This window comes from Lynx canadensis, chromosome A1, assembly GCF_007474595.2.
Source record: "Lynx canadensis isolate LIC74 chromosome A1, mLynCan4.pri.v2, whole genome shotgun sequence".
Lineage (NCBI taxonomy): Eukaryota > Metazoa > Chordata > Mammalia > Carnivora > Felidae > Lynx > Lynx canadensis.
The window spans coordinates 36,181,303-36,253,391 of NC_044303.2; positions in this window are offsets into that span (position 1 = coordinate 36,181,303).

Genomic DNA, 72,089 nt, shown 5'->3' on the forward strand with positions numbered 1-72,089 from the left:
AGCAGAGATAAGATTCAAGGATGCTTGCTCTCAGAAAAGGATTATTTATTAAGGGAAAGACTTGTCCTTTGAAAATTATTATCATAATTATCACTAAGAACCCAATTCTATATTTCTTATTAAGGCAAAATCCCTGTTGAGGCAAACACAAGAAGGATGTTGATTGCAGTGGGATATCTGTCTGAGTAGGGCTAAGTAATCAGCTTTGAAATGTCACTCAAAGGAATCAGTGGGACAGAGGCTCTTCCCTGGCAGGTCACAATGCCTTTTGGATTGTTTTTTATTTGTTTGTTTTTTGTTTTTGAAATGCCAAGGGTTTTATATCATCCTTGCATAGGTAATTATTCTGGATATCTCCAGAAACAATATTTAGGACTTGAGGAAAAATTGTATTAGAACAGAGAAAATGGCATAGAAATTCAAGGAGCCATATCAACTCATTGAATGTTGAGAGTCATTGAATCATAGATTCTCAGAGCTAAAGTTGTTTGGTTCCAGCCCACACTGATACATAATTCTCCCCTAGAGTCACCTTGCCATGATTTTTTCTGTCTCATGCTAGGAAAACTGGAGATGTACACAGACAGCTCACTTCATTCTCTGCATGCTGACTTTCTGTATTTGTTTATAGTATGGTTGACTCTATTCCTTGGGGCCATGCAAGTGTTTTGTGAGTAAATAATGAGCATGCAATTTAACTTAAATCATTTGAAAACATTAAAAACCTCAATACAATGGGCACTTGACATTTTGAAAGGCTACATTCCAAAACCTTTAATATTCTCTAGATATGGAAATATTGCTATAGGTCATAATTTCTTCCCTAAACTGTATTAAGTCCTCAAGAAGCAAACTACAGCCACTCACCATTGAATTTTCAGATACTAAGCAGTTGACTAGTTTCACTCTTTCACTAAGAATTTTGTAGAAAACTTCACCTCTGTAATTGCCCTCAGTTCAATTATTTGTTTCTTCATTCTACAAATATTTGTTGAAGGTCTAATATGTGACAGGTATTGTACTAAGCTCTTTAGGTAATAAAACAAATACAGTCCCTGTCCTTAGGGTATTAGCAGCCTAGTAAAAAGGGTAGTCAATACACAAGTAAACAAAAAAAATATTAAATACAAATTATGATTCAGTGCTTTGAAGGAAACAGACAAGGTAGAGTGATACATGGTACATTACAGGGGAGAGCTTACACAGAACTGGTAGGCACTGAAGACCTCACTGAGAGAGGTCTGGCATTTGAGCTGATAATTCAAAGAGTCAGTTACATAAAAAGTAGGAAAGAGTATTTCCAGTAGAGGAAAAGCATGTGGAAAAGTGTCAGATGCTGGAAAAAGCATGGGACATTTGAAGGGCTGGGGGGAAGTCAGAAAGGTAGAAGGTGCAAGGGCTCTTTGTCAGGCAAGGGCCAGATCATGTGGGGTCCTTATGGACCATTTGCCTTAGTGCATTTGGGTTCCTATAGTGGACTACCATAGACTGGGTGGCTTAAACTGATAGTGAAAAATTATAAGATGGCCGACAGGACTGATAGGGGAATTCCAGTCCCTGCCCAAAGACTCTCCTTCTGGGTTCTTCTTCCTGCCCTGCTTGCCGCGCGCACCAAATTGTGACTAACGCAGAAGTAACAGACTATAAATTGCCCCCAGTGACTACGCTTGGGGCTCAGACCTCTAGAGAGTGATCTCCTCTGAGCCCACCGGTGTAAAATAAAACTCCTACCTTCCAAGATCTCCGAATGCCGCTTGGTTCTTCTGCCAGGTGATCCAGATCAGGTTCCGTAACACAACAACAAACATTAATTTCTCACAATTCTAGGGGGTGCAAAGTTCAATATCAAGGTGCCACAAGATTCAGTATTTAGTGAGGGTCATAGATGGCTGTCTTTTTGCTGTGTCTTCACATGGCAAAAGTGAGTGAGGAAGCCGTCTGGGGTCTCTTTTATAAAAGCACGAATCACATTCATGAGGGGTCCACTCTCATGACCTAATTACCTCGCAAAGGCCCCACCTCCAAATACCATCACATTGGAGGCTAGGATTTCATCATATGAATGTTTTGGGAGGACACCAATATTCAGTCTCTAACACTATTGTAAAGAGTTTAGTTTTTATTCTTCTGCAATGGGAAGCCATTGAAAGGGTTTTAATAGAAAAGTGGCATGTTTATAGATCAGGTCAAAATTGCAACAACCCAGAGTAGCCATTTTGCAGTAGGGTGTAGAATCTGTTAATTTTAAGGAGAGGAAGCACAGAGATATTTGGGGCACAAAGATAGAATTTAAAGCCATGGAAACTGAAGAGCTCATCCAGAAGTAGGTGTGAGGAGAAGAAGAAAAGAAAGCCCAGGACTGAAGTAGAGGTCAACAGCTCAAGGTCAAAGAGAGAAGGAGGGAACTGCAAGAGAATGAAGAATTGGCAAAGAGACAGCCAGGAAACTGGAATAGAGAGTCCACTCAGCAGAGAGTTGAGGGGAGGAGGAGAAAGAGAAGGATGAAGTGGCTACCACACTAAATGCTGATGAAAGACTCCTTCCAGCCTTCAAAAAACATAAATGCATCTAATTTTGATTTGCTATTTATCACCTTAGTTATTTCACAGGTTTTCTCTACTCGCATGTTTTTCCTGCTCACCTGCAAAAATGACAACAGATATCCGAGTCATGGACCCTGTCAAATCCCACACTTTAAAGAAAAGTCTTTCATCTTTCTTTTTTATGCATTTTGATTCTCCCCAAATACTCCGGATAACTTCTACAATGCTTTCCATTTTACTATCATAGGCAGACTGTAATCTTCAAAAGTCTCCACTTTCCAAATGTAAAACCATTTTAGATGCAGTTTATCATCTTTTGAAAATTATCCATGTTCATTTAAAAACATATTAGCTCTTCACCGTCAATGTATTTGAATTGCCATGTTGTAGGAGCCCCGGAATATTAAGCTTATCGGAAAGTTAGGACAAGTTTTCCCTGGAGGATGGAGAAGTAGTTTTAAATTCAAAGTGGGAAAAAAAATTCCATATCTTAAAATAGAAGCAAATTTTTTCTCTGTTTCACATTCTCTCAAGATATCCGCAATCCTTTTTAAACTCTCTATTTATTATTAAATACAAGCAATTTAGCTCCTTTGTGAGGTTATGCAAATAACTCATCCAGAATTAGCATTTAACACGCAGTTCTTATATCCACACAAATGTTTTGTATAAAGTTGTTTTAAAAAGATTCAAATCTTTATAATTAGGAAGGGAAAATATATTAATAGGAATAAAGGGATACCCTGCTAATCTCCCATATGTAAATTAGCTTATAATTTCCATCATTTACTTTAGAGGCAACAGAACAATGGGACTTTTATTCTTCAATATTGCTGTCTCTCTCCTTCTCCTGCTAGAAAGTATGTGCTTATACATGTGTATCTAAAGGAAAATGACAAGGAATGTTAAATGCTTTATTTTTATGGGAAGGACACAGCTGGTAAATTGTGAGTAGGATTGAAGTTGATACTCTGTGCTTTGACAGCCTAGAGGATAAACTGCAATGCAGACCCTCTTGCGTTCTCATTTCAACCGGTTGTTTCTCCTCCTTCGCTTTTGGGGCTGGATCCACCCTTGCCCACTTGACTCTTCCTCCAGTCTCTCTGCCTCCTCCCTAAACTTTACATAAGAGGACACTGCTGTAGAATGTATGCAGAAGTTGTTCACTTCTTTGAAGGACTTTTTTTGGCTTTAGTCTCTAGCTTGGCCTTCGGAGGAAGGGATCGTGCAGGTAGGAGTAGACATTGGCCAGCAGTACAGCACTGGTTAGATTCTTCTGTCCGCTTACCTTCTGGAGCTTGGCTTTTCTCTCTCAAGATTTCAGAAGTGCGATGCACAGTCCTAAAAATTTAGTATCACTAGATGAACTAGGATGGGGAAGGATTTAAAACCCAGTCAAATATACCACCATGGAAAAGAGTAGGTTGTTAAGTCTGGAAGCAGACAGGGGAGCTCTGAAGCAACCATTTTCTTTAAGTTTGTTTGTTTGTTTGCTTATCATTTACTTATTTAGAGAGACAGAGAGAGAAAATCCCAAGCAGGTTCCATGCTCTCAACACAGAGCCTGACGTGGGGCTGGATCTCACGAACTTTGACATTGTGACCTGAGCCGAAACCAAGAGTTGGACACTCAACTGACTGAGCCTCCGAGGTGCCCCCTGAAGAGACTTTAAACACAAAACACATTTAAATATGTTCCCTACAGCTGTGGTAGAGCTAGATAATTGGGTGAAATGCATAAGGGATACATATTTCTCCCTCAGCAAGCATCTAGGAAACTACCATGTGCCAGGCAAGGTTGGCAGACTGGACACAAGATGAAAATAAGCATTTATTCACTTCAGGAATGTCTCTGTCCATGGAGAAGTACACATGCAAGCCAACGTTCTAATAGGTCATGATACATGCAATCACAGAGGTAGGTCTCATACTCAGGACAGAGGAAAGCCACCTGTGTCTGCCTAGGGTGCCAAGGAAATCTTGAGAACAGCCTACTTTTCCCCATCTCCATGGCCACCACCTCATCTCAAAGTCTGTCAGCTCTCATAGGACTTCCGGAGGGTCTCCAGCCTCCAGTCATCCACATGGCAGCCAGAGTCATTTTCCGAAAAGGAAACCTGATCATGTCATTTCCTCCCTTAAAAGCCTGCAATAACTGTCCATTACCACGTACTAAAATCCAAACCCTCAATCTGGCTAATTAGGCTTAACTGGCTTCTACTTCCACCTTTTCTCTCCTTGCTTCCCGCCTTATGCTCCAGCTACAGCCACTGACTTGTTGTTTTCTTAAGTCACCATTGGTTTCTAAGCCCTGGGCCTCTACACATGCGTGCTCTCTGCCTGAAACTGCTCTGCCCTCCGAATTCACACAAATATGCAAAGAGAGAAGTGTGCACACACACGCATATACACACACACCCCAAGACTCAGTGCTATCCTCCCGTGGGTGCACTCTGTGCATGCCTTCTGCATGGACCTCACTGATTAGCTCATCACACTGTATTGTGCTTGGCTGTTTACTTTTCCATCCTTTTTACTAGAGGGAAAGTTCCTTGAGTGTAGGGAGCATATCTTTTTCATCATTGTACTTCCAGAGGCTAACATGGTTTTGAGCACATCATCAAAAGCAACCGTGTTTTTTTTTTAATAGATGAGTAAAGAAACTTTTGAACAATGTTATCCCAAATATGTGAGGAAGAGCCCCTCACTGTCAGCATACAAATATATGTCCCACATGCCAGCGAAGGGACCATTTCAAAACTCTGAAAGTTTCTAGAAGACTATGATCCTATGAATCTTAGATCCTTTCTAGAAAGAGGCAATGTATAAGGAAATAAGCTATGAATGATTTCTTACCGTGAGCAGCAATGATCAGACTCCTTGATTCTTTCTCTGAATTGGGCAACATTCATGGTGTCCTATGATCACACCGACAGAAACTGTCAGTCTTATTTCAGGGTACAACATCAAGGGTGCATGCAGTTGTAATGCAAAATATTCCTCCATGGGGAGAGGAGCCAAGTCTAGCAAGCTTCATCAAGATGGCTGAAGGACTGCCGGAACACAGGGCCACTGAGCTGATCTTAGGACAATCAGGCTTTGAGTCTCCCTTTTACATCTCGTTGAAGTGGGAAACTCCAGCATCCTCATAACAGAGCCAGTCTTCCCCCAATCCCAACTCCTTGCCCTTACTGCTCCAGCGCTTCTCCCTGCAAGCTCCCATACTTTCCCTATGCTTTCTCTTGCTGCCAGAACCCACTTTGTAGCCTACCAGTCAGGCTGGAGGGGCCGGGGAAGTGACTCTCCTCGTCAAACCTCAGGCGGAGACTGACCAGAGTGGGTCTATAACTGCTCCTCAGGTGGGACAACTTGAGGGCACGTGTCTTGCCCTGGCTCACGGGGCTTCCACTGGGACTTGGCTCCAGCTGCCCAGAGTGCAAGCTGGCTTGATAACAAAGCTTTGCGGTCTCCCTGCTTTACTCCCTTTCATGGTGTCCTGTGATCACGCCTATGTAAACTCCAAGTCTTATCTCAGGGTTTGCTTCTAGGAGAACCCCAAAAACTACTGTCAGGCTCATGTTCTCTATTTAGGAGCATGAATCTTTCGGAGAAGTCTTAAGACAGTTGGGAGTTACCAGGAGGTGCTTTCCTCCTCATGAGATGTTATACTGGGCAGGTGGGAGATTGAGGACGGACGCTGGCTCAGAGGGCCAGGTTTACAGTAGTGATTTAACTGTGGGCAGCTGAAGCCAAATCCCCCCAACGAAACTCTGGGACCCGGGATGGGACACCTGCGTTTAAGTTATCCTACCTGCGGGGCAGTTACGTACCAGCTCTGGCCAGTCTGTCCTGAGGGTTCTGGAGGGGAGTCAATTCCCTGACCTTTCCAGCCTGCCCTATAGGCTGTTGTTTACACCGCCTACTAAGGAGAATTGTACCCTTTCTCACATGGATGCATCTTACACATTTGACAAGGCCAAAATATCATAGAGTCTGAGTAGACTGTGGCTCAATATTTACATCTCTATCCATAACCCCTGAAGTTACCATATGGTAATTAAAGCTAACAATTGCAAAGCTCGTAGAAAAATATTCCTTTCTATCCTGAGTCTGTGCCAGGGAGAGCAGGGCTCTAACCTATGGAAGTGTCAGAATGAAAACAGAGACCCTCATCTTTTAAAATTATGGTCTTCAGGGGTGCCTGGGTAGCTCAGTCAGCATTTAAGCATCTGACTCTCAATTTCGGCTCAAGTCATAATCTCACGGTTCTTGAGTTCGAGCCTCGAGTCGGACTCTGTGCTGACAGCACGGAGCCTTCTGGGAATTCTCTCTCTCCCTTTCTCTCTCTGCCCCTCCCCTACTCTCTCTCTCTCTCTCAAAATAAATAAACAAACATTTAAAATTATAGTCTTCATGTTTATCTAGTCTCCCTTCCCAGTTTTACCCATGAAGGAACTGAGGCCCAGAGAAATGAACTTCAGTGCCCCCAATTATAAGTAGGTTCCCAATTCTCATCCTGTGTTCTTTCTACCACATCTGACCACTGCATGAGTAAGGCTGGATGAGTTACCTGGAATTTTTTTCCTATTTTCTCGAGTATTTGAGACCAGATTTCTGCATAGAGAATGAAGTCCTAATGGGAAGCCAACACTGGTTGCAAGCAAATCTGTCCTATCAAGACTTCCAAGAGACTGTTACATTTTGGAGTCTTCCTTCTACACTCAGATAACCAAGAGAGAGGCCTCACAATGTGCTTTTGTCTAGAAAATCAAGTCTCTCCATGTCAGCCGGGGTAAGTCTAGGACCAGCGTTCACCCCCCAGCCCCTCGGGGCAGCTGTTCCCATGCAACTGCCTGCATTCCTGTTGGGGCTGATGTAAGTCACACCCACACCAACCTCAGCTGCATCCATGCCCCCCAAAAAACCTGAACTTTCCTCAGGAATGCAACAACTATCTTTAAGACTGTGTGATTCAACCTCTTGAGAGTCATGTGATCTCAAGTCCTCCCTCAGAAGATAAGTTTTGTTAGTTTATCTCAAAGCCTCCCCTGGAGGCTCCCCAAGCCACCAGTGTGCCCCTGTTTTGTTGGGCCTGGCAGAGAACCCAGGTTATCTTGGTTAAGGAAGTGTGCAAAAACAGAGAATGAAGACAGCGAGTATTTCAGGGAATTAGGGAAAGGTTTACAAGCAGGCCTCACGGAGATGATTTTGATTCTGGTAATATGTAATTACTACAACTTAACTTCTCTCTCCTGATGTTTCAGAGGAATGTCTCTCTCATGCCCAGTTTCTACTTTATGACTCTGGCATTATTAGAGCTTCGGCTCCCTGACAACCTTTACTGCTACGTGGCCTCTGCCAACAGCCTTCTCCGGGTGTTATTTCACCTTCAGCTCCTCTGCCAATCACTCAGCTGTGTTGTTGTTGATCACTTGCAAATCTCTGAGAGAAAAATCTCCTTGCTCTACCTCATGAACATTATCCCTTTCTGAACAAAGCTGTTGTGTCAAACCACCTGCTGAACATCTAGAAAGCCTGTCTTTGCTGGCCTTTCATCACTTGCTCTAGTTGCTGGTGTGTTATATACTATGTTATATAAATGCTTATAAGGGAGCATCTAGATCGACCTTCCTTGGCCAGGGGTTGTGGATGGCGGCTTCGTAGGAGAGTGGTAAACTTTGGCCTATCAAGTCTATATCTCAGAGAGAGGTATGAATATGGTGATGACGCTGCCCTCTGCTTAGAGCACCTCACATTCCCGTGCAGGTGCAGTGGTCTCATGGCTTCCCGAAAAGAAGAAACCGTGACACTCCCCCCAACTGCTGCCTCAGAAAGATTCCAGATCCCTGTTGAAAGATCCCTGTTTAGGTAGCCTAAAAGCGGGGGATGTGTTTACATTCCTTGGTAACCAATTTTATTCCATACAGCAACTTAGACAACAAAGAAAAACCGACCCTGGACCTCTTTGAACTGCATCTTGAATTCATTTTGGTACGTGATTCAGTTTCAGAAAAGGTGCTCATTGGCCAAAAAATCCTACCTCATGATAATTTGGATATGCATTTGTGTTTTGGCTACTTTATGGGCAAAGGTGCTCCCAAGTTATGGATGCTTCATCCCTCACTGTACAAAGCACTCGGCATTACTAAATGAAGTTTAAATTGGAGAGACACTATACATTACACATGGAAAAAATGTGCATTTTAACATCTCCAGAATGCTATTAAATATCTCAGAAAGATCCATAAAGAAAAGTGTGTCCTGGAGCTTGAAATAGAAAGTGATTGGAAAAAGTAGAAATCGAGTTCCTATTTTTCAAAAAGGAGCCATATCATCCCATAAATCTTTGAAAAGAAGTTTTCTTGGGCTCAGCTTTAAGCATTCAAATGCTTCCCAGGAGCACCTTGACCTTAAATTAACATTTATAGAGTTTAGCTGACATCAAGCTTTGCAGTTTAATGGAAGGTTTAAAGTTGAAGAAGGTACGTAGTCTAAATTGGTATTGTACATTAAGTTCTGAATAAGGATGCATTTCTACAACTACCACCATTTTCATTTATTTGCCCCTCTAGAACAATAATAACAATTGGCAAAATATATGAAATGCATTTTGTTTCATGAATAATACATTTTTATATGTTAACCTCATGGAAACAGGAACGGTTCAACAGTAACAGGAGCATTTTAATGCTGTCTTAAGAAAGGGTACGTGTGACAATATCTGTACTGTCTGACCTTGGTAGTGTTGTTTTCTGTAGACTCTGTGGTAGGTGGTAAGAAATATTAACCGAGTGTTCAAATAATAAAGAGGCATCTTCGCAAATGAAGAAGAAAATATTCAGTGTTACCTATAGATTCCATTACACATCAAATGAAAATGAGATACATTCCGTTCTGTTCAAACCAGGAGTACCTTCTAAGTGGAATATGAATGTCTGGAGAGTAATATATAAAGCATGAAGATGGTGTTTTAATACTGCTAATGAGTTGCCCCTTGGTTGTACTGCAGATAAAAACTGCTTTCCTATACACACATATTTCTGCGCTGCATAAAGCCCAATTTGTAAACGCTTGGCATTAGCACACAAAGGGAAGTCCATTTCTCCAAGTGTTTAGTCTGCCAGAATAACAGTGATTTGGTCTTTAGAAAAAAGGTGCTTTTGAAAAAGCAGAATAGGAAAACTAGTACTGCCCTTAGACCCTGGACCAAGGGGATCTCAGTTCCTCCTTCTCTTTCCCCCTTGTGTTTTGGAGCATCTTCCTCAGGATGTTCTAAGTCGGAATCATTCTGACCCAGACCCTTCTGTGTGGGCCCCAGGCTGCATTGCTCCTCTTTGGCGTGCTCTGCAATCCTCTCCCCGGCTCTCCTGGGGCGGGGGTGGTTAACCAGATGCTCTGAGAAGCTCCCAGATGCACATGGGTGGAATTGTCCTGTGCCCATTCCTGGATGGTAGCCTGGTGAGCAAATCATTCTTGCCCAAGGTTCAGTATTTCTTTTAAAGGAATGTGTGGGCCATCGGAAGGGTGCTAACAAGCTGATCTGGGGGTAACTCAAGTTGTTTATATTGACAGTTGCTTTTTGAAACAAAGTATTTGCCTCCCCTCCCAAAGTACGGGTGGCCCTGTGGGGTGTTACGATAAACGGTAAGGATTAAAATCCTAGCCAGATTTTAAAAACACACACGAAAGTCTCCCTTTCTTCAAAGTTGAGGATCTATCACTTACACAAGAGCTAAGAAGTAAATTAATTCTTAGTAGTGAAATTTCTCGAGAAATTAGATGGTTTACAAATATAGGAAAATATAATCTAGCCCCTCCTGACAAGAACTTCCTTATTAAAACATTGATTGTAGCACATAGGGCTAAATCTCTTTTGCAGAAGACTTCCTTGTTTAAACCCTGTTGGGAGACAATTGACCCTGTCAGACTCCCCTTAGGTACTGCCCCATATCCTCTCCATCTTGCTTCCTATTGTAGCCATGGCCACTGTGAAACGATCTGCACAAGCTATGACCGATTTTATGCTGATAATATCAATTCTCTCACCTGCCCTGGGATCCTTGTGCTCTGGTATGGGACATCTATGCCCTTAGGAGCGAGAGGGAGTTAACTCTCAATGGGCAACCTTCAACCAAAAAAGATCCAAGGGAGATCTTAGAGCCAACGGATAAATGTTTCTCCCTGTGATCCTCTGCAGGGACAGTTCTGTTCAGCAGAGGGTACCAGCAGGGTAGAGCTCCAGTTGCCCACAGTGGTGACCAACTCAATAATGCACACTTGATTTGCCTTCTCTTCCTGGTTCGACTCTTCCCGGTCCTTCACTCCTGGTCCCTGGCATCACTTTCCAAAATAAACTGCCTGCAAAGCCTAAGTCTCAGGCTTTATTCTCCTGGGAGGAACTTAGGCTAAGAAAACGGAGTTCTAAAACAGGTTACAGTAATTATTCTCCTGCCTCCACATGGCCTCACTACCACAAATTATCTATCATTATGCACATCTAAGTGCAGCACAAAGAGCCCTCCACATGTGCATGTATTTACAAATTTTATCACACTGACGTAAAGACATGTGATTATCCCATTACTTTCTGCTGGAGACTATCGATAATAAAGCAAGACCCATATCTTACATTCCCTCGGTACTCCTAGCATCCAAGATGTTGTTCTGCATTCACTGGATAGCTCATGGTGTTGGACCACTGGTAACCTGCAGAAAGCAGCCATATAAATAGCTTTATTAACTGCAGACCTAAGTGTGGTCAAGTGAATGAAGGCAAGAAAGCATTTTCCTCTAACATGAATCTTTTGAACAACGAGGTATTCCATTTTATGAGACGTCTAACTGGCTCTGTAAAGATACAGTCATTTATTTATCTTCTCCCCACATACCAAATGTCATTGAAATTGGTATAAAATCACTAACTGCTGTGTTTATATAGAATAAAATGATTGTCAGAATATTCAGAAAATTTCAACGTTCCTAGGATTCTGGGTTTTAGAGAAAACATTTACAGTTATGTCACAGTATAATTTAGATGGCTGAAGCCAGGCTGCCAAAAATATTCAAGTTTCTTTAAGACTTAAGAACATCAAGGATGTATAGAAAAATGCAGAGGTGTTTGTTAAAAATAAACAGGCAAGTCAGAAACTGAACAACCTCAGTTATACACAGTCACATACACATACTCACACATGATCAATTAGGCCTGCAGCATTTGCATGTGGCAATTTTCCATTGTCCCAAAGGGAGAGTGGGATGATTAAAGTGTTTCTCTCGGACAGGCATCATTGCTCTTTAAAGAGGAGAAAACTCTAGTTAACATCTGGTTGAGATACATTATTGAAATACATTCCAGACCTTGCTTCTTTTGGTTGAACAGCTGGAATTTTTTTTTTAAATCATTTTGATCCACCTAATCTTCTACTTCTTCTGGTAGAGGAAAAGGAAAACATAGAATGGCAAAGAAATATACCCTTTTTATGAGCACCTGTTCTGTTCCAAGCATGCTATGTCATGTTTTGCACATGTTATTTCTAATAGGGTCACTGAGAAATGCACAACTTATAAACTGTATATAAAGGGGTGTAATCAGCCCACTCGTGTGCATTTTGTTGTTATACCTTATTTGTTGTAATAGCCTCTAGGTAGGTTCTAGTTAGGAAAATAGAAGCCAGAATAGGTATTTCAAGCAGAGGGGATTTCATACAGGAATTACTGATGCAAGAGTTTGAAGTCTGAAAGAGCGGAAAGGAAATGCTGAAGTAGCCCCACTATTAGTAACTGCTGAGAGCAGCTACTGCCCCCAGGCCTGGGAGCACAAAAGAGAGGAGGTCATCAGAACCTCCGAGTTCAGAGGGGGTCCCTTGTCAGCCAGGGCTGGTGTCAGTCCCCTGAGGGGGATATAGCATGTCTGGTGCTGGAAGTGTCGAAAGGACCCAGAGGCTCCTGGAGCAGTGGTGTCTGGAAGCCGGAGAACGAAACAGAAATACCTTCCCTTCCTTCTGCTCTCCAATCTCCTGTGCTTCCATTAGAGAACCTAACAGAAGGTAGACGTCAAGGGAGCCTGCAAAATGTAGTTCGTAGAACTCTAGCCTCAGCGTCACAGAGCGGATCCTAGAAAGCTGGCTTTGGAGCTGAAAAACACTATGCAAGTCTTCAATCCGTACCTCTGCAATAATCACTCACTAATACAGTACCTTTATGTTCAACTTTTTGTATAGGGCAGGCAAAATTGACTTTAAGATATTTAAAACCTCTGATAGCTGTTTTATGCCTTGGAGCTTGGGGATCACAAGGACCACAGAGTAACGTTGGGTTCTACCGTTTGTAATACTCCTAAAATATTATGAGATGGAAATATTACACTGATGTTTTATTAATTCATATGCTCACACATTGAAATGCTTCTAAGCATTTTTTTCTTTTGCATCTGACATTATGAATCAATGGACATATATAGAAAATTTTAGAAAGCTAGATGAATTTCTACCAGCTTCAAATCTAAGGTGCTACAGGGCAAGTTAAGCTTTCCAAATTCCACAGCAGAGGATGTAGTTCAAGATTTACTTTCACTAACATCGTTGAAGCCAACTTTCTACAGAACCACAATGCACTTGTATCTTTAATTGGCTCTAAATTAGTAACATTGAGCAATTCTTCTCAACCTTTTCTATTTGTCATTCAATGGGCTGTTCCCCTAAGACTCCCGGAATATTAATTTTCTTATATTGTACCTTTATACCTAAAGAGGTTATATTTATTGTGACTAAGTCAATGTCAAGAGTTAGAAGTAGGAATGCTTTCTTTCTGGTGGGGGAAAATGGTGAGCAGAAAAAAAACTTAAAAGTCAGAAAAAACTTTAGTTCAAACTCAGTTATGGTATCTATTATCTATGATATAATCTAGATACAGTATCCTATTTTTAAAGCATGGTTTCTTACTAGTGACATCTTAGGACAGATAATACTTTGTTGTGAGAAGCTGTCCTGGGCCTTGTATGGTGCTTAGTGCCATCCCTTGTGTGCCACCTCCCCTCTACGTGCCAGAAGACCACTCAAATCTGTGACAACCCAAAATGTTTCCAGGCACTGCTAAGTGCCCAGTTGAGAAACACTACTCTGGAATACGTTTCCTTAACTGATTACAATTACTTCACGTGGTCGTTATAAGGTAAGATGAGATGCGGTATGGTCTTAGCATGCACCCAATTGGCAGACTGCTGCCTAATTGGTAAAGTGGGGCGGGGCGTGGGGGTGTGCTTAAGGGCTGGGGGGCGGGGTGTAACCTCTCAGAGGAAATTAAAATGTTTTGGGCTATGGGGCCTTGCTGCTGAAAATGTGGTCAACACCGCTTGGGGTCTTTAACCCTGTATTTAAAATCTGGATAGGTGCGCCTGGGTGGCGCAGTCGTTAAGCGTCCGACTTCAGCCAGGTCACGATCTCGCGGTCTGTGAGTTCGAGCCCCGCGTCAGGCTCTGGGCTGATGGCTCAGAGCCTGGAGCCTGTTTCCGATTCTGTGTCTCCTTCTCTCTCTGCCCCTCCCCCGTTCATGCTCTGTCTCTCTCTGTCCCAAAAATAAATAAACGTTGAAAAAAAAAAATCTGGATAGGGGCGCCTGAGTGTCTGACTTTGGCTCAGGTCATGATCTCACTGTTGGTGAGTTGGAGCATCCAGTCCCTAGTCCGGCTCTGCGCTGATGGCTCAGAGCCTAGAGCCTGCTTTGGATTCTGCGTCTCCCACTCTCTCTGCCCTTCCCCTACTTCTGTTCTGTCTCTCAAAAATAAATAAATGTAAAAAAATTTTTTTTAAATAATAAAAAAATAAAATAAAAAATAAATAAAATCTGGATATTTTGTTCATCATGGATTTTTTGGGGGGTATTGATTTGTATTTTCCAAAATATTGCATTAAATATTATCAATATTGCATTAATTATATAAATATTTTTCTATTAATATTTAATTGCTAATAAGCATTAATTTTAATATATTAAAATAAATATGACATTTCAAATATCGCATTAAATATGATTAATATTTCATTAGAATACTATTTATCTTGAATGTTGAGTTTTTTGTAGCCCCCTTAAATTTCGAGCCTAATCCCCGCCCAGGTAAATGCAGGCCCAGGGCAGGTTTACCAAATTAGAATTACATTTTTTTTTTTTTTTAATTTTTTTTCAACGTTTATTTATTTTTGGGACAGAGAGAGACAGAGCATGAACGGGGGAGGGGCAGAGAGAGAGGGAGACACAGAATCAGAAACAGGCTCCAGGCTCTGAGCCATCAGCCCAGAGCCCGACGCGGGGCTCGAACTCACGGACCGCGAGATCGTGACCTGGCTGAAGTCGGACGCTTAACCGACTGCGCCACCCAGGCGCCCCTAGAATTACATTTTAACAAGATCCCCAGGTGATTCGGCGGCATGAAAGTTCAAGACGCACTGCGGTAGTTGCCCCAAGACGCGGTAGTGGGGGCGGACGTACCAGGCGGGCGTGGGGGGGGCCCTCAAGGCCTGGGAGGACAGCATCGAGCTCTTTTCAGATGTGGGTGGGATGTGGGATAGAGGCTCGCGGTGGGGGGGGGGGGGGGGGGGCCGGGGGGGCGGTTTTCACGCGGGTTTGGCGAGACCCTGCTCTTTGGATGCCTAGCTGAGAAAGGGTGAAACAAAGTGAGGAAGAGAGGCACTGCCTCCTCTCCTGGGGCAAACGCGGTGAAGCGTCCACGTGAAGGCAGGGACTGCGACGGTCCTCGGCACAGAGGAGCTTCTAGCTCCGAGGTTCGGGGGAGCGCGCCTTCTCAGGGAGGACGCTGGCGCCCTCCAGCGGATCTGTGGGCGCGGCGCGCGTGCGCCAGGGCCGGGGCGCAGCACGTGCCGGCTGCTGGGTGAAGGCGCAGAGAGGAACCATGCGTGGCTGGGGTTTTCAGGGGGAGGGCGGCCGTCAGTGAAGATGTCAGTCATTCAGAAGACCGCACGAGCAGCTATCAGCTGGGAGGAGGCAAGGAAACAGGTTACACAGCTGCATCCATTAAATTGATTTTGATTTGAAATTTTGAGGGTCTGTTCTGTCCCAAGCAGCGAGGGGGTGAGTGCACAGTGGGGAATGCGTGTGGTTACCCTTCGACAATATTAATTACATAAATGCATGAATCCTGAGTTTGAACACTTGACTTGGGCCACGTCAACAGTTTTCTGTGCCATGAGTGCCTTACCGGACCCAGAAGTTTTTGTTGCCTGTTACAGACCTAGGCCAGTGATTCTTAAATCTGTGACACTGCTATTCTGAAGAAGAGGCACACTTTTATGCGTGCCCAAATTGCGTGACCGTTGACACGTCTCACACGTGTGTGTACTAGCCTGTTAAGGAGTATGTGGAGTTGCTGTTGTGCTTAATCAAATACAAACTCATTGAAAATTTTTATTAAGTATACTTTATGTCATTCTGCATTTTCTCCTTTAAGGTGTAGCAAATGGAGGGCGCCTGGGTGGCTCAGTCAGTTGAGCAACTGACTTCGGCTCAGGTCATAATCTCACTGTTTGTGAGTTCGAAACCTGCCCCTGCGGGGGCTCTGTGCTGACAGCTCAGAGCCTGGAGCCTGCTTCGGATTCTGTGTCTCATTGTCTCTTTGCCCGTCCCACACTTGTGCTCTGTCTCTGTGTCCCAAGAATAAATAATTGTAAAAAAAAAAATTTTTAAGATGCACCAAACGGATAATTAATTCTACATGGGAATGTGTGTGTGTGTGTGTGTGTGTGTGTGTGTGTATGTGAAATGATTTTTTTGTTTTTTAGGTCATCTTTCATAGTTAAAATAGTTTGCTTCCCTGTAGTTCACTTTTTATCTGCCAAGTAAAAATGGCAAAGATTGAACCAGAGCACAAGAGTCTGGAGCACAAAATTTTGATAACTGCTTCTAATGCTGCATATTCTTTAACCATCAGGGCTGAACTTTAATTTCTTACACTCACATATGTTAAAAGTAGATTATGTGTAGGTAGTGTGTATTTATTTTTCAAGGGAAACTTAGGCTTAAAAAGTTGAAAATCCTATATTGTGGACTATACCTTTAAATAACGACATTTAGCAGTTGGGGACACTAAGAAATTAGAGTCATGCCCAGATGATTACAAAAATGACAGCATTAAAAGCAGTTATCACAATTTTGTGCTCCAGACTCTCCCGTCCTCAAGCTCAATCCTCTGGCCGCTCTCACTCAGCAGACGAAAAGTAAACTCTAAGAAAGCAAACTATTTTAACTATGAAAGGTGACCTAAAGAAAAATCATTTCGAGACCAAGTTGGTTGCAGCAAAATTCATTAGCCTCCTCCAGGATGAAAGCTGGTGTCTGGGTGACATTCCAAGGTTACTAATGCTTGTCAGCCCCACAGCTTGCAGACTGTACATGATGGGGAATCTTTGGGGTTTGGCATCAAAGGAGAAAGGATGTAAAAATGGCCCTGATGGATGTTCTGAGGTTGTTTGATCTAAATCCAGAGAAAATAGCAGCTATCACAGCTGATGGAGTACCGCTATGACTGGGAAGATGAATAGTACGCAGAAAAAAAATTAAAGTCAGAAAAGCTTGGGCCAGACATTTTATCATATCTTTTTATTTTATTTTTTACAAACCAAGCTTGACAACTTGGAAATCCCTTTGTGCAGTTTATAAAATAATGAATTCTAAATGAAGGCCTGGATTCACCAACAGACCAAGCGATTTTGTAAACAATTTCTGTTCCCCAATATGGCTCCCTGTCATTGCATTTTCAAGTCAGATCACTTCCATGAGGTGGAACAGTAATACATATGATGCATATCTTTGAAGCGTTCGCTATCAGACATGGTAGGATGCCAGTTACTCGATGTCCCAATGACAAGAAAGGTATCCTGTGTTATATTTCCACTTCTGATTTATACTCACCGAAGAGTCAACTGAAAGACAAAAGTGCTACGGGATAATTTGTATTCTTGTATCATTTCTCCTGTGTTCAGGGGCGTTCATTCTCTGATTTTATTACCATGGCTGTTTCTTACTTTCCAGCTCCCTTTAAACACGCACAAACACAAATGTGCGTGTGCGTGTGAACGTGCGTGCACACACAGGCACAGACACAAAGTCACACACAAGTCTTCAAAGTTGCAATTAATCGTATTCTTTGAAAGTGTTATCCTCCTGTTAATGCCTGTCCTTCCATCAGATTCCACGCTCCCGGAGAACAAGCACTGAGTATATTATGCCCTTTGTGTTCTCCCCACACAGTGAGTGTTCAATAAATACTATTGACTGACTGACACGTCTCCCTCTTTTTCTCTTTGTCTCTGACACCTCTGCTTTCTTTCAGAAATAGTATTTTTTAAGTGGCAATATTTTCCCACTCTGGACTTATAAAAAGCTCTTCTAGGCCTCTAACTTTTTCTTTATGTAAGATTCTCAACAATAGACAAAATACAGGTGGAGGAAAACCGATAATCTACAACCTCTTAACAATAAATCTGTTTTTAATTGGAGTGTGACAAGTATCTCACAGAATGGAAGCTTTTTTCCCCAAGAACAATGCTAGCGTGAACATCTTTGCTGAAGTGGCCATTAAAAAATAATAATACCTCCTGCCTGTCCTACCCACTCCAACTACTCCTGAATTCAAGGCAGGTATTAATGGGCAGCCCCAGCTTTATTTTTCTTTTGCTACACAATGGGTCAGAGACACCGTCTATATTCAGGGTCTCTGTTGTTCTCTCACAGAACTCAAATAGCGGTTTGTTCTCCTTTTCAAGTAGACGCCTAAACCACAATTATTTTTTTAACCTTACCTTAGGAAAAGTCTTGGTAGTTCAGTGATATCCAGAAATATGGACTTTTCAGGAGACATGAAAGTGTACCCTCCATCAACCTGAGCATTGTTTGATCTCAGAGGCAAGGTAATAATGTGCCTTTATTACTGTTTGCTTTCTCTATTACAGCCATTATGGATTGTACAGTTGTGGCGGATGATTGTTACAGGGAGATTGCTCTCATGTCACATCCTCCCTCTCATGTCAGCCTCCTGGAAAAGGTGCAGGTGAGAAAAATCTCAACCCAATGTGGCATCTGTTCTTCACAGTCTGTCTCCACACTCACGGCAATTACAGTACAAAGCAACGTTTCTCTTTGGTGCCATTTCAATGTCCTGTTTCTTTTCTTCTAATCCTCGTTGAAAGCCTCTTGGAAAACAAGAATAGTCAGAAAAAGGGTAGGCCGGAATAAAAGTCATCAAGATTAGCATAAGATACCAATGTTTCTGGTCATTTCCTACTTTGTTCACCTGCTGACAGGTGTCTGCTTTTGTTGTTGTTGACGCAGTATCTGTAACACCCAACACAGTGCAACCACTAGAATTTTAGGCTCTTATTCCTCGATCAGAAAAGACACCCACTAGGTGTCTTACCTTGGATTTCCCCCAGAACACCTGGGGGCAAGAATTCTAACGCAAATTCTTTATTTAGGAGGTGATCCCAGGACACCAGTGGAGATGGTGGTAGCCAACTTCAGAAGACTGGTACTTTCTGTAGTGATGGGGAAAGGGGGGCAACAGGTGTTCGCAGTGGGATGGCTCCATGTTCCGCATGGTGCTAAGTGTATGTTCCTGTGCTTGGAAGCAGAGTCACTTGTGGGAAGATGTAGTTCAAAGACAGGCAGTATGGGCAAAAGGTGCCTGTGGCCCCAGCTTACTACCCAGGTGTCCGCCCCAGGTCGAGAAGGCACCTGTGGAGGAGCATGGCTGCCTGGACCCAGCTGTGTCAGGAGCAGCAGGTCCAGGGTGTGGAGCCAGAGCAGACACAGCCGAAGGGGGTTATGAGAGAGTCTCAAAACTTCTCTCCTCACTTTTGAACCACCATTGGACTCTTACATTGCTCCCTAAAAGCATCCTTAGACTGTTCTAGGACCAGAAGACAATAATACAAGGTAGTAGCTATGGCACATTTACCAGGCTCCGACCTGAAAGGTAGCTCCATTTTACAGAGGAAAGCTAAAGCCCAGAGATTAAGTAACCTGCCCAATGCCACACAGCGGGTAGGTGGCAGAGCCAGGACTTGAAATCCAGCAGCCTTTCTCCAGAGTTTATTCTTGTGACCCCTGCACACAGTGTCACGGACAAACGACACCTGTTAACATCTGCGCCATCTTCACTTCTTGCCTTTGGCCCAGAATACAAGAAGAAATGGTGGTGCGGTGTCTTGGGAATTATATAGTTTCTCCCGCGGAGATTCTTGGAATGAGGACTCGTGCCTGGAGCCATCAGTGTACGCTCTCTTACCTGTTCTGTATTATTAATTTCTGTAAGTAAAACACGATTTACCAAAGGAAGCAGACCCGGAGCAGTATTCTTAGCTGATGGCAGAGGGCCCCATGCTTGGGATTATAAACTCTTCATTGATTCCTCTCCTACCTCTTGTGTAACTTTATATTCTCCTTCTCCACGTTAACATACGTGTTTTCCCCATCCAAAGTATCCGAGTCAAGAAGTTGAAACCATCCCTCTTTCCAAGGCAATGACTATAATACTTAAGGGAACTCCAGCCATCATAGCCCTTTGATATTTCTGTCGGGAAAATATGCTGGGCAAGGTAATTATTCAGGTAAATTTTTCCTCCCAGGAGGACAGGCAGTTATTTTGACGGCTTATTTCACCGTTACAGATAAAGTTTACATTGTCAATTAATGGGAATACACCAGGTAATAGTCATGAGTTCTCGGGGGATACTCTGGAAGCCATTTCCAAATGTCCTTTATGGAAGCATATGGTCCTATCCTCCACTTCATCACCGGGTCAATCAGCAGTTGCTCTTTAATATGATATGTTCTTCATGCACCAGTGCAATTTCCAAGCTCCATCACATTTGTTTTTTCCCCCATGGTGCTCGAAAGTTGCTTAAGCCGCCGATTATTGCCTTGCCATGAGCGCTGATTGCTCTTCTGGATAGTAGACGTTCCGATGTCATCTTTAATTTGCGATATTAATATTGAACCCCATCACCGTTCACTGGTTTTAGTGAAGTATTTACATATAGACTAGCAAAGTGTTTGAGCAGCGCATTGAAAACTGTCCATTCCTAATTGGAACCGTAAAGTTTACCACAGCATCTGCATGACATGGATATGATTTCTGGTTATAAAGCGGCCTCGGAGGTTTGCTTTCAAAAACAAATGGGACGTGTTTTCGCAGCTCTGTATTTCCTCGCCCGCTCAGACCGTTAATGATCAGTGCTGACAGTGCTCCGAGAACTGTTTTTTACAACCTCACACACTTTGAAGAGAGATTAAACTCTCTCAAAGAGTTTTTGCTGGGAATCACATTTAAAATTAATGAACTAATTAGTTAAGAACTGTATTACTTTATTATGGAAAGGGAAGCCCAGCACCATAATGACAGTGTGAAATGCACGAAATGTCCTTTTATTTTATGACATTCGAGGAAGGTGGACTTGTTAAGGAACATTTGGACTGCTGTTCTTAATTATCTGATTTAAGGATCACCTCACCCTGTGAGAAGGATGGATATCCATCGGTCTTTGAGAGATTCAAAAGGAAGAAAGAGAGACGAACAGAAAAGGGAACATCTTCCTAGTTGTGTTGTTAGATGACCTTGTGACCCGGTATGTTTAAATTGCTTACTTCCTATAACTCTATAAACTTCTGTGTTTTCATTTGCTGGATTAGATTGAAGTGTCAACTATATTTGATGAATGGCATTGGTAATATATGTTCATGTTCGTCTTTGCTCTTTCTGCTTTTATTTATATAGAGTCAGTATAATTTATTTCTCCTGAAAAAGCTTTCAGCAAAAAAGATTTTTTAAAGTACAAATACTTTTTAACAGGGCTCTGGGGTTTGTGATGATCAAATCACTCATCTTTCCTTCTTTCTAGCTTTTTTTTTTTTTTTTTTTTTTTTTTGGCCTGATTGCTTTTCTTTTAAATCGAGCAACTGAAAAAGAATAGAGGAGAGACAGCTCAGTGGTTGCATCTAAGCACATAAGTGGTTGCATAAAATGCTAGTCTTGTAGACAAGCCTTTAGCTTGGTCCATGTGTATATTAGCATAATGATATCAAGAATTGTGCAATTATCTGGATGATGTCACGTAAAAATACTGGTCTGCAGCCTTTCCTATTCAAACACTTTATTCTCTCGTATAGCAGGCCAAGCGTAAGACTGCAGATTTACTGCAGTTCTCACTGACTGAGAGGAGTCTGTTCTCTCTTTCCTTCTGTTGGGAAGGAATCCTTGGTAATGTTGAGGTTAAAATGGAGCATGTTAATTGTATACTCAGCTACTCACGGTGGATTTTTATTTAGATCAAAATGTTATGTTTAGGTTGATAGGCATGCCTATCTCTGTCAAAGCTCTCTGAGGGTTAATATATAAAAGGGGAGTGGGAAGAGGAAGAAAAAGGAGGGAAATCACAAAGTCAGCCTAGTCAGAATCTGAAAACTACCTACCACAATACTAGCTAGGAAATTGGAGGACTATAAAAGTTGGGGAAAATACAATAAACACAAAGCTGGATTTGGGGAGTCACTGGTTGCTTGCCTGCCTGCCTGACTCCCTCCCTCCCTCCCTCCCTTCCTTCCTTCCTTCTTTCCTTCCTTCCTCCCTCCCTCCCTTCCTTCCTCCCTCCCTGCCTTCCTTCTTTTCTTCCTCCCTTCCTTCCTCCCTCCCTTCCTTCTTTCCTTCCTCCCTTCCTTCCTTCATTCCTCCCTCCCTTCCTTCCTCCCTTCCTTCCTTAAAAATATCCTGTCCTTATCCTGCACTGCATCTTTCCTTCATTTCTCTTTTTATTCTTTTTGCCATCCAAGAATTTCTCCTGTTAATTGAAATCCAGGGTCTTTTTATTGTTTATTGAGAGGCTGTTGAAACAAATGATAGATGTGATAAAATGCCCAAGTTGAACCAATTCAATCACAGAAATAATAACATGCATATAACTGTATTTCTGCCTCACATATCCATTTGTCTCTGATCCACAGTCATGGTGATTACCACAGCACGCTAGCCTGGGGTCAGCACAACCTGTGTTCTCAGTGCCCGGGGCTCAGATCCTGACTTCTCTGGGACTCTATAAAAGAAAAAAGGATGATGTGCATGCTTTGGGAAGACACTGGACACATTTGTTCTGACACCAGAGAGTCAAAGAAGCTGAACATTAAAAAAAAAAAAATGAAGCAAACATAAGAGTAGCAAATTACAATCGTGCATGACTGAATGCCAGATATAAGCTCATGAATTTTTAAAAAATAGAAATAAGCCAGATTTTATTTCTCATGTACATGTGGATAAAGTAGAATCAATAGATTTTAATTGTTATAGTACGGAAAACACACAGATGACTTCGAGAGTGAAATCCACATTAGCCAGAATGGAAGAATGTGTTCATGTTTGTTTCTTTTTAATGCAAAGGTTTCCAAATTATGTGATTAATATGCTAAATAAATTGGATCAAATTCTACTTTTGTTGATTCTTGTATAACACTCTTGGCTGTCGGTTGCTGTCATTCCTGTTCATTTGGAAAAAAAATATGTTAACATATGGGATGACATAAAAATAAAGTTAATTTTAAATAACTAGGTATTTATATAGCCACACAATCATTTGAAGGGGCTTAAAAATTATACTTATATAAAAATGTTTATGGCTTTGGCTCTGGACTGAACACGATTGTATTATGACCCCCAGATGTCTAGCAGACATCTCGCATTTAACACAATCTAAACTCGACTCTTCACAGTCCATCTCCCAGTAACTGCTGCCGCTGTAGTTTTTCCCACTGTACTCGTTCAGTCAGTCATTCAGACCAAACATTTCAGTCTTCCTTACCCCCACCCCGATTCTCTCACGTCTCATGTCCAACCTTTCAGCAAACATATTCATCCTACCCTCTCACTTATACCTCAAATCTGACCACTCCTCCTCATCTCCACCACTATCACCTGCCCTGTCCCCTCAATTCCTCTGAATTAATAATTGTCTAACTGGGTCCTGCTGCTTCCACCCCTTGCTCCTACAGAGCCTCTTCTCAATACAGCAGTCAGAGTGATTCTCTACAAATGTAAGTCAGAGCTTGGTCCTCTTCTGCTCAAAACCCTCCGATGGCTCTATTGCCACTTCAACTAAAAGACAAAGCTTTTTTTTTTTTTTTATTTTTAAGAAAGGCGGACTGCCATGTGCAGCGCCTCATTTGGCTGTGTCTGGAGTCTTGGAAGCTTGACTACCCTACGTTCTCCTACAAATGGACCTTGAGAGCTTGTGTGGAGGTTCTAGCAGGGGAGCACAGCTGCTCGTATACCCTTGACCAAAGAACGGTCCTCCTCTATCGGGGAAGGTCATCCTCTTCAACCCAGCGCGTAGCTTCAGGAGGGACGCACATGGAGCGGTGGGGGAGGAAGGGGACACTTGCCTAGCCAACCAGACCAGCAGAATCAACCCTAGAGATCAACGGAGTGACAGATGTCGCAGCCAGATCACCCTCACATCCAAAGACAAAGATTTACCATGCCCTATATGATATGGCTCCCATTACTGGTTTGACTTCTCCTGTTATGCTCCCGTTTGCTCTATTTGTGCCGCCTTGATATTTTTATTGTTTCCTCTTCCTGAAAGTTCTTTTTCCGGATATTTTCATGGATTACTCCATTGTCTTCTTAAGATGTTTGATCAAAAGTCAAATATCAGTGAAGCCCTCTTATTCACCTTATTTACAATAGCATACCATATCTGCCGTCCCTCCCTGTCATTCTTTCCCATGTATTTTTCTTCATAAGACACACACATACATACATGCATATAAAATGTTAGACTTATGTTAGATAGTAATACTATGGTAGATAGCAATATTTTATGTACATATATAATGCTAACATAATGTATATTCACTACTTGTGTGAATGCGTGTGCTCACACACACACACACACACACACACAATTTGTTAAGTGTCTGTCTTTCTCTACCAGAATGTCAACTCTGTGAGGACAGAGATTTGGGGATGTCCTGCTTACCATACAAGCGGTATTATTCCTTGTGCCCGGAACAATACCTGGCACACAGTAGAGGCTCAATAAATATTAAGTGAATGAATAAACTAATCAATGACATTATATAGCTTATTTATTTCTTGAAAAATATTATAAGCCATACCAAACTTCTTTTTATTGGCTAAACACTGTTAAATTGCTGTTATTTTGTTTTGATCTACCCAAATGTCTGTGGTTAATATCATGTGTACATTTCCCTTCCATTTCTTGTGTTTTTCCCCCTTCTGTCTTCTCACAGCTAATGTCTTCTCTGGTTTGTATTCCTCACACTCACCCAACACTTCTCACTGCCACCATCACAGTGAAGAACTGGCTTGGCCAGTAGATTTCACAACACTCTTTCATTGATTTATCCATAACTCATCTGGGATCTTTCCCACATCAGCCACACATGGTAACTAAGCAGTAGAGATATTGTGGGAATCAGATGCACATGGAGATGAGAACACTTACCTCTCTTATTAATCTCTCTTGCATATTTCTGGAGACTCAGGATCAGTGTCCAAACTGGCCAAAGCACCTAGACAGCTGACAAGCATGGTTATTATGCTTTCCTCTACATACCTTTGATGAATTGCCCATGTGGAACAGGTGATCCAAGCAACTGTATAATGATTTCAAGTGGAATGATCGCAAGCAGGATAGGCCAAATTTTAAAAGTTAAAGACACAGTTAGACTCTAACAAGGCCTTGTCTTAGTCTGGTGGGAAATTAGAGAAAGGGTTGGTCATTGTGGGGCTGCATTACTGATCAGTGGGGATTACATGGGAGCACAACTGGTCTGCATTACCCAGTTGAGAGGATTCTTTCTAGTCAGGCTTTGGGTAGATGCATGAGCCAGTGAGACCTGGGCCTGGGCTTGTTTTGTCTAGCTGGCAGGGATGGGGAAGAAAGGTATATAAGTAGAGAAGGTAAAAGGGCTGGCAGGTTGGCCTTCCTTCTCTCCTTGACCCTGGAGAGGGATGCCAGTTCCTGGGCCAAACCAAGGGCCCACTTCAGGTATGAGTCATAAATTGTGTGCCCAACTTGGGCCCAGCTGCACCATAGCCTCATAAACCATGGGCTTTGTGAGCTTTGTTTCCCCACATACAACAAATATCCAAAAGTCCTAATACATTTATGCCCCAACACTGCACCTGCATAGACTGGACCTAGTCTTCATACCTCCTCTATTACTACCTTTAAACAGTAGGTAAGGAAGAAATCTGGAAGAAGGATAGAAAGGGAAGCACTTCCTCTGCTAATAATGTAGATCATCTTTTTCTGATAGGTCATTGGAAACAGATTGAGACAAATTTGTATGCAGAAGGATCTTTTTGTTTTGGTTGATTTTCAAAAATCTTTTATAGAAGACTCATAAGAAGTTGCAAGAGTTCCTATGTATCTCCTTCCCAGCTTTCACCAACAATAGCCTCTTATGTAACTATAATATACTGTTAAAATCATGAAATTGACACTGATACACTACTAAGAACAGACAGAAGGATGTTCTTTTATAATAACAAAGGAAAAATGTCTTAGATTACATTTATTTTCACCTAGGATAAAACAAAGTGACTCACAGTAGCAGCCTCTTTTGTGCATTTTCCTCTCCTATTGACGAGCTACAATTATTAATAGTTGGATGGTTGGAAGGTGAGTTAGTAAATGTGCTTAAATCCAATCATGCCATCCCATTTTGCCTGTCCTTGGGTATTCACGTTTGATTGGTTCCTGGGTCTTTGCTGATCTCTGAGATGCATAATTTTCAACTCAATGATCACTATCAAACCGCAGATTCTCAGTGCTCTGACACATGTAGGAGGAGCTCCATCAACAGCCTTTCATGGGCTGGTTGTTAGTAAGAAGACAAGCTGTGCTCTGGGTAATAGAACCTCTATTTCTTTGAAATGGTCGTGGCTATTTCCAGGGCATCGTACAGCTTCATCATTTCTTTTCCCCTGGCCATACATCTAGGGCTTTATTATTGTGGTGTATACAACCCACAAATTTGATTTTCCATCTGGATTGGCTATGGATAAGAGCAGGTGATAAAATTGTGCTTTCAGTATCAGTTAGGCTTAGCAGATATCTATTCTCCTGTCTTCTTTATATATGTATGGTATTTACACCTAATAGTTTCATACATTCCAGCCCCAGGAATCCAAAATCCTTCTTGACCAGCTGTTTTGAACAGCACTTCTGGGACTTAATGAAGGTTAATCAAAGATTAAAGGGGGCTCCCGTATAGAATTGGCAGCAGACTTCCTTCCTAGAGATTCCACCAACATGTTTGCCTAAAATGTAGCAATAAACCAATGCAACTATTTTGGATTCACCTAGAGGAATTGTCCAAAGGTAAGACAATTATTTCACCAGATGCTGTGATATTATGGGTCTTACTTCACTGTGGTTTATGTTAAGTGGACTGAAGCATTGATCACATTTGTAAGTCTACATCTAACTGTTGATATTTGAAAAAAAAATTCATGATAGAGAGGATAGAGAGTTAAGATGGCAGAGTTGTAGGGGGACCCTAGACTTGCCTCATTCCTTGAACACAGCTAGATTAACATCAAATCATTTTGAACATCTAGGAAATTGATCTGAGGATTAAGAGAACAATCTGCACAATTAGAGGGAGAGAATGTGGCAGGTATGAGGTGAGGAGACATGAACTGGAGGAGAGAAAAGCCAAAGAGCTGCAGAGGGAAGGGACCCCTTTTTGCAAAAAGAGGAGAAAGAGAGAAAGAGAGAGGGGGAAAGAAGAACTGACTATTGCAAGTTTTTAAAAGCAGGGGAGCTCAAATTCTGAGTCTTAGAAGTCTGCACCTTTGCCGGAGTTGAGCTGGGAAAGTGGCAGTGTTCCTTTGGAGGAGAAGGGCAGAGGTCTAGGAGTGGAGTGGACAGTTTGGTAGAGATCTCCTGGGTTGCACTGGGAGAGAACTTTCCACTTCCTGGAGTATATTTGGAAGAGGGTATATTGCCTCTCCAAAGACAAAAGTCCTGGTGGGTGCCATTGAGTGGCCGTTCATTAGCAAGGGACAGAAGCTTGTGCAGAGGGCAGATAACCTGGTTGCTGCTTTTTGCTGTGCTTCACCATAAACTCTAAGCACCTGATCAGCCATGCGACTGCTTTTCTTGGACAAAATGGCGCCAGACACAACATAGTGAGGCTCTCCAGAGGAAGAGGGGAGCAAGTTTTGCCATATTGGCTCCTTTAAGATTTGGAGCTTTGAATCCCAGCTGCATGCCAGAGATAAAACACAGGAAACTGTAGTGCTGGGCATGTTGACGGCCCAGGCACAGACAGGTGAGGGCAGGGATCTGATGGAAGTCTGGGACACAAGAGAGGAGATTGTTCACTTTTCTGTGAGGGCTTCCTGAACAGTGGCAGGCATGAGCTCCCCTCTCCAGTGAGGAGAGAGCAAGGAGATGCCATCTTCCCCACCGCTTCCCACACTGGCATGGTCAGACTTCAGTGAGCAACACAGTGCCCCCAGTGGAGTCTGGGCTGCCTAAGCCAAACCCCACTCTCCTGCACCCTACAAGGGCATCTTTATAAGGGCAGGTCTGATTGTTAACACACTTAGCAGAGGACCAGCCCAGGCCCCCCACATGCACCAAATCTACTGATCATAGAGTGCTCCAAAGTGTCAGCTTTAGTTCTGGTGGAAATAGGACCAGACTTTCTTTCTTTCTCTTTCTTTCTTTCTTTCTTTCTTTTGGATCAGGCTTATAGTTTTTTGTTTGTTTTTTCGTTTCCTTTTCTCTTTTTTTTTTGGATCAGGCTTCTTCCCCCCTCCCCCCCTTCTTTCTTATTCTTGAAATCAGGTTTATAGTTTTTCATTTGTTTGCCTGTTTGGGTTTTTGCTTTCTTTTGTTTTTGGTTCATTTTCCTTTTCTCATTTTTTGGATCAGTTTTTTTTGGTTTGTTTTTTGGTTTTTTAATAAAACTTAATTTAGCAAACAAATCAAAGCACCCCCTACTTAAAGGTCCAAACATTTGCCACTGCAAGCAAGGAGGAACTCTAAAGAGGACTGACTTGGGGGGAAAAACAGCCATATCACAACAGCAGAGTGCACACAGCATACAGCAGAAACACTCTCTGAAGTGGTAGGCCCTGGACAGTGTAGGACCCATTCTTAATATAGCATTACTCTCAGGAGTAGGAAATATAACAAGCTTTAGTAATATGCAAAAGACAGAAACCTAAACAAAATGACAAGACAGAGGAATTCTCACCAAAAGAAAGATCAATAAGAAATCACAGTCAGGGATTTACTAAAAAAAGAAATAAAAAGAAGTAAGCAATATATCTAAACAAGAATTTAGAACAACAGTCATAAGAATGGGCTGGAAAGAAGCATAGAAAACACCAGAGAAGATCTTGCTGCAGAGATAAAAGACCTAAAAAGTAGGCTAAAATAAAAAATGCTATAACTCAGATGCAAAACTGACTGGCTGTAATGACTACAAGGATGGAAAAAGGCAAAGGATTGAATAAGTTATATAGAAACTTATGGAAAATAAGGAAACTGAAAAGAAGAGGGAAAGAAAACTATTAGATCACAAATATAGACAGGAAATTCAGTGATTCCATAAAGTGTAATAATATCCGTATCATTAAGAGTCCCAGAAAAAGGAGAGCAGGAAAAGACAGAAGAAGGTTTATTTGAACAAATTGTAGCTGAGAACTTCCCTAATCTGGGGAAGGAAGCAGGCATCCAGGTCTGAGAGGCACAGGGAACTCCCCTCAAAATCAACAAAAACAGGTCAGCACCTAGACATATCATAGTGAAACTTGCAAAAATACAAAGATAAAGAGAGAATTCTGAAAGCAGTTAGGAACAAAAGGTCCCTAACCTACAAGGGTAGATGCATAAGGTTAGCAGCAGACCTGTCCACAGAAACCTGGCAGGCCAGAAGGGAGTGGCATGATATATTCAACATGCTAAATGCGAAAAATGTGCAGCTAAGAATACTTTATCCAGCAAGGATGTCATTCAGAATAGAAGGAGAGACCAAGAATTTCTAAGACAAGCAAAAACTAAAGGAGTTTGTGAACACTAAACCACCTCTGCAAGAAATATTAAAGGGGACCCTTTGAATGGGAGAGACCAAAAGCAGCAAAGGCTAGAAAGGAACAGACAATCCACAGGACCAGCAACTATACAGGTAATATAATGGTACCAAATTCATATCTATCTATCTATATATCTATCAATAATTACTCTGAATGTAAATGAACTAAATGCTCCAATTAGAAGACATAGGGTATCAGGATGGGAAAAAACAAAACAAAACAAACTCCAACATAGTACTTACAAGAGACTCATTTTAGACACAAAGTCACCTCCAGAATGAAGGTGAGAGGGTGGAGAACCATTTATCATGCTCATGGACACCAAAAGAAAGCTGGAGTAGCCATACTTGTATCAGACAAACTAGATTTTAAACCAAAGACTGTAATAAGAGATGAAGAAGGCACTATATCATAACAAAGGGGTCTATCCAACAAGAAGATCTAACAATTATAAATATTTTTGCCCCCAATGTGAAAGATGCCAAATATATAAATCGATTAATAACAATCCTAAAGAAACTCATTGATAATAATACAATAATTGCAGGGAACTTTAAAACCCCATTTACAACAATGGACAGATTATCTAAGCAGAAAATCAATAAGGAAACAATGTCTTTGAATGACACACAGGACCAGATGGATGTAGCAGCTATTTTAGAGCATTTCATCCTAAAGCAGCAGAATACGATTCTCTTCAAGTGCACGTGGACATTCTCCAGAATAGATCACAAAGTAGGTCACAAATCAGGCCTCAATCAGTACAAAAAGATTGAGATCATACCATACATATTTTCAGACCACAATGGTATGAAACTTGAAGTCAACAACAAGAAAAAATTTGGAAGGACTACAAATACATGGAGGTTAAAGAACATCCTATTAAAGAATGAATGGGTTAACCAGGAAATTAAAAAAAGAAATAAAAAAAATACATGGACACAAATGAAAATGAAAACACGGTAGTCCAAAACCTTTGGGATGCAGCAAAGGAGGTCATAAGAGGGAAGTTTATAGCAAATACAGGCTTTCCTCAAGAAGCAAGAAAAGTCTCAAATACACAACCTAACCTTACACCTAAAGCAGCTGGAAAAAGAAGAACAAATAAAGGAGCACCTGGGTTGCTCAGTTCGTTATGCATCTGACCCTTGATTTTGGCAGAGGTCATGATCTCATGGTTTGTGAGTTTGAGCCCAAGGTGGGCTGTGTGCTGACAGTGCAGAGCCTGCTTGAGATTCTCTCTTTCTCTCTCTTTCTCTTAAACTCTCTCTCTCTCTCTCCTCTTTCTCTCTCTCTCAAAATAAATAAATGTACATTAAAAAAAAGAACAGCGAACAAACCTTAGGACCAGCAGAAGACAGGAAATAACAAAGATTAGAGCAGAAATAAATGATATAGAAATAAAAACACAGTAGAACAGGGATGCCTAGGTTGCTCAGTCAGTTACACATCCAATTCTTGATCTCAGCTCAGGTCATGATCTCACGGTTTGTAGGATCAAGGCCCACGTGGGGTTCTGTGCTGGAGCCTGTTTGGTATCTATCTCTCTCCATCTCTCTTTTCCCCTCCCCTGCTTGTGCTCTCACTCTCTCTCAAAATGAACAAATCAAACATTAAAAACAACAACAATAACAACAACAACAACAACAACATAGTAGAACAGATCAATGAAACTAGGAGCTGGTTCTTTGAAAGAATTAACAAAATTGATAAACCCCTAGCCAGACTTATCAAAGAGAAAAGAGAAAGGAACCAAATAAATAAAATCATGAATGAAAGAGGAGAGATCACAACCAACACCACAAAAATGCAAACAATTAGGGGCGCCTGGGTGGCTCAGTCAGTTAAGTGTCTGACTTCGGCTCAGGTCATCTCGTGGTTCGTGAGATGGAGCCCTGCGTTGGGCTCTGTGCTGACAGCTCAGAGCCTGGAGCCTGCTTCAGATTCTGTGTCTCTCCATCTCTTGGCCCCTCTCCTGCTTGTGCTCTGTGTCTCTCTGTCTCTCAATAATAAATGTTTAAAAAAAATGCAAACAATTAGAAAAGAATATTATGAACAATTATACGCCAACAAATTGGGTAATCTGGAAGAAATGGATACATTCCTAGAAAACTGTAAACTACCAAAACTGAAACAGGAAGAAATAGGAAATTTGAACAGTCTTATATCCAGCAAAGAAATTGAATCAGTAATCAAAAATCTCCCAACCTACAAGGTCCAAGGCCAGATGGCTTCCCAGAGGAATACTACCAAACATGTAAAGAATAGCTAATATCTAATGTTCTCAAACTATTCCAAAAAATAGAAATTGAAGGAAAACTTCTAAACTCTTTCTATGAGGCCAGCATTACCTTGATTCCAAAATCAAAGACCCCCGCTAAAAAGGAGAATTACAGACAAATATCCCTGATGAACATAGGTGCAAAAATTCTCAACAAGATAGTAGCAAATTGAATTCAACAGTACATTAAGAGAATTATTCACCATGATTAAGTAGGATTTATTCCTGGGCTGCAAGGGTGGTTCAATATCTGCACATCAATTAAAAATGAGACACCACATTAATAAAACAAATGATGAGAACCATATGATCCTCTCAATAGATTCAGAAAAAGCATTTAACAAAATAGAGCATTGTTTCTTGATAAAAACCCTCAAGAAAGTAGGGATAGAAGGAACATACCTCAACGTCATAAAGGCCATATATGAAAGACCCACAGCTAATATCATCCTCAGTGGGGAAAAAGTGAGAGCTTTTCCCTTAAGATCAGGAACACAACAGGGACATCTGCTCTCACCATTGTTGTTGAGCATAGAACTGGAAGTCCAAGCCTCAGCAATCAGACAACAAAAAGAAATAAAAGGCATCCAAATTGGCAAGGAAGCAGTCAAACCTTCACACTTTGCAGGCAACATGATACTCTATGGAGAAAACCCTGAAAGACTTCATCAAAAAACTGCTAGAACTGATACATGACTTCAGCAAAGTCATAGGATATAAAATCAACGTACAGAAATCAGTTGCATTTCTATACACCAATAATGAAGCAGCAGAAAGAGAAATCAAGGAATTGTTCCCATTTACAATTACACCAAAAGCTATAAAACACCTAGGAATAAACCTAACCAAAGAGGTAAAAGTTCAGTACGCTGAAAACTACAGAACCCTTGTGAAAAAAATTGAAGAAGACAAAAAGAAATGGAAACACATTCCATGCTCATGGATTGGAAGAGCAAACATTGTTAAAATGTCAATACTACCCAAAGCAATCTACACATTCAATGCAATCCCTATCAGAATACCACCAGTATTTTTCACAAAGCCAGAACAAATAATTCTAAAATTTGTATGGAACCACAAAGACTCCAAATAGCCAAGGTAATGTTGAAAAAGAAAAGGAAATCAAGGGACACCTTGGGGCTTAGTTGGTTAAGCATCCAACTCTTCATTTTGGCTCAAGTCATGATCTCGTGGTTCTTGAGATCGAGCCCCATGGGATTCTCTCTCTTCCTCTCTTTCTGCACCTTCCCTTCACTCACTCTCTCAAAATAAATAAATAAACTTTAAAAAAGAAAATAAAAGCAGTAGGCATGACAGTTCTGGACTTCAAGCTGTATTACAAAGCTATAGTCATCAAGACAGTATGGTACTGGCACAAAAACAGACACATAGATCAATGGAACAGAATAGAAAACCCAGAAATGGACCCACAGCTATATGGTCAACTAATCTTCTACAAAGCAGAAAAGAATATCCTGCAAAAAAGACAGTCTCTTCAACAAATCGTATTGGGAAAGCTGGACAATGACATGCAGAAGAATGACACTGGACTACTTTCTTATAACATACACAAAAATAAATTCAAAATGGATGAAAGACCTAAATGTGAGACAGAAAACCATCAAAATTCTATACAACACCGGCAGCAACCTCTCTGACCTTGGCTGGAGCAACTTCTTACTAGACACATAGCCAGAGGCAAGAGAAACAAAAGCAAACATGAACTATTGGGACTTCATCAAGATAAAAAGCTTCTGCACTGTGAAGAAAACAATTGAAAAACTAAAAGGCAACCAACAGAATGGGAGAAGATATTTGCAAATGACATATCAGATAAAGGGCTAGTATCCAAAATCTATAAAGAACTTAACAAACTCAACACCCCAAAAGATAAATAATCCAGTTAAGAAATAGACAGAGACATGAACAGACATTTCTCCAAAGAAGACATCCAGATGGCTAACAGACCCATGAAAAATGCTCAACATCACTCATCATCTGGGAATTACAAATCCAAATCACAATGAGATACCACCTTAAACCTGTCAGAATAGCTAAAATTAACTTAGGAAACAACGGATGTTGGGAAGAATGCACAGAAAAGGAAACATTCACATGCTGTTGGTGGGAATGTAAACTGGTGCTGCCTCTCTGGAAAACAGTGCAGAGATTCCTCAGAAAGTTAAAAATAGAACTACCCTCTGACCCAACAATTGCACTACTAGGTATTTATCCAAAGGAGAAAAATATTGATTCAAAGGTGTACATGTAGTCCAATGTTTATAGCATATAGCAGCATTATCAGCAAGAGCTAAATTATGGAAAAAGCCAATTTCCATTGACTGATAAAATGGATAAATGGATATACATATATATATGTGTGTGTGTGTGTGTGTGTGTGTGTGTGTGTGTATGTATAATGGAATATTACTCAGCCCTCAAAAACAATGAAATCTTGCCATTTGCAATTACATGGATGGAGCTAGAGTATATTATGCTAAGTGAAAAAGTGAAAAAAGTCAGTCAGGGAAAGACAAATACTGTATGATTTCACCCATATGTGGAATTTAAGAAACAAAACAGATGAACATAGGGGAAGGGAAGGAAAAATAAATTAGATAAAAACAGAGAGGGAGGCAAACCATAAGAGACTCTTAACTATAGAGAGCAAACTGAGGGTTGCTGGAGGGGTGTTAGGTGGGGGGATGGGTCAAATGGATGATGGGTACTAAGGAGAGCACTTGTGATGGACACTGGGTGTTATATGTAAGTGATGAATCACTAAATTCTACTCTTGAAACTCATACTATAGTATATATTAACTAACTTGAATTTAAATAAAAACTTGGAAGAAAAAATATATACAATAAAAAAAAATCATGACACTTAAAGAATGGTAAGGTAAACGTTATTCAGGGGGATTATCACAATATGTGTGGAGACCACTGTAGTGGGGTCTTGCCGTGGAGGAGAGAGATTGGCTCAACTCCAATTACAGACAGGAAAAGTGAGAATTGAGAGTCAAGGAGCAGGGTGGGGGTCAGTAGATGGAAAATTACTAAGAGGAAACATCAGGGGTAAAGGGGATTCTGGCTAAACCAACCTAACAGGATCCCTGCAGGAAGGATATCGGAGGTCCCTTGGGAGATGGTGGAAAATGAGATTAGCTATTGAGGGTGACAAGTATGGAGGATGAGAGTGTCTGGCTAAAGTGACTTAGCAGGATTCTTGCTGAAATTGGACAATGCAGACATGAACGCAGAAGCCCAGAAGTCGAGACCTAGTTGAAAAGAGCTCAGAGAAAAAGCCCTATTAGAGTTTGGGCCAAGAACAGAAACTTTGTCAATCACTAACATGTGAAAAGATGCTTATTATGGCTAATCAGATAGGTGAGCTTTGTTGGACGATACTCAAACTTCTCTTTATCTGACAACTTTTTTGGTAAAAAGGAAGGGACAAGATCTTGAAGTTGTTTCCTGGCACATGTAAAGAGTAGAGCAAACTGACTTCACCCTCAGACAGCTTCCTTTGGAACCCTGTAGTAATTAGAGTAGAGATGGCAGGCATTTTCTCCAGAAGATTATCTTCAGAGATGAAGATATTTAGTAGGAACTAAGGTTTCATAATGATGTTACTGCTAAGAGACAGCCTCATGCCTAGGGCCCTGGAAATGACTGCTCTTAATCTGACGAGAAGCAGTTTTTGCAATCATGTATAGCCTGGGACAATTGGAGATTAATGCATCAGTTTTCAACCAGAGCAAAACACAAAAAGTTGCTATGTGTCTTTAGCAACTTAATGGAGAATATGTCTGAGAGAAAGTGGGGAAGTCACATCAACCACTAGTGGATAATCTGACAGTCATGTGAAAGAGTTAGGATTCTAGACTGCCATCTTTTACATCTTTGGGAAAAGATGTAAAAAAAAAATTTTTTTTTCACATATCTTGGGGTTAATCCCAGTCCTGGATCTGTGACAATGACTAATGTTTCATTTGGTTTTGCTTTTAATTTTAGCTCCCCCACCTGCCCCTGCCTGCCCCACTCTCAGAAGATAATCTTGCCTTCCAATTAATCAAGAAAATTGAGGCCGTTGAGCATGACCTTTCTTAAATCCTGACCCCCCTATTTACAAACTGTTTGTGTTTGCCCCTGCACTCCGTCCCTTTCCCCTGGTCTCAGAGGCCCAGCTGTTCCCTTCTTTTTAGACCACCACCTGTCTCTTGAGCCAGTCACTTTCTGCCTTTTTCAGGACCTTGTTCCATCTTTCCACGACCTTCCCAGGATTCAAAATCTATGCAGAAATTTCTATGCTAACCTCAGGATTCGGGAAAAAAATATGTTCTCCTTCCATTTTGGTTAGCATTTTCCCTTCTATTATTCTATACTAGATTGATATTTAAATTCCCTTTCTTAGTCAGGGCCAAAGATACATTGAGAGTGGCTGAAATGCATACAGATGCTCACATCACATTGATAACTTCTTTTTGAAACATTTTTATAATGCGCACAAATTTGGTACCTATGTAAAAAGCAATTAGAAACAATCTTTTCTATATTTGAAAAGCATAACTCAACTCAAATCCCCTCTTGATTCAGGAGGTGGTTTTATCTTATTTAAACACCTGGTTTTTATAATAGGGCACATGTGCTCTTATAGGCTGGTGTTTTGATCATTCACACTAATTACACTGGACTAATTTCTGTGTGAAGCATTTTTAAATGTGCATCTTTCTGCATTTTTAACAGAAATATGGTTGTTAATAAAATATAGTATTTAATTAAAACAATTCCGTAGGAAAAAAGTGAGCTTGTTATTCTCTCTAGCATCATGTTACATCTATACCAAATAAGCTTTGTATAGTTTTTGGCCATAACCTTTTTTTCCCCCCCTTTCCATGTTGCCTGGGGCATACTGGCGATGTGACCACTAATGATAAATAATAATACTAGTGACAACAAAATTAATATTAATAAAGTGTTTCACCAACTGCAGAGTTCATCACAACATTATCCTACGTCATCCTTTCAATGCCAAGTGGCCTATACAGCAGGTGTTGTAAGCTCCTTCCCAGAGAGAAGTAGACTGAACTTACAAATATTAAGTGACAGAGCTGGAAAGAGACAAAATTAAATGTAAAACCATATCATTTGACATTTGGAAGAGTCATTAACAGTAATTATGACAAAACACCTGGCTTGATACCAATATTTATGCATAAATACAAATATTTTTAAATGGGTTGTGAGGTGATAGATCTGTTTCTGGTAGAATTCAAACAAATAGTTAAATATGCTCCTTGATTGCCACGTTTGTTTCAAAATGTGATATAGGATAATAAATGATTTCTTTCATCATTTTTATTAGTTATTTTCTTCCCCTGTGGTTATTTTTCTTTGTGCTATTTGCCTGGTATTTTCCCAAATACACGGTCAGTGTTTGGGAAAGGCTCTAAGTTTCTCTGTTTGGGTTTCTGTTAACGCATCTCCTTGAAACTTCTAGAAGAGAAACTCAGGCCCCAGCATATCCTTAATTGCCAGTGACTACCTATTTTTCAGTCAAAATGAGACCATGCTTTTCCAAAATTGTTTCTTCGGAGAATGAGGTTCTGAACCACGACACCTACTCGCCTTTCCTACCTACGCATTTGAACATGAAGGCTAAAAATTCATTTATGCTTTTGATAATGTTACTGGTTTTTGCGCATCATCCCTGGGTTTTCTGTCACATGCCCTCCCTGCCTCCTTCAGTGGGCTTGTATTCCATCATCTTACATTTTCATAATATTTGCGAACAGACCCTTTATTCAGTCCTCAGCTTTAGCTTTCTTTCTTATTGTGCCTGGTCTTTGAAGTTCGGGCTGTAAACTTTGTCATCCTCTCTCTCTATTCTGTATCTTGTGCCTCTGATACTCGTTATTCTTATCTCTGATTACTTCCCTCAGGTCCTATTTACTCACAGTGGCCCCTTTCCACTCCCAGGGCACCTACTGTTAGATCATTCACAGAACCCTGGGATAGCGAGTAATTGCTTCCTGAACACTTTCCATTTCTTTTTCCTATCTGCTCTCTTATCCTACTGTATTGTACTCAACATGGTCTCCATTTTTTCAAACTGCTTTTCTCCTTTTTTCAGATTAACTTACCCTAATCATTAAAATTATTTGAAATGACTGTATCATGCCATCTCTATAACTCAGACCCAACATGTGGACGTCTTTAGTCTTCTTTTTGTACTTAAGAACTGCTCCACACCCCTTATTCTGATAGTTCTTTGTTTCGTATGCTAAAAATATTTAAATGTAACCTGCCCAGATTTTTTTTAACAGACCAAAGATAGACTGAACTTTTCCTTTGCATTACTTTCAGAAAATGATTTATACAAACCAAAACCCTAGTGTATATAGGATTGAGGGAGCATATTTAAACTCTTTGAAATATACCATACATTTGATGACAATTATATCATTTAATAAACTATAAATGAGTTATTTACTATTAACCAAAACAATTAAGTTAGAACCTTTGCTAGGTAATTGGTTCAAAAATATACATTTTAGGGGTGCCTGGGTGGCTCATACTGTAAAGCATCCGCCTCTTCATTTCAGCTCAGGTCATGATCTCACAGTTCGTGGGTTCGAGCCCTGCATTGGGCTCCCTGCTGACAGTGTGGAGCTTGCTTAGGATTCTCTCTCTCTCCCTCTCTCTCTGCCCCTCTCCCCCTCAAAATAAATAAATGAACTTTAAAACAAATATATACATTTTAAAAAACATTGTACTATTTACATTTTATTCATTTAAAAAGAACTTCCCCTAAGTTTGCTCTAGAGAGGGCTTGCTTCTTTTAAGAATGTTTCTGCAGAAGTTTTTTTGTTCATAATATATTTGCCATTGGGTTCCCTTTTTTCTGTTTCCTGGTTTCATCACATGTTCATTGACATCAAATTCTGACTACCCGATGCTTCCTGACCATATTTTTCTGAGCTACAATTTCAGTGGCCTCAGTTTTCATTCCTTAACTTTTGGGGGGGGGGGAAGCCTTTTTTTTCTTTTCTTTTCTTTTCTTTTCTTTTCTTTTCTCTTTTCTCTTTTCTTTCTTTTTCTTTTCTGAGGTGAAATTCACACAACATTACATTAACCTCTTTAAAGTGAACATTTCAGTGGCATTTAGAAAATTCACCACATTGGAAACCACCACCTTCATCTAGTTCCAAGACATTTTCACCATCCTGTGTACATTAAGCATTTGCTTCTCATTCCCAGCCCCTGGAAACCACCAGTCCACATCTGTTTTTATGGATGGACCATAAAATATATATCCAATATTCTATGGATATTTCATATAGATGGGATCATACAATATGTGACCTCTTGTTTCTGGCTTTTGTAACTTAGCATAAAGTTTTCAAGGTTTTTCCATCCACATTGTAGCATGAATCAGTACTTTATTCCTTTTTATAGCTGAATAATATTCCACCATGTTTATATACTACAATTTGTTTATCCATTCATCCACTGATGGACGTTTGGGCTATTTCCGCCTTTTGGCTATTAGAAATAGTGCTGATATGAACATGCATGTACATGTATTTTTGGAGTACCTGTTTTCAGTTCTTTTGGGTAGATACCAGGAAGCAGAATTCCTATGTGATACAGTAATTCTATGTTTGACTTTTGCAGAAGCTGCCAACCTTTTTTCTCCTTAACTTTTTAAGGTTCTCTTCAACATGAAAACTAAAGTTTTAGACACTATATCCTGAAAGTCAGCATTTCTTGAATTGCACCCAGAGTTTATTTTTTTGAATCAAACTCATTAATTACTACATTAATTGTATCCGTCTCTTTGAACAATATGAGCTTCAAGAAAGGTATTCTCAGGGTGCCTCGGTGGCACAGTCAAAGTGTCTGACTCTTGATCTCTGCTCAGGTCATGATCTCATGGTTTATGAGATCGAGCCCCCAGTCGGGCTCTGTGCGGACAGTGTAGAGCCTGCTTGAGATTCTCTCTCCCTCCCTCTCTGCCCCTCTCCCCCAAGCACTGTCTCTCTCAAATAAATAAATAAATAAATACTTTTTAAAAAAGTCATTCTTATGTTAAATACAGTTATATAATAGAAACTAGAATTTTCTCCAATACGTTGGGCCTTGCTAGAGAGGATGTAACTAATGATTCTGGTCATTGAAAAAAGCCTAACATTGCTTGGGTCACCATAAAACTCACCCAGCTGCATTGTCAGTGACAGAAAGAGTCGACAGTTTTATAGAGGATTGTAGTAAAGTTCTCATATTCAAGTAATTTTTATTTCTACTTCATTTACCAACTTGCTTATGTGTATTTAATATAACTAACTTAAATCATACTGGAACACAGCAGGGAAGGAAGGCAACAAGGAAAAAGGGAAGAGAAAACAGAGAGACAAAAAGCTGAGGTCAAAAACCTAATGTCACATTAAGGAAAACATTTTTTGAAAAACAGTTTTGTCAGTTATTTGTTTCAGGACTGCAATTAACCCATAGATTATTCATACTGAGAGCCACTTTTAATAAAATAATCCCATGTCTGTTCAAATCTCTTTATTTTTCACAATTAATATTTATGTCTTTCCTGTGGGAGTTATCTTCTTGGCTGGAAATTTAAATATCCGAATAAAAGGCCTTTAAATAGTTTTTTCTTTTTTTTTTTTAATTAACCATCCCCTCTTCTAACTATTTATGTGTCAAACTGGATGTTTAAAATTATTATATAGATAAACCATGGATGGACCTTCATATCTGAGCATTCTACTATTGTTTTTCCATGGCAGGGAAAATGCTGATGAAATGAATATCATTCTAGGTGAGAATATTTATTTTCATCTAACCCCTTGCAGCTCTCTGGAATGTTTTAAGGAGAATTAAATAACCCTTGAGAATTGAAATGCAAGGATGAAATTACATATTATTGTGGCCATGCTATGTCACATTTTCTTTTATTAAAAATGAATACATCGGTTTAGATTTATTTGACGATGGTTTATGCCTTCAGAGTCCAAGCTTTAAAGGTTCGTTCCATACAGTAATACTTCAGCAAGATACATCTCCCTTGTCTGCAGGATCTCATTTATAAGCTAGGCTCACCGTCTGCTTCCTGCAGTAATAAACGCTCTTGCCTGCAAGATTTTAGATGAGATATTGTGTTCCCCCTCTTATCCCCTTTTCAACCCAACACCCTGTTAGAAGGGTGTTTCTTTTTTGTGGCCTTTAAAGGGAAAAAACTCACTTGACTCATTTTTCCAAAGCAGGTCTTTTAATGTGTTTGGAATTGCTTTCTGAATACTGTCTCTCATGCTACTGTTGAGGTGTTTTGTTATACGTGAGATAGAAAATAGGAAAAACCACTTAGATGGCTGCTTTCTCGATTAAAAAAAAAAATACCGTTTCAATTCAATAAAAAATATTTTTCTCCAGCCTCTGTGTCTTTGAGGCTTTTGAGGTTTAAACAACTTATATAACAACTGGGAGGGGGTGGGGGGTGTATTTAAATATGCACTGAAAGCAATGTGAAAAATCTGCCACCCAACAGCCTTAAAACCCAGTTTCACAGGAGCGATTTTTAAAATAGAAGATGATATATGCTCTCAGAGCATGCTTACTTATGTGTGCAGGGCATAAAGTCCTTCTATTGTCCTCCCATAGACTCTCCTTCCCAGAAAATTATCAGACTCGTTTCCCAGCCATTGGTGGCTTAGAAGGCAAAGGAAGCCATGTCAGGCTCCGTATAGGGCTGGCCCGTTCTGGATGCATCCATTTCCCTGCCGTGTTTCTGGCTGGTCTATCTCTTCTGCAGCTCTCTGTGCAGCTGTCCTCCCTAAGGAAGGCTTTCTGACGCAATATAGGTTTCAGAGAATTGTAAAACATTAGTAGCATAGACAGAGGATGGCCAAACAAATGTGCATTCACTCCAGTGATAAAGGCGGGAGAAGGGATGAATAGTGTCTAAGAACATGAGCACTGGCCCAAGGAAGAGCTGTCATCTGACAACGGTACCCTGGAACAGGACAGTCAGGCAATTAATAACTTGAGTCTCTATCTCCTCATCTATAAAATGGGGACAATATCTGCATTGGAGCTGGTTATAAGGTTAAAAGAGTTCCTGAGGGATTAATACATGGTATTGTTAGCACTGTATTTTAAATATATCTTTAAAATAAAGGAACTACCATTTAAAACCAAATCTAATTACACAGACTACATAGAATTCAAGTTTTTTTTTTTCCTTTAGAGTTAAAATCCCCAATTTCTCATCTTCCAACATTATCAAACAAAACAATAGACATAACAAAAACCTCCTGGAGGAGAGAACTTTTAGAAATCTCCATTTGAAGTGTGGAACATGAAGCTTTGGGACACATATTGTCATTTCCCCCTCAGTTAATCTGTCTATGCCCCATTCTTACTTGTCTAGCTCCATGCAGCTATATGGTATCTGGAGGCCCTTAAAAGATTTTCATTTTATTTTTCCTGAGATGATAAATATTTTGGCATGACTGATTCTCAAACGTTAAAAGACTGGAAATAGAGGAAGAAAATCAGGCCTTCCAAGTTGTAACTGGAGGAAATATTCTTAGCTCTGTTTCCCTTAGTTATGTTTGGTTTAACTGTACAACTTAATTACATTGCAATAAAAAAGCGTATTATGAAAGTAACCACGCCAAGGACCACATACAAAGAGAGCACACTAATGCTTTCATTTATTTTGCTGTATAAGGGAATAACCTCAGAATGATTTTCTATAATATAGAAGATAAAATATGTATAAATGGATACTGAAGGAGCCATAGGGCTCCTACTATGTGCTGGCATTGCGTTAGATGCATTGTTGTAGATGTTCCATAGACAGACTAGTCCCTGCCTTCTCAGACCTGATAATCATGGGAGAGAAATAAGACATTTCCACAAATATCAAAACTATAAATCATGTGGGAAGCACAAGAAAGGTTAAAAAGTATTTATGGGAACAAAAAAAATAATGGAAGTGAATACTTCCTGCTGAGACCTTTAGGAGGGCTTTGTGGAGGGGTGGCATTTAAACTGAATAGGATTTCAACAGGGGGGACAGATGAGGTTAGGATGATCCAGAAGAAGAAAAACTGTGAACAAAGGCACGAAACAGCGAGTATCTCACGTGGCTGAATACATAGGAGCAGTGAGAGAGAAGACATATTCTTGTCACATTGTGGGTCACATTGGGGAGGGTGCACATATTTTAGGGATATTGGCAGGACATGAAAGATTGGAGAAGAAGAGTAAGGAAGAAGGAAAGCTCTCAGAGGACATAAAGATATCAAGGAGAGGCCATCCTAGAGAAACCAGAAAGAGAAAGTGTTTACTGCTAGGGTTGAGGAAGGACAGTGGAAAAAAAGGGATAAAGAAAAGAACAATTGATGACATATACTATTACTCTCCTCTGGACATGTGGATGTTTCTAGGTTGATGCAGAGAGAAAAGAGGAGGTGTAAGAAGGACCTGCCAGGAAAATAACATCTCTCAGCGCTCAGCTTAAATATGACTTGTTTTAGGAAGTCTTCATGGTCCTTCTGTCTAAATTAGATCAGATTCCCCAGCTCTCTGCTCTGTGTTAGTCAGGATGACAAAAGGAAATAGGTGGCACACACAAACTGGAAAACTGTTGGGCTCAACAAGGAGATGATTCGCACAGATGCATGCAGGGTTAAGGGGAGCCCACTGGGGTTGGTGAGGAATGCCAGACTGATACATGAGAGCTGTGACTATCCCTAGGCCTGAGTGACCAGAAAGGGAACTAGTTCCCAGGACCTGAAGAGAGCAATGCAACTACTGCCTCCCCATGGTGTGCTGGGAGGAAGCCGGGAAGTAATTACCCTGACCTTGATCCCCTTCTGCCCTCTTATCTTCTGCTGAACCCCAAGGGAAGCCAGACAGCAAGGAAACTCATGGGTGTGGCCCAGAGAGGTCAGCTTCCCAGGCCACAGAGCAGAGCAGGAAAAGTAGAGATGCATATGGAAGGGCCAATGGAGATTATTTACTTTATGTGTTTTCATAGTTTCTTAGTTTCTTATTTAGAGCTCTTGTCACAATTATAAGTAAAAATTGAATTGCATAATTAGTTGTTCAATGTCTGTCTTTGAATTCAAATGTAAACTCAATGAAGGCAGATACCCTCAGGGTCTTTTTCTTTGAGTATTTCTGGTACCTGGCCCAGTACTTTACACATGGAAGATCTCAATGAACATTTATTGAATGAATAAATTAATTAAAACAAAATAAACTTTACCTTCTTTAATATATATTGCAGGTGTTTTGAAAACAATAAAGTTCCAGAGAATTCAAATGAAACATACTTTACACTGAGCTTTGGATTAATTAAAAAAATTTTTTTAATGTATGCTTATTTTTGAGAGAGACAGAGCATGAGTGGGGGAGGGGCAGAGAGAAGGAGACACAGAATCCCAAGCAGGCTCCAGGCTCTGAGCTGTCAGCACAGAACTTGACTCAGGACTCAAACTCATGAACCATGAAATCATGACCTTAGCTGAAGTCAGACACTTAACTGACTGAGCCACCCAAGTGACCCTAGCTTTGGATTAATTTTAAGCTATACCTAGGAGGAAAAACTGTTGTGTTGAAAATTTTTACTCCTAGTTGTTCCTATTTTTTATTATTTTATTTTATTTCATTTTACTTATTTTAGTTTATTTTTTTGCTGTTTCTCTTCCCTTAATGTAGACCCTTGGGATAGATCTTTGTGTGATCAGCAACATGATGCTGAAGGTCCCTCGTATCTGTCATCATTCCACGTGTAATTATCATGGCTGGCCCTATAGGAGAAAATTTCCTCACAGAACCTTTTCATGTCTCTGAATCTTCTGCAGACTGCAGAAATTGCTTATTTTATTTGTCTTGTGTTCATCAAATAATGGTCAATAAACCTGTATTGACTAAAAAATTCACTTAAATGAGTAAGAGGATTCTTTATCAATTGCATGTGGGTCTACCAGAGAGATGTTAAATATGAACTATGACAGTTACAAGGGAGAGACATATAAAGAAGGGAGAGTCATTCATCTATTTATAATTATTATCAAGGAAACCCTATCTGCTAGACACTGTGCTAGAAGCTTGGGATATCATCATGAACACAATAAGCATATTTCCAGCTCTGAAAGAATTTGCAGCATTATGAGAGATAGAAGGGAGTGGGGTAGAGTAGTAGGGGAGGAGCAGGTGGGGAGTGGGGGAGAGAGATCTGGCTGCCCAGAAGCTATGGAAGGGCAATTGATTCAGACTTGGGGGTGGAGTGAAGAACAAACAACGCTAATCCGGAGAGACTGACATCTGGGCTGTGCCTTTAAGAGTTGGAGGTGAGGTGATTAGGAGTGTATTGCATGTATAATGGATGCCATTAAAAGGTGTGCTAAAACATGCAATTTGCATTTAAACAGATTACCTTCCAGGCTGTTTTGTGCAAAATAGACTGGAGTTGGTCAGGGGTGGAAGCATAAACCCATTAAATGAGGAAGAAGAAGAAACAAGATGGGAAAAAAAATGTCCCTTACGTGTTTGGCTTGAGCTTCTGGAAAGACAATGTTTCCACTATGTGAACTGTGAAGACTGGAAAACAGATGATTTCAAGGGGTGGAGGATGCCTTGGACAAGTAAATTTCAGACACACAGCAGACACTGAAGTAGAATGGTGGAGGCAGAAGCCAGACTGAAATTATTTGAAGAAAAAATTGAGAATAAAGAAGTAGAAACAAAGCGTAGAACCCATCTGGTGATATTTTGCAGAGAAAAGCAAAGGGGAAGTAATGAGAAAGCAAAAAGGAAATGTTGGGTAAAAGGAGGTTGTTGCTTTAAATAGGACAGCCAAGCTCGTCTGGTGTGCCGATGGGAATCTTCCTGTAGAGAGAGACTGATAATGTTGAAGTGAGAGGAAATAATTCAAAGGGGTGAAGTCTTTGAGAAGGAGTGAAGAGATGGCAGCCAAGACACAAGAAGAGGAAGGTAGGAAGAGGAAGAGGAAATACAGGAAGACAGAGAACATGAGGAGTAGGTAGGTTTTTCTCTTTGGTAATAGGAAGAAGAAAGAGGTCTTAATTCTCTTTTATCAAAGAAGAGTGAGAAAAGCTGGGTTGAGGGAGCAAGAAGAGGTGTGGGAAGGTGTGAGAGTGGTTTCACACCATAGGAAAATACACTCAGTAGAGAAATGTACTAGGATTGCTAGGTACCGTTGGGTGCTTGTTTGGGGTCTGTGATAATGATCAGGATGCCACCGGTCACTGCAGAAGTCTTGAGTGTCATTTTCCTAGCATCGTTTAGCATCTTTGATGCAGGCATGTGTTCAAACAAGTTGGAGTTTTGACAGGTGAATGTGATATCTTCATCAGAGGGACAAGTTTGTTGAGGGCGGTTGCCGGGGAGTGATGGACCATGAAATCTAATCTGGGAAACAGGGATGTGAAAACAGAAAAGGAATGATGAATAGTAGAAAGTGATTACTGACATATGTTAGAACCATGGGTAGAGGAACAAGTGAGCTGGAAAGATAGGAGGTGGTATTTGAGAAGTAGAGTAGTGAAAGTGCAGTTTCAGAGGGGGTGCCATCACTGGTGATGACTAGGGTCATCGCCATGGGTGAAGATGGCTGAAGTGAAGTGTGGAAAAAATGTACTGGAATTGGAGGGGCCAAGACCAGAGAGACCAGGATGTGTCATCCTTGTGAGGTCAAACATCTCTGAGAATAATGACAGCTATAAGGGTGGGGAGGACAGTGAACCAAAATCTTCTACGAGAGGACTCTAGGAAGGAAGTCAACATTTCACAGCCAAGAAACAGAAGAAAATGTGGCAAATAAGAAGGCAGGAGACTCAAAAGATCTGGGCTTGGTAGGAAGAGAAATGGCTTGGGTATGGAAATGAGGAGCATTTTATGCTTTCCTTCTGGTCCTGAGATGAGAGGAGTGTGTGAAGGTTGCCAGGGAGTGGTATCCTCAGGGAACAGCCAGGTACATTCCAGAAGGTGGAGAACCAGAGGATTTTGCTGATCGTGGATCCAGAATTCATGGATCTAGAAGGCATGGGAAGGGCTAACAGAGGTCAGGAAAGGGTGAGGGATTGGGTAAGACTAGGCACTTCTATGAGGCACAGAGTCTGGAAAAGGGACAAGGAACAAGACCAGACGGTTAGGGATAAAAATGGAGACCATCTTGTGGCTACAGACAGAAGCTGGGAGGAAAATGTAAATACTGGGCTGAAGACAAAGAACTATTTCTTCTGAGGTCTCCAAAATAAATGTTTTCTCCCACTGTTTCTCTAAAATTGATATTGACTCTCTTCAAAGGAATGAGGGGGGTGCCAGAAGCACTAAAAGGGGAGAAAAATTGAAAGGGAGAGAAAAAAGATTTCTTTCAGTCATTTACAAACAGTTTTCTTCTGATCCAAATATCATTAACTGTTCTTTCCTGACAATTTGCAGAGGATAGAGATTTTAAGAAGAACGTAGCAATCCCTTATAATTTCCCCCACTAGAGAATACCACTGCTAGTATTTTTGCAACATTCTTGCCTGCCAGCCCCCAACACATATATTGGCATCTTCACAGAGATGATACATATACAGAGTATCACAGTGGGAACGAGGAAAGCTGGAGAAGCTCACCTTCCACAGCCCTGATGGTCTCAAAAAGTGGTGAGGGGTTGAGAAGTATCTAGGAGAGTGGCAAATGTCCACAAAGACTGCTCTGGTGATGTCAGCAGGAAGTCAGCAAGGGATGTGTAAAGAGTTACTGTGCAACACTGAGTGCTCAGAGAGATAACTGGATTCTGCCAATTCCTATCTGCCCCCCTCCCACCCCCCAGGATTCTCTATGTGGACATTCTGCCAACTCCCACTACTCCCCTACACCCAAATTACAAAAAAAAAAAAAAAAAAAAAAAAAAAAAAAAAAAAAAAAAAAAGTCACTGGAGAGCATCAGTTACTCTAGAAAACTTACAGCAATTTTTAAAAGATCACATCAGCAAAACTGAGTTTCCAATTCTCCCCTGTAATTGCTACATGTGGCATGATTCTCCTTCTCTCCCTAGCTGTAAGCTTAAAAATGAAATAAAGAAAAGAGGAAATTTTAAAAAAACAAATAGACTTTAATTCAGATGTTGGCACACATCATAAAAGAAGAAATGACTTAAAAGAATATGGTGGGCAACTTATTTTGTCAGATAACCGCATTGTGAGGGAAGAGGGGGCCCAACTCCCGATCTGAACCCAGATCGTCTGCATTCACCCTGAATTAGATAACGTAATTGAGACTTATGTAAGAGTTTTAATTTTTCAAAGTCTTTCAAATACACTCTAAAAGAATTCCTAAACAAAATTTCCATACTAAAAAAAACTCACATGCTGTCCCCCCGCAAGAAGTTTATCTTTTGTACCTGTCTCCCATTCTAGTGTGTAATACAACTCCCAATAATTCTTTTACTCTTAAGAGTCTTAGTCCCCAAGGTCACGATTCCTGCTCTTGCTTTTTCTTGACAGCACAGAGGCATGAAGTGGCAGCAGGTGCACAAAGCTGCTGACCTGGAGAGCAGAGAGGTGGACAGCTCCAGGCCAGGAGGGCTGCAGGACCCGAGCAGATGGGCCAGGGGACGGGCAGGCAGCAGAGACAAGGAAGTGAGGAGGATTCACATCAGGGCTGGGACACCATGGGGTCTGTGGTCCCTGACCAGAGGCAGAGGTCAGGGAGAACTAGCAGGCAGGAACAGCACCAGGCAGCTGCAAAAGGAGAAGTGTGGCACTTAACACGTCACTGAAACTTTATCCTTGGACAAACTTCCTTCCTGCCCTTGCTTCTGAGTTTTTCTCAAGCCACAGTGGCACTGGGTAAGTAAGCAACACAGATGCATGACCAGGTAAGGGTTTTTTTTTTTTTTTCCTTTAGATGCAGCCTGAAAAACAAATGCATATCAAATCCTCATGAATCTTTTCCCCTAAGGTTTTGAGCTTGAGATAAAAATTCTCCTGGGTTTGTCCTTACTGAATGGATAAGGGTTCCCAGCGAATAGATTTTTTTTTCTTTTAATTAACCAGGCAATTGTATTCTTATCCATTATAAGGAGGACCCTCAAAGGACATCGTCTGCCCATGGAGTCTTATGTCCTTCAGAAACCAAAGATGTCCTCTTATCTCTTCCCCATTGCTTAAAGGGATGGGGACAAAGGAGGAAAACATAGTTAAACCAGCACCCATGACTTTATTTCTTATTCCCTCATTCTGATTCTTCATTGCTTTCCCTCTTTCATTCCAACTCTTCAGTTTCTGCAAATTTCTCCTCTTATGCAGTGTTTCTGTGTATTTTTAGCTGATAGCTAAATCTGAGAATAATAACAGCTACCTTTAGAATAGTGCCCCACAGAGAGTAAGTCCTCAGTAAATAATCAATTGAATTAATTTAAATATGATTGTCATTATTAGCGGAATAAGCACTTATTATATGCCAGACTGCATTTAACATTTGTGATTTCACTGTACCTTCACAGTAGTTTGAGATTGGCATTTTTCTCCCCATTTTACAGAAAAGGAAACTGAGTCACAGAAAGGTTATGCTGCTTCTCTCAGCATGTACCAATGTCTGCTGTTAAATGGTGGAGTCAGGATCCAATAGCAGCAGTCTGAACCAGACCTCAATGATGAGGGTTTTTGTTGTTTTTATTTGTTTTAATTTGAATTATAGTTAACATACACGGCAATATAGGTTTCAGAAGTAGAATTCAGTGATTCATCACTTACATACAACAGCCAGTGCTCGTGACAACAAGTGCCCTCCTTAGTTCCCATCACCCATCCAGCCCACCCCTCACTCACCTCCCTCCATCAACCTTCAGTTTGTTCTCTATTGTTAAGAGTCTCTTCTGGTTTGTTTCCCTCTCTTCTCCATGATGAGGGTTTTAAGGGGAGTATGGTCGGCATTGTAACCTACGATGGGATTGGGAGCATCAAATCTAGGAGGTTGTAAAGATATTTTGTGAGCATTCTTTCTAAATTTTGATTATTAACAATTTCAAACAAGTAAAAATAAGTAGAATAGTATAATAAACCTCCTTATATTATCATCCAGGTTCAATAATTATCTATCTTGTTTTATCTAAACCTGCAGTCCCCACCATTGCCCTAAATCATTTGAAGCAATTCCCAAATATTGTTTCATGTGTAAGTCTCGTATATATCTCTAAAAGATACTGACTATATTTAAAAAATCAGTAACATCATTTCAGCTAAAAATAAAATAAAACAAAAAATGAGACTACTCTGAGTCTTTAGATACTTAATTTTTAAAATACATACTATACCTTACAGTGGAATGGGAAAGGGAGAAAGCTGTTTTTTGATGCATAGAGGTGTCCTGAAATGTAGAAAGTCTAGATGCTTCTTTTAACTGTGGATACTCAGTGAAGGTAAGGTGAGGTGTTACAAGTAAGGAGATTTAGTATTAGGAAATATGCTGCAGTTCAAGTATTGAGATTTTCTTTTGACCTTAAATACAATGCTGGGGAAAATGGGCCTTACTATACATCTTATTCCCCATCACCAGATTTGTGACCTGCCATCTTTCAGTGCTACTGCTTTCCAAGGATACCTTTTTCTTCACGAATTGCTACCTATTGAAGTGATGCTCATTTCAGCCACGCAGATCTGGACAGTCTTTGCCTCCACCTCTCTGGTATTTTTTTGTTGACTGCATATTCCCTGGCACATAAGCAATCTGAAAATGGCCAGCTATTCTGAATTACACCCTTATTTTAAATGTGTCTGTTTGTGTCAAATGGAAATGTTTATTTTTAGAAGATTATTGATAGAAACTGGGGAGCAACACTGAAGTATCTTCAGTTTCCTGAAAGCACGTTGAATTCTCCATTAGATGAGCCACGGATATTGTTCACATTATCTTTCTAACATTGCACGCGTCCTTTGTGTATTTAAGTGTTCCTCAAAGTATGTAGAATTAATGTTAAAAAGTAAATACCTACTATGAGTCAGGTATTGTCTTAGACTTGAATATGAAATAGTAAATAAAACAGACACAGTTTCAGCCCTCTCACAAGAGACAGACGTTAAACATATAATCGCCTAGAATATAAAATTAGAAACTGTGAAGGAAAAGAGCAAGATACTAGAAATAATAATGGGAAAGCCCTCTTTGAATTGGAGGAGAGAAGTGGCAGAGGCTGTTGTGAGAAAGTAATATGTGCTGTGACTTGAAGGATGACCAGAGTCAGCTAGATGAAGTGTGTGAGGAAGAGTGGTTCAGGCAAAGGAAACAGCATGTGCAAAGACCCGGAGGCATGCAAGAATTTGACGAGTTCAAGGACCCAAAGGAAATCCAGGACAGCTGAGTATAAAAGGCAAGTAAAGTGGGAGATGAGTTGGAAAAATAGGGAGGTTCTGGTCGATCACATTAAAATACTTGAATTTCATGTGAAATGAGAAGCCATTGAAAGTTGTTAAAGCTGGAGAGTGATTTAGTCTTTGAAAGTATTTTAAAGATCACCTTGGTTGCTGCAGGGAGCTTTAGTGGAGGACCTTAAAGAGAGGAACTGGGGAGGCTAATTAGGAGGATATGGCAAGAGAATGTGTCCAAGGAGAAAGAAAGAGGCCTATAAATTGAAAGTACATTTTGGAGGTAGAACCCAGGAACCTAATGATGGATTGTTTATCTAATACAGTTGACCTTTGAACAACATGGGTTTGAAATGCAGATCCACTTATATGCAGATTTTTTTTTATAAATACAGTGCAGTATTATAAATGCAATTTCTCTTCCAAATGATTTTCTTAATAACATTCTTTTCTCTAGCTTACTTTATGATAAGAATGCAGTATATAATACAGATACAAAATACGTGTTAATAGTCATATGTCCTTATGTTATCAGGAAGGCTTCCAGCCAACAATAGGCTACTAGTTAAGTTTTGGGGGAGTCAAAAGTTATATGTGGATTTTTGACTGCATGAGGGGCCAGCTCCCTAACTCCCACATTGTTCAGGATCAAATGTACAGCTTATATTGAGATAATCAACATCATTTTAGGTTTTGGGCTTTTCACATATCAATCCTAAATATTGATGGCCCTGCCACTTGTATGGTCTCATTTTAGGCTGATAATAATCAATGATACTCATTGAGCACTTACTGGTTGCCAAATGCTGTGCTAAGTGCTCTACTTTGATATCTCATTGAATTCTTCTTCTGATCCTATGGAAAGATTTTTAGAGATTAGGAAATGGACATTTACGGAAGTTAAGCAACTTGTCCAGCCATTTGGCTTACAAATAACACATCTGGGATTCAATCTCTTTTCTCCAATTTCAAAACTTGTTTTCTTAAGTACAAGCTGACATTGCTCCGGCATACCAAAAGCAAGAATGATATAATCACCTGCTTCTCAAGTGGTTCTAACAATCCCTGTCTCCTGCTGTTTACTCCCTTATAGAATCTCCTTCCTTTGTGTGTAGTATAGACCTTGTGACTTGCCTCTAACAAATAGGATATAGCAAAAGTGATAGGATGCCACTTGGACAGTAGATTTTACAAGACTGTGATTTCAGTCTTAATAGCACTCTTTCTTGCTCCCTCGCTCTCATGCTCTGATGCCGCAAGCTGCCACCTGAACTGCCAGATGAAAAGCCCACAATACCAGGAATGAGGAATAGCCCAATGTAGAACCGAACCCTGCCCACCAACAACCACGTGAGTGAGCAGGGAAGTGGAGCCTTCCCTCCTGGAGCGTTGAGATTTCTGCAGCGAACACCTTGATTGCAGCCTGTGAGAGAATCTGAGCAAAGGTCCTAATTAAGCCATGCCCAGATTCCTGACCTACAGAAATTGAGGTAATAAATATTGTAGCTTTAACCAACCAAGTTTCAGGAACAATTTGTTACACAGCTATTGACAACTAATACAAATGAAAATGTCAGTGTTAATGATATTAATTATCATAATATCTTGCATTTGTGTAAGGTCTCAAATTTTTGCAAAGCAAAAGCAAGTTTCAAAATAATAAAATTCGGGAAAAATATTACTAATCATCTTCCCTTAAAATATAGCAGCTGCGCTTGAAAGTACCACCTGCATTTTCAACAAGAAAAATTGGTTTATTCACCTGGTTTTTATTGCCTTAATTCCCATCTCTAAAACCATTTGAAACATGCTATCTAGCAAGGGACTTATTATCTTCTTTATACTAAGTTATTAGTAACAAGGCACGTTTAAACCATCTGGCCTGGATGTTCTCTTGGACTTCAAATTTGTAGCAGACAGTTGGATTTCTTACCCTGTTCTGGGGTTTCCTAATCCCTATATCAATTCCCACTCCAAGAGAGGGACACGGATTTTAAGCTGTCAATCAGTATTTTGCCAGTTGAGATGAAATATAAAGGGCAAAAAAAAAAAAAAAAATTTACATAAGTCCAGGGCTCAGATTGGGCAAGACCACAAAGAATCTTTCTAAAAAGTTTTCCCAGAAGGAGCTAATTACTGTGGGAGAAAGTAATCTTCATGTTTGGCTTGAATAACCACAGAAACAACAAAATGCAAATATTTAAAAAATGATGGGAAAATTAAAAGGAGAAAAACTTTTGATTGCACTCTCACAGGGACTTAACTTTTTTTTTTTTTTGATGCAGTGAGTGTAAGTGTAAATGCATATACCCGCACATATACATTGACAGAAAGAGAAATAAAGGACATATACGAAACATTCATTCATTTCACAAATAGTTTTTGAGCATCTAATAAGTGCCAGTGAATGTAAGAGGTATAACACAGTATAGAACAAACACAGTCTCTACCCAGACAAAGCCCAAATTCTAGTGAGAGAGATAGATAAGTAAAAGCTAAAGCAATAAATCAATAAGTAATTACAAGGTGTGATAGTGATTGAAAGTGAAAAGGAGGAATTTTTTACATTGGATGTTCAGAAAAGGCTTGTCTGAGAACTAAAGGAAGGGTGGGGTCAACTATGTCAGGAGCTGGGGGAAAGCTTTCCAGACAAAGGAAACAGCAAATACAAAAGCCCAGCGATCAGAACAAGCGTGGAATGTTCTAGAAACTGTTAAAGGTCCGTGAGCCTGTTGGAAAGTGAGGTGAGCTGAAGTGGAGCAGTCGTCATGGGCCAGATCATTTTGGGCTTTGTAGGCTCTGGAAAGGAGGGAAATTTCACTCTTAAGTTTGAGAGAATCTATTGAAGGCTTTTAGGCTCCAAACGGCATCATCTGATTTATGTGTTTAAAAGATCGTTCTCATGGCTGTGTATAGAACAGACTGTAATCAAGCAAGACTGGACATCAGAAGCTGAGTAGAGAGAGGTACTGGCTTGGAGCAGAGGGTGGCAATAGACATGAAGAATAATGGGCAGATTTTGGAGGCAGGATGAAAAGGGTGTACGAGCTAAAGGAAAGGATGAATCAAGGAAACCTCTTAGGTTTGGTGTTTGAATTAAGTGAATGTGGTGCCATGTATTGTTCTGGGAGGTCCCTATAGAGATCTCTGTATTGAGGCACCCACGAGATCAGTTTTGAACATGCAAAGTTTGAGACGTCTGTGAGATATTCAAGTAAAGCTATAATTTAGGAAACAGGATATCTAAGTTTGAGCTGGATATAATAAGTATAAAGCCAATTTTATTCTCTGATTGGCCTAAATTACAAATATACACAGCATGTGCTTGGTGATTTAATTCTTTGATTTCTTAAGGAACTGATCTGAATCTCAGATCCCTTTCAGTGCTTTTACATTTTTCATTGTCTCCAAACACAAACCGATATCATTAAAAATGTTTGTTGTTTCATGCTTTTTCTAATTTTTTAGTATGCTAATTTTCCTCTATAAAATAGGCTTCTCAATTAGTTATGGAAAAGGGGAGAGAGTACTTGCTCTAAAGCAGGCAGGGACAACATAACATTATTTCACTCACACATAACAATTCTCTAATATCTTTTTTTTTTTTTTTTTTTTTTTTGCAGGTGAGGAAACTGAGGTTCACAGTATTGAAGTAACAATGACATATGGTTCAGATTGGAAGCCAACTTTGGTTTTGGCACTAAAAACCATGTCCCATCTTTAGAGAGGCTATAAAGCACAGAGTCTCTCCTTCTGTTTCTCTTTTAGTTCCCATATTTCTTTGCACTGTTTTTACATCTCTTTTATAGTTCAACACAACTGAACCCAAGAAGCACTTAGAGCATCCCTGACATTTGTGTTGCTGTTGGCTACACTTCTGCTGAGTTTTGGACATGCTCTGTTCCTCACCTCCACCACTTGATAGTATCCTGCCATTGTCTCAGCTGCTTAATAAAAAGAAAGTCCCAATATCCGCTCTTCCCAGAATGTCATAAATAGCTGCTATTGCCTTGGCAATTTTCTGGACCTCTGCATCCAGTGAGGATTGGCTGTTACCTAAACTGTTCATTTTCTCCTGGCCATAATCCACAGGAAACTAGATTCATTAACTCTGAGGCTTGCTTAATGGAACAAACAACTTGATTTTCTTCCTCTTTTCTCTTTGTTCTTTCATAATATGTTTTCTTACTATATTTCCTATTCTGTTGTTTCGCCTTTAATTTCACTATTTTCTTTTTATGTTGTTTTAAAAATAATCCAATGACCTTTCCCAGTCTCCGTTTTTCCCCCTGCATTTGTATTTTCCAGACTAGTACTATTTGAATCTTAGTACTTATTTGTTTAAACAAACTAATAGCCCTGGCACAGGACTTGATGATTCTATTTCAGAAAGAAACTAGTCATTAGAAGATATACACATCTTAATCAGATACACTAGTCAAAGGAACTCCCACATTATTTTTTAATACAAACTCCTCTGCAGTGATTTCTATGTGTCAGTCACTGTTATAAACTGTGAGCTATCACTTAATCCTCCCAGCCAGTCTCTGAGAGTGGCTACTATTATTATCTGCATGTTTCAAGTGAAGACACCCCCAATAAAGTAGAACAGGTACTCAGAATAGAAAAATCTATATTCACTTTCACACATGGAGATGGAATCAAACCCTAATCACCTGACATTAGCATATATTTGGGGTATTGTATAAAAGGGAAGGGGGAAGGAACCAGAAAATGGGGTTTCTGATTATGCAAAGATGTGGTTTGTTCCCAGGAGAAGGGAGTGGAGTTGCAGATGGAGAGAACTGAAGAAGAAGGCATGACTTATCCCGTAAGCAGGAGAGGCAGGCTATGAAGGAAGACTGACCTCCTTGCAAAGGTAGATGTCTCTGGTGCCCTTCCTTTTGATACGAAAATAAAATGTTTTATGTTAGCTAGAACATTATTCTTTTCCTGCTAGCACTCTATAGAGAAATTTGCATACACCTGCACAGTATGGTAGACTTATCTGAAGAGACCAAAGAAACATGGTGGCCTCAGGGAAGTGGACTATGGGTCAGGGTTCTAAGTAGTGATTGGCAGTACTCTTGGGTGGTCCCAGTGGGTGGCCCCAGTGGGAGCAATTGTAGAGAAGCATTCTGGGAAAATGTAAAGCCAAAACCTGGCTACTGTATAAAGATTGCTATGAATGGGGAAAAGAGGGAGCTAGGAAACATTTGTATTTCATAACACATACGAATTGCTTATATGATAGGAAAAGAATACAAATATGATTTTTCATATATAAGCTTATGTCATTATATGTTGTATTGTGACACCCTGATGGCATTTGAATGTTAAAAAAAAATCACAAGACCAGGAGTAGCTCATCACTTTGCACAAGTATCCTTGTACAAACAAGTTTTTGGTGAGAGGTCCTGGCTTATCAATAGCAACACAGTTGAGTTCTATTTGAACCACAAAGTATGCATGACCTAGAATCAAGTATTTGGAAAATTAAAGATCAACTTAAAATAAGCCTACACTGTAAGCGTAACCAAAGAATGCAAAACAAATTAAATCGATAATGATAAAACTAATAGTCTTGTATCATTAAAGAGTAAGAGTCATGGTGAATAAGAACTATGACCAATCCAACATAATGTCATTGATATACTGATTCTAAGGGAAGTAGGACTTTCAAGCATCTGTAACACGTAAGTAGTAAACCCTTTTTGCAAAGCTGCTTACCAGCTGGTAGAATACTGATTTAGAGTCTTTGGTAAATTCTAGAATAAGTTTAATTTAGCTCATAAATACCACATTTGAGGAATTCTTAATAAATCACTCTCTATAACAGTTAGGAATGCTTTGGGCCGCATATTACAGAAAACTCCAGCTGACAGTGGCTTAAGCCATAAGAATATTGTTCATGTAACCATAAAAAATTGGGTGCTTCTGGTTTGGGGATCAGATGAGCAGGTCCAAATTTTAGGGCGTTTGGCTGATGTATCTGTGATTCTCTAGGTCTTTCAAGAGGCACCAGGCATCCTGTTCTCAGGCCTAAGAATTAAAAGACAAGAAGGAAGGGTATGGCCAGAGTGGTGAGGAGTTTCTCTTTCATGCCTTTCTGCTTTTATCCAGGAGGAAAAAATCTTCCCTAGAAGTCTACTCAGAAGACCTCCTCCTATGTCACATTGACCAGAACTGTGTCCTAGGAGCAAATAAGCTTCAAGGGAGACCAGAAAGATGAATCTATATATTTTTTTTCTTTTTTCTTTTTCCCCAGCTTCTAGAGAGAGAAATGAGCAAGGAAGAAGGAATTTGAAAATGGTTATTGGAGGGGCGCCTGGGTGGCTCAGTAGGTTAAACATCCGGCTTTGGCTCAGGTCATGATCTCGTGGTTCATGAGTTCGAGCCCCATGTCAGGCTCTGTGCTGACAGCTTGGAGCCTGGAACCTGCTTCGGATTCTGTGTCTCCCTCTCTCTCTCTGTCTCTGCCCCTCTCCTACTCGTTCTCTGTCTCTCAAAAATAAATAAACGTTAAAAAAAAATGTTTTAATGAAAATGGCTATTGGATAGTCCATTAATGAGTATTGGTCATATTTTTTTTTTTGTTTGCAATCCTTTACTTGGTCTGGTTTTCTTAAAACATAAAATCAAGCCTCTTTATCATGACACAGGTTTTTCATAAACAGGCCTCTGCCCACCTCTTTAGCTTCACCCCCACCCCCACCCTATCCCACAGGCAACCTGGGTTTTGACAATTATGGACCAATTGCAGTTTCTACACCTCAGCATTCTGTCCTATACTTCTATGTCTTAGCTTTCCTATTCACCCCTTAAAGACACAGTCAGTGAAGTATTTTCCAGCCTTCTCTATCACTGTAGGAAAAAAGTCATTCTCTCCTCCTCTCCAGTTCCCACAGCATCCTGTATTCTGTGCTATATTCTGTGCTATAGCACTCGATCACATGGTTTTGATTCTGATGGCTTAATTGTCAGTCTTCCTTACCAAGCCCGGAAGGACAGGATTTTATTTTGTCATCTTTGTGTGGCACGTTGCACAGCATGAAGCATGTAATAATAGAGCCATAAAAATTTGTATGAACGAATGAATGAATGACTGCATCATTGGTAATCACTCAAACCTTGATGGCCTAGGTAGAAATGTGCTGGATATAGGCATGATTTTTTTTTTTCCCTCTTTCTTTTTTCTTTGGCCGTTTTGCTGTGTTGCGTATTTTTCTCTGGACGCTCATCTTACTTGTGTAGCACAGGACTAAGGGGCTGCTTTCCAGGTGGCTGCTTTGTTCATTGTCATTTCCTCCTAGCATTCTTCCTAAGCCTCAGGCTTAGTCTGACACCTTGCTGCATTTCCTCTCCTTGCATCTACAGAGGGTCTCTCTGTGTTCTCTGCCTCCAATGCCAAGGCCACACAATCTCGACAGGCCTCAAAAAAGCCCTTTCCTACTAAAGTAAACCAACCTCCTGCCTCACCACTTTGTTGCTGGTTTTTCTCATCTCATTTTTTCATCACTCTATTCTCTAATGCGATAGAATCTTCATGAGAAAATACTTTGTTTAAAAAGGAGACTCGTTTCCTATTTAAAGATCTTCACCAAGATCGGCAAAGAAAGCAAGAGAATACATCATTTCTAAGGTACTCATTGGTGTCCTTTCTTGCCCCGCTCACTTAAGTCTGGGATTGGGGGGTCAGCAGGAAACATTTTACTCCTTTCTGCCTGTTATTTATTTATGGTTCTGAAATTGCTCTGTCTCCAGGAAAGAAGTAATATTTCTCTTCCCAAATTTTCTCACTGACTTTCAAAGGGGCTTAAATACTGACTTTCCCACTCTTCAGATCTAACATACACTACACAATAGGAATCTGAAGTTGCATTTCTAGGTGCAATCAGTGTATGATGTGTAGGGGGTTTGAGAGGCTTTGTACTTGGGGCTCAGAATTAGGAACACGCTGAAGGATTTATCAATGGACAGGGGAAAGAAAGAGCACACAAGTGACAAGGGCACAAGCCTCTCTCCTATGAGTTTGCATAATAACTTGACTTTAACATGATTGGTTAATTAGAGAACATTATATTTTCTTGGGTTGAGATTGGGAATTAGCATTAGTTGAAACGGAATTGCTGTTCTGGTTGCAGCCAGCTTTGTTTCAATGGCGAGGTGGTAAGACAATGGGGGATGAAGGTGATAAGGGCGTGTCTTTAAATTTTTTTTTTTTTAACGTTTATTTATTTTTGGGACAGAGACAGAGCATGAACGGGGGAGGGGCAGAGAGAGAGGAAGACACAGAATCGGAAGCAGGCTCCAGGCTCTGAGCCGTAGCCCAGAGCCTGACTCGGGGCTCGAACTCACGGACCGCGAGATTGTGACCTGAGCTGAAGTCGGACGCTTAACCAACTGAGCCACCCAGGCGCCCCAAGGGCATGTCTTTAGATAAGTGCTGGGCTGGTAGTAGCTCTGGTGGTGACTTTCTGGAAAAGAAAAGCAATTAGTCTTGCAGTGCAGAGGAACTGGTACTCAAAAAATACATGGGAATTTTTAGTTGCCGAAACAACTGGCATGGGTGGGAGATTTATTGGCAATTAGCGGTTGGAGGCCAGAGATACTGGATGCCCTGCAAGGCGCAGAACAGACCCACACAAGGAGGAATTCGCTCACCCAGAATGTAAAATGCCTAAAGTTGTACTTCCCCCATCTACCCCCAACCCAAGGATAGAGATGGAAGCTGGAGAAAAAGCCATACACACAAAAATAGCTGTACACAAAACGCATGAAGGAAAACCTTTATTGTTGACATTTTGAAGTCTGAAAATCTATGGCTTTCTAACCCTCTTTCGTGCTGAAACAGAAGTTTTGTTTTGTTTTGTTTTGTTTTTTAATCTGTTTGTTCACTCATGTAACAGGAGGGTTCTTAGGAAGGCAACTGACAGCATCTTTTACAAGGACAGACAATAAAAGAAGAAATAGTTCCCAGTATTTGACCTGTTCTGCATTTCCTTAACCAGAAGTGGCTTTCTTGTACTTATCAGTTCCCACTTCTACTTTGGGCAATTTTTCCATTAAAGGGAAAGCCATGCTTGTACAAGAGGAACATGTTGACCAACTTAAACTTCTTTCAGGTGTTGTAAATTAAACTGGAAGTGTCTTTAAATTGCCTTCATTTTAGAATAAAGTTTAGTATACTCAGCACCCCTTTTGTCTCTTGGTACTTTTTTTCATTAACATACCTTGTCTTGGGGGCACCTGGATGGCTCAGTTAATAGAATATGTGACTCCTGATATCAGGGTCATGAGTTTGAGCCCCATGTTAGGCATGGACCCTATGTAAAAACAAACAAACAAACAAACAAAAAACCCTACATCTTCCCTTGCTGATGTTAGTCAACGTCCGTGTTGATTGTCTATTGTTGAAGTTAATCTGTCTCTTCTCTAGTTACTTCTAAGATTTTCTGATTATTCTTAAGTTTGATCACTCTGTCTTGCAATTGTATGTCTAAGATTTTTTTTTTTTTTATCCTGTGCAAAATAGTGTGTGTTTCTTCAGTCTGAGGTCTCATGTCTTGATTCACTTCTGGAAATCTCTTCGATATCTTCCTTTCATACTCAGATCTTTTCATTCTATCCTTCTATTTCTCTTAACTCTGTTTTCATGGTTTTCATCTTTATTTCTCTGTGCTGTGTTCTGGGTTATCTCCAGAGATCTATCTTTCATTTCATATCACATCTTATACTGTAACTAAACCATTATGAAACAAGTCTGTTGAGGTTTTTTGTTTGTTTGTTTTTGTTTGTTTGTTTTTGTTTTTTTTTATGCTGACTCTATTGTTTCCTATCTATGATTTTTTTAATAGTCTAATTTCTTGCAGCTTTAGGGATCTGCTCATTTAAAAATGCATATAGCCTATCTCTTTAAACACTTAAAACATGTTTATATTAAAGTTCCCTTCAGATTGCTTTGTTATTATAGCTGTGAAATCTCCCCTTTGTTAGGACTGGGGGTTCTCTTGTTTGCTACTAACCATTGTCATGTAATTACTGTGTTTGGGTTCATTTTCCATAAGAGTTCTCTTTCTTAGCAGTTTCTCATGGGCCCATGAGGATGCCTCAGAGCTGGTATAACATTGCCTCTACTGAGGCTCTGAACTAATGTGGGTAGTGTGAACTTCCATCCTTGCACCTGAACACAGATTTGACTCTTCTGCATGGATTATTTCCTCCTCATCCCCAGGCAGATGGCTACCTGTGGGGTCTACATAAGGCCTATTGGTCTCATGAAACAATTCTTTCTCCTCTTTTCTCTTTAAGCAGAAAATGGAGTTCTTGCTGTCTATAGCATCTGCACCTTACGTCTTATCTCCACCAAGTATTAAAGTCCTGATTATGGTATCAGGTGCCTCGCAGTGCAGCTTTAGTTCCCTCTTACTCTGAGCCTTTAAATAAATTTCTTCATTTATGCAACTTGGAGATTTTTTTTTCTAGTGTTGAGCTTGGCTACCTTCTATTAAAATAATTGAAAATGTTTTATCAGGATTTCTATATATTCTTATTGTTGTTAGAGACATAGAGGAATTTTCTCCTTCTGGTTAGCCTATCATCTTTTCTTTTTTTAATGTTTATTCATTTTGAGAGAAAGAGCATGCACATGCACTCACAGGAGAGCAGGGGATGAGCAGAGAGGGAGAGAGAAATACCAGCAGGCTCTGTGCCATTGGTGCAGAGCCCAATGGGGGCTCAAACTCACAAACTGTGAGATCAGGACCTGAGCCTAAATCAAGAGTCAGACACTTAACCAGCTGAGCCACCCAGGCTCTCCAGAGCCTCCAGCTTAATTAGAAGTCACAGTAAGCCTATCTTTACCTCAAAAGTGTTTTATTCTGTACAGATTCAGTGTTTAAGGAATGGTTGTTGAATTGTTATATAATTGAAGTACATATCATATTCTGGCTAAGTTGAACCTTGTATAGAGGAGCTTTAAATCAACATTATGGAAAACACACCGAGCAAGAAACTAATGCTCTTGGTGGTGGTGTGTCAAATTGGTTACTCAGAGTGGATTTTTTTTTTCTTTTTCACCACTTAATTGCCTATTAAGCTTATCTGAGAAATTGATTTTTTATAGCTCTGTAATTAAGTGAATGACTCTTGGATTTCGGTCTTGGCAGATTCTGGGTGTAAATTCCAACGATGCCACATTCAAGTGTTCAAGTCACATAGTAGGTACTCAATAATCACTTGTTGAAGGAGGAAATGAATGAATAAATGATCTTACTAAATGTCAGTTCCTCCCAAGTAAAATATGGGTAATAATAGTAACCACCTCATCGGGTTTTGAGAATTGAGTTCATGCATGTAAAGATTCTACTGTAATGTATACCATTGGGTAAGAGCTCAATAAATTATGATTCCATAGAGTTACATGAAATGCATATTTCAGGGCCTTGACATAGAAGAATTTAGATAATTATGTATTCACTTTACTTTTTCTTTTGTTTGCCTTATTGCTTCAATTATCTATATCTTATTTTGAAAAGATGTCTACTCTTTATAGGGTCACACTTGTAGATAGCAGTAAGATTCAACTTTGGACTCATGTTCCCCCAGACTAAATTTATGAAAAAAATTTCTGATATTCTTAATATTAATAACAATGGAATGGTTGATCTCCAGGTATTTATTACCTTGTTAGAAAAATTGAATCAAGAAAGTAGAAGCCTAAATAAAGACCTAGAATCTTTGCACCAGTGGAAATACCATATCATGTTATTCTAAAGAAAAAAAAAAGGCTTTCCTGATTTAATAGATATTAAAGACAAAGGAGAAATAAAAACACAAATATCCTTGAGTTCATTCTGATTTTCACTGATTACTTTTTTTAAGGGAGTTAGAATATCTTAAAGAAAATTAGATCATCATATAGTTTTGTGCTATTATAGTCCTTTTAATATTCAACTACAATTTATATAATTTAAACTACAAATTTTAGAATTCTTTTGTATTTTCCTGCTTGATAATAAATACAGAAAGTTATAGTGCCATCTTGTGAAAAAGATGCAGAACTGCATTGTATTAACATTTGAATAAATTGACTTAGGTGAGGAAAGGGATATAAAGCTAAAGAGTTGTGTGTAATAAAGGTCAACCAGCATATTTCTATTACTTTAACTAGATTTAATGTTAAAAAAAATAGAATTTAGGTGGGTTTGCCACCTTCTCAGGTTTTTCTGTGGCATGGAAGATAGCCAGAAAGGAAAAGCTAACACGTTGAATTGAAACCATGCAAGAGAAATTACCAAATTTTAGAACATTTTGATTCCAAGGGGAGAAAGAATGAAAGGAATAAATTATATCTGATTCCCTGAATTGCAAAACTATATATGTGATTGAACCAAAGATGTTGCTCCATACAATTGAGAGGAGAAGGAATTGTTCCTAACACTGGATAAAACACTCACCTGAGCCTACACAAGACAGGGATACCCTCTGGTTGTCATAGAAAAAGAATCCAGGGAGTTGACAGAGGTTTTCGTCACTTATAGAAAAGAGCTATCCTGTATGAATGAAAGTGACTCCAGAATATTTATTTTAACTTGTTCTAGGAAGAGGCAGGAAGCATCTGTTTGTAGGAATATGAGGCACATTATAGCTAAGCTCAAGGCTCTTTAAACGACCTGGTACAAAAGACAAAAGCGGCTTCTTGCCCACTGATTCAAGAGCTCTGTCTTTGCCTGCTTATATCAGAACACCCCACATGCAAGCCCATTGAAACAGTTGTACCTGGTCACCAGGACACTACAGAGATCTGGTGAAGGCACCAGCATAGGAAATGGATTGTATTTGAAGTTTAACAGGGGACCAAATGAAAAGAACAAAGACTGTTCTTGTTAGGATGAGCCAAAAGAGAGAAAGAAAATGAACACGAGGAGATAGAAACTGGGAGGCAGTAATGATTGGAGGTGATTAGATGATTAGGTGAAGGGATGGTCATAGCAGTTGAAATGGAATCTCATTTTGTGGTACCATTTTGATGGCCAAAAGATAGCTTCTGTAGCTTCCAGGAAGTATGCTGAAGAAAGTACCAAGGACGAGGAAAAGATGAGAGAATAGTAATAATGAAAGGGCTCATTTTGGGAAACAAAGAAAAGAAAAAATTGGATTATTCCCTATGATCCTGTTCCTATTACCAATATTTTAAGCTCCTTCACTGATCTAAAGGTCCATGGGAGTTGCCAGCTAAATAATTTCACTGCCTCTACTCCCTCCTACGTGTTTAAGGAAGTGGTCATGCACGTGCAGTGAGACACGAAACTGAAGGAATTTTATTCCTAAAATCTTCCTTTGAATTTTCTTGCCTTCATGGATTTAACTTAGATCCTTTAATGCTATAATAATTTGGTTTCATATTGAATGTCCTTTGGGCTTTCATTGTCATTTATTTTATTTTATTTTTCTAAGGAGTTTTCCACGAGTTCAAAATAATCCTTTCGGCAAAAGGCAATTCAATTACAGTGACAGCCTAGAAAGAACTCAACATGGTACAATTCTCTAGTGAGATCAGATTTCCTGCTAAACCCAGATGATTTTATAAAACCAAAATTTGTATTTGCGTTTTGAGACACTTGACTGAAAGGCTTGATCAAGACCTAAAGTATCAAATAAAAGTGAATCTCTCATCTATAGAAGACAGAAGTGAATTAAGAGTTTAAGTGGCTCAGGGGCGCCTGGATGGCTCAGTCAGTTAAGCGTCTGACTTCAGCTCAGGTCATGGGTTTGAGCCCCATGTCAGGCTCTGTGCAGACATCTCAGAGCCTGGAGCCTACTTCGGATTATGTGTCTCCCTCTCTCTCTCTGCCCCTCCTCTGCTCTCTCTCTCTCTCTCTCTCTCTCTCCTTCAAAAATAAATAAACATTAAAATTAAAAAAAAAAAAGAGTTTAAGTGACTCATCTAGGGCCATACGTTACCACGGTACAGTCACTTAACCAGGTTTGAAAGCATGTTAATTAGATACCAAATCTATAGATATTAGATACCAAATCCATCCACTCAAATGCAGAGGAGAATATGTCCAATTCCTTCCATATCATGGAGATTTCCCATGCTACAGGGATGATTAACACGGGTTCCCAACCTTATCACAACAGTGAGTAGATTGTATGGTAACTAGCTTTATTTTTTTATTTATTTTTATTTTTTTTAAACATTTATTTATTTTTGAGACAGGGAGAGACAGCTCATGAATGGGGGAGGGTCAGAGAGAGGGAGACACAGAATCTGAAAGAGGATCCAGGCTCTGAGCTGTCAGCACAGAGCCCGATGAGGGGCTCGAACTCAAGGACTGTGAGATCATGACCTGAGCCGAAGTCGGCCGCTTAACCGACTGAGCCACCCAGGCACCCCTATAACTAGCTTTATTTTAAACAGCACATTTCTCTGAAGACCTAACTGCTGATGCAACATTGAAATTATGGCTCCACTAGTTAATGGCAATGTGACCTCAACCTCTCTGTCTCAATTGTACTCAACAGGCAAAATGAGAGATCATGGTTTCTATCCCATAGACTTTTATGAGTATCACAGTGCTTGACATACTTTAAGCTCTCCGTGTTAGCTATTATTATAACACACAAAAGAATCAACATATAGATGTAAATTAATGCATGTATATGTTTATACTCTACTGATGTTCATAGGATAAGATCACTGAATTTGGCATTGTCTGCCTGGAAAATGGACTTTTCCTGAGGAGTGATTGATGGATGAGAAGTTAGAAGCCAAAATGAGGAAATTCAATAAAGGTTTAAATGGAACACTAGAAGACCATTGGGGAGGGATGCTTTTGTAGACAGGGAGAGAATACAAGTTGTGAATAGGTGTTTAGCAAGTGTTTAGGGTAGGAGCTGGTGACAGAAGTTTGGAGTAGACCCAGAAATACTGAAATGAACCAGGAGCCATCTGGGGTAGGTTCCTGAGGAAGCAGCACAGACCAGAGCAATTTGGGAAACCCCCTTCCTTTCTCAGTTTCTCACACATTTATCGTTGTGTTTATAAATCTTTATTGCTTGAACTTAACTATTTATGTTCCTGTCTTCCTTGGATTGTTATCAGAGTGGATCTCAACCGGGAGTCTCTTAAAGACACAGGATCTCCAGCCTTACCCCAGATCTACTGCATTTACATCTGCATTTTTAACAAGATGCCCAGGTGTTTCCTCTCCACATCACACACTGAAAAGCACAACTTTAACAGGCCGTAAGCTTCTAGCATGGTGCCTGGTACTTAGCCAATGCCTACTTTTAATTAATTAATTAGTTATTGAATGAAATACGCTGAATTTTTTTAATAAGTTGAGTTTATGGAAGCCATCAAATTGAGCTTCAGCTCTAGATGAAAAAGCAATTTTAACCCAAAACCAAGCCTTGATCTAGAGCTGAACTTCTACAGGAACTAAGAAACTAGGAAAATCACCTATGTTAGCCAAGGGATAGAAGTAGTGTTCTATAAGAGGAAAGAACAAAGTGATTAAATGGATTGGAGCTACCATGTACATGGGCCCTGGAGAAGGAAACCCTGGAAAGAGCCCACAGAGATTCTGTGAATATAATTCATGTCGCGAACTCCAGCCCTAGCAGTGCAATATGTTGTGTTCTGAAAACAAATGGTGCCTTATGTGCCACACCAGGGGGGACTATGTGTGGCAGCAGCAGAAGCCTGAGCTGGGGGGACAGTCAATACCATCCTACCCCTGGGGGAGGTGCGTTATCAGGGAGCTTTGTTTAGAGGATTGATTCAAGGATCTTAAATGGTCAAATGATTACATAGAAAAAGCACCTACCCATTCTCCTGGACCACATTTTTAGATGCACGGAGAAATTGCTACTTAAACAAGGAACGGTTCATCTCCATGTCTGCTTTTGGAGTTGATCCCAACTCTTTGGATATGCTGACAATGATTTTGAAGTGTTCACTCAGAATATACATTTATTTTCTAGACTTCCTTTTTAAAAAAAAAATCCCTGTGTTTTCACTTAGCTTTGAAAAAACAGAATCACTTTGCATCTTTTCCCCTTATATATAATCTGTCCCTAATTCTTTCTAATCTGTCTTCCCAATCTGTCCTGCAGAGACATGTAAGTGTTTCCCTTTACATTTCTGAAACCACTTCTCTGACGCAGATGTCTGGAATGGTCTTCTCGCTGGGAATTTAGCATTAAGGTTAGAACCTTGGAGTCAGGTGGACCTGGGCTTGATTTTCTGCTCATCCCTTGCTACGCATGTGACCTGAAATTTCTTAACCTCTCTGTTTCAGTTTCCTCCTTTGTAAAATGGCAAAAATGGTGGCATTTTCCTCATAGAATTATTATATGGAAGTAAGATGGCCCTTGTGCGTAAATGAAAGATAAATACTAGTATTTAAGAGCACAGACTCCTCTGGAGCTAAACTGCTTGGATAAATGTTTGCTCCCAACCAGCTGTGTGTCCTTGAGGGAATTGTGTCATCTGTCTCTACTCAGTTTCCTCATTTGAAAATGGTGATAGTGATGTGCTCACCTCATAGAGGTTTTGTGAGAATTAAATGAGCATAGTGCTTCCCAGTGTCTGATACATTTAAGTGCTGTACACGTCTCTTAACTTAAAAATCACCCACAAGATGTCCTCAATAATTTTTTTCTACTACCTGCCTTCATTTTCATCACAGCCTTAATCCATTCCCATTGATCCTCTATGAGTCCTGCTCAAAACATCCTTCTAATCATTAGTTACAATGGTGTGACCACAAATACCAGAAACCTGACCGCTAGTGGCTGAAACCGTAATATACCTACAGCTTACTTAACTAGTCTTCTGGGAGTAGGTGGGTCGAGAAGTTCAACAGATCAACAATGTCATCACAGATCCAGGTTTCTTTAATATTCTTAATCATCCTCAGTGTGTGTGAGAGAGATCTTTCCTCAGGGACCAAAGATTGTTACTGAGGCTCTAGGTACCATATCTCTACGCAACAGAATTCACAACATGAGTTCAGCAAGGGGAATGAGATGCAGAAGGTGATAGCAAAATGAGTTTCTCCTTATTTATCTTTCTCTTTAAAAAAAAAAAAAAATTCCGGGGCGCCTGGGTTGCTCAGTTGGTGAAGCATCCGACTCAGGGTTTCGGTTCAGGTCATGATCTCGCAGTTTTGTGAGTTCCAGTCCCACACTGGGCTCTACACTGGCAGCATGGAGCCTGCTTGGGATTCTCTCTCATTCTCTCTCTCTCTCTCTCTCTCTGCCCCTCCCCTACTTGCTCTGTCTCTGTCTCTCTCAAAATAAATAAACAAACTTAAAAAAAAATTCATTTTCCAGAGGCATCCTCATCGCTCATTGCTCAGACTTGGGTTACATGGTCAGAGCTAGTGGTCAACATCCATTAAAACTAGGCGAACCAAAGGAAGGATGGCGGTGGGGAGACAATTAAGTGTCTGTCACACTTGCTTCATGTCCCTTTCCCGCCTGGCTTCAAAACCATTTCATGCCATTGCTCATTGCTTACCAGAACAGTCCCAGCCTTCTCAGGTTTTGAGACTCCTCTATGATGTAGCACTCCCGTGTGCTCATCTCCATGGGCCTCCTCTGTAAGCCTGTACTGGGGCCACACCATCCTCTCAGCCACTATGTAAACTGCCTGGTACTTGTGTGCCCTCTTACTCCATGGTTTGCTGCTTGTAATGTGTTTATCAGTTCTCCCTCTCCAGCCACCATGACACACATGCTTCCCTGCTCATCTCTGCAGGTTAGAATACAACCCTTCCTTAAAGCTCCCAATCAAATGTCTTTCCTTTATTTCCTTCTTTTTTTTTTAATTTTTAAAAATCTTTAAAAAATGTTTATTTATTGTTGAGAGAGAGAGAGAGAGAGAGAGAGAGCATGAGCGGGAGAGAGAGAGAGGGAGATACAGAATCCCAAGCAGGCTCCAGGCTCTGAGCAGTCAGCACAGAGCCCGATGTGGAGCGCGAACCCACGAACTGTGAGATCATGACCTAAGCTAAAGTCAGACGCTTCAACGTTTGAGCCCCTAGGTGCCCCTCTTTCTTTTTTCATGTTTATTTTGTTTTTGAGGGAGAGAGAGAGCAAGGGGAGAGCAGAGAGAGAGAGGGAGAGAGAATCCCAAGCAGGCTCTGCGCTGTCAGTGCAGAGCCCGATGCGGGGCTCAAACCCACAAACTGTGAGATCATGACCTGAGCCAAAATCAAGAGTCAGATACTTAACTGACTGAGCGTCCAGGTGCCCCCAAATGTCTTTTCTACTGAAACGTTGTGTGACCATCCAAGGCAGAACTTTCCTTCCTTCACATTCCTCACACTGTTTGATATTACCTACGTGTTCTCTGATAGTGTAGTTATGGAAAGGAGCTATATATTTTTCACCTGTATGTTATGTTTCTTTCAAATATGTTTAATAATAGTAATTGTAAAACTATGCTTTTGGGTGTTTACTATTTTCTAGGCATGTAGGACATTGAGCACTTTATTATCTCATCACACTAACCTTTTAAAAGTGTAAATATTTCCTTTTTAGAGAGGAGTAAACTAAACTTAAGTGAGATTTAGTGACTTGCCTTAAGGTCACTATGTTTTAAGTGGCTGTATTTAAGTATTTATGTGGCCTGTGTTTTCAAACAGTATGCTATATGCCTCCTTAATGTAGTTCTTTTCAAAGTAGTAAGTCCTCATTAAAGTTTTATTTAAAGGAACGGAAGAGTATTTGTCTAAGTTGGCTAATAAAGATAGCCAGTCTGTATAATATATGCCCTGCATCCATATCTCTCCCCTTTAAATTTAAACCCCCAAAATCAAAATTGTGTCTTTTATGCAAGTTAAAATATCTGGATGTCTACCTCAACCTTCCTTATTTTATCTTAGTGATGTAGTCTTTTATTCATTCAACAACAACAAATACCTGCATTAATTGTATGTCAAGCAGCGTGCTAAGTCACAGTACACTTGGCTTCATGCAACCACCTCAACAGAAAATGGCTTAAATATGTAGTGTTATTATTATCTTTCTTAATAATTGTTAAGTGGTTCCTAGGCAGGTACAGCAGCTTAATGATGTCAGATCTCAGAATTGGTATCTCGGCAGTTCTCTTGACATTCCTTCATGGTTGCAATATGGCTGCTGCAACTCCAGACCTTACATCCACACACAGCTCACAGATTTTCCAGATTTCTCATATTGTATCTCAATGGCTAGATTTGGAATACATGCCTGTCCCTAGACCACTTACCTCATCTTCCCTGAGGACAAAAATCTCCCGATACCTGAATTAAATTAGGATTCTGCAAGTAAGAAGGGAAGAGACAGGGTTTTGAGTCTCCAACAAAAATGATCTCCCTAGATAAATAACACAGAGGTGAATAAAGGGTCATGGTTCTTGTCCTGATGAAGCTGACTCCTAGCAAAGGAGACAGATACTAAATTAAAAAATAAAATAAAATAATACATTGTGGTGAGTGATAAATAGACAATAAGCAGAATCTGTGAAATACACTGGTATCTGCTAACACAAAGTGTTTCTGGAAAGACTCCTCAATGGAGGTGACACTTAAACTGAGACCAAAGAATGAGGATGACTCAGTCATATGCAGAGCAGAGTGTGTGGGTATTAATCATGTATTTTATTTTCTGCATCTTGTGATGTTTTGACATTTTGGGGGCCTTATAGACACAGGAAAAGACTACCCCTCCCAGGGCTAGCCAATCCTTAGAGATAGCAAAGGGCCTTGTGGAGAGCACTCCTTTCAAAAGCAAACCAACCTACTGGAACCGATTCTCCCAAACACCATACTTTATCTAGTTCTCACACACCAAGCCAATGTTTCCCCTGCTCTAAATCGTCCCAAGGCCAGATTACCAGCCAACTAGACCTCTATAGCTGGGTGATTCAAATTAACCAGTCCTCAACTGTGTGCCCTGCCTTGCCTTTCCATGGAAACGTCAATAAAGACGCTGACCCCGCCTTTCCTCTCACTCTTCTCTTCTGCCACCTGACCAAAACCAGGCGCTTCCCCTTTGGCCCTGTGTGGTGTGCTATGTGTGCCTTTTTCTCTTGGGAAGTGTAAATAATAAAAATATTTCAATGGCATTAACTTTTCTGTGTTGTCACTTAGTTACTTTGATAAGTTAAGACTGGACATAGAATAGTATGGAAGCAAGTGTGGAAACCCTAGGTGAACACTGGAGGAAATAAAAGAAAGCAAGTGTGGCTGCTGATTACTTGGCATCCATCATAAGATGGACTTCTAGTGGTCCATCAAAACCCACTCCTCTATTCTTTTATTGCACTAGAATGGAGCCAGGTAAATGACTGGCCAACTGCATTATATTTCCCAGTTTCCCATAGACAACAGTGGAGACAACAGAATGTCAGTGGAAATGATGCATAATGCTTTAGGACCAATGCCTCAGGCAATGGATGTACCTACCTTCCTTATGTTATCTTTTTCTTCCTTCCTTCTTTGTGTCAATGGCTCAGCTGTGAACATTCCCAGGGCAACACTCTGGGACAATTGTTCTCAAAGTATTGTCCCGGGATCTGGAGCATCTGCCTCACTCAGAAACCTGTTAGAAATGCAGACTCTTTTTTTTTTTTTTTTTTTTTTTTTTTATTTATTTTTGGGACAGAGAGAGACAGAGCATGAACGGGGGAGGGGCAGAGAGAGAGGGAGACACAGAATCGGAAACAG